Below are 72,089 nucleotides of genomic sequence, written 5' to 3' on the forward strand. Positions count from 1 at the left end.
GTGTAATCTTAGATAATTTCAATTTTGTAATAAGACTGGTGCTAAGCAAGTACAGCAGAGAGTAGAGGACAGTGGACAGAGCATGAATATTTTGTCATTGCATCCTGGAATCTCTAGGGAGGGTGATTGCAAGGCCCGAATCACAGTTAACTGGGCAGTAACTGGAAATGTGCTGTTGAAAAAACAGCTAATGCATGGAAGGACAGCATTAAATGTGTTATCACTGGAGAGCATTAGACACACAAGTATGTACAGGACCTACACTCTAGGAGGCCTCAGGCCGGAGGAATGTTTGGTGAACGTAGCCCCTTCCCAGCTTCTTTTCAGGTCCTCTTCACGTGGGCAGGGAGGGAGCTAGCAGCTGAACTGCTGTGCATATGAAGCAAATTGTCTCCTCAGTCATATGCCAGGCATATTCCAGCAGACCCATGAAAGCACTGCATGCACCGAGTATATCCATGGTAAATCAGGATTTGCTATGTCTGCATAGTAGGCATGGACATATTTCATCAAAGAAGCCACTTAAGGCCCTAAGTGGCCCTGTGTTTGCAAAAGCCGCTCCGTAGAGGGCTGTATGTGAGAAGTATTGGTTACTTTATACTTCTTCCCATATAAAAAGGCAGCTGTGGTGTTGTGTTCCCAAAGGACAGATGAGTCCTTACGGACTGGAAAAATCAACCGTGAATTGACTAAGAAAAATTTAGTTGAATTTCCCAAAGCCAAAACCAGAAGCATGCTTGTATAGTAAAGATAGACTGAAGCCAGCACTTCTTTCTGCTATAGGTAACTAGCAGCAGAGTTGCATTTTGATGGGGAATTCCATCGTCTGACTGCAAGGTCCCATTGTAGGGAACTCTTCCTTTCTTTTTAGGGATGTTTTCTTATGATTAGGTTATCACTGATTAGGTTATGATTAGCTGCATCAAAATACAGCTTGCTGTACGGCATAAGACAAGCAAGGTACAGACTCTTGCACTCTCTTCCTCACAAACAGGCAACCCATGTCACTGTCATCGGGTAAATAAGGCGCACGCGCACCACAGTGAGGCAAAATTCCTGAGTTAATCTTGAATCTGCAATTGATGTTCTGGTTGACTTCTTCAGAAGTTTCTTCACGTTTCTTGGATTCTGTAAAACTGAGAGCGATAAGACATGATAGGCTTTGATCTCGAGGATTTAAATGCTATTTGTTCCCCCTAATCCTTTGAGATCTTCTTTGTTTTCATGCAGTAAATGTATTAGCTAATTTCTTTGAGACCACAGAGAGCTGACTGGTTATATTCCTGTCGATGTTAGTCAGTTGCCTGACTTTTAACATGACTTATTACTCTTATAACTGATCTATTATGTGCCACTTTGCCTGAATTCCTTTTCTGAAATTGCCATTAGTGCTTAGGTAATAAAAGCACAGCAACCTGTACATACTTCACATCACCCAAGAATCCAGCTGTCAGGGTTGTTATTCTTCTTAGTAGCTTTTCTACAGGTAAAAACAGCAACATCTTAGAGGCTTTTATCAATGATTAGCCTATTGTAGAACGTATTTCCTATACCGGGAAATATGCTGTATACTATTTTGGAATGGCATTGTGGTTTCATAACATCCTATCAGCATGTAGATACTGCAGCAAGAAGCCCCTGATTCTGACTTTGCTCTGACTTTGTGCTGGCATTAACTCCATTGCTTCAAATGGATAGAAGTGAAATCAGTCAGCTCCAGTGCTTAGCTGGTGGGCTAAGCAGAAACTTTTGGACTTTGTTGAAAGCTATAAATATTCTTAATTCTGCAGTTAAATTTTAATTCATCTTCCTGGGTTGGTCCATGAGTGTATTGCAGTTTTGGTGCCTGTAGGCCCCAAGTCTTTTATCTGGCATTTTTATTTGGTTCCAAGTGTCCTCTTACCCAGCATCAGGAGAGTAATGAGTAGAGCAGTACCAAGCATCACTCATAGCGGGACTCTGCTGCTTATGTAGCTTTTATCAAATTAGCTTTAAACTAGCTGCTTGGGTCCCTCTAAAAGAAAAAAAAAGCTCCAACTGCACAGAATATAATGCAGCTGCCAGAGAGGTTTGGTACCTCTCCAGCCCGTCAGTCTGTGCTAAGATCCATGTTGCTGTAGCTACACAGCTGTCAGCACCTGACCTACTTAAATTAAAATCAGTTTAAGTAGAGTTACTCATGCTGCAGTCCACCCTTTTTGTTCAAGGCAGATGAACTGTCAGGTCCAAGTGTCTATTATTGCTGTGTAAAGCCCAATATTATCCATATGCTCATACATTTTGATGTAATTATTTGCATCATTTCCTGTCTATATTACCACTAGTTTAAGTCTTAGTTAATTAGATGATTATACATTGGCAGCTGTTCACACGTATTAATTTTTTAGCAATATAAAAGTTTGCTTCCCTAAACAAATTTTTTTCTTTTGAGCAGAGATTAGTGAAGTCTGATGTAATACATTTTTGTATATTGTTACTCCTCTTTGGTCACTAAAACTCTTTGTATTATCCAATATGGATGCCCATTTTATGCTTTGTGGAACCTTACAGCCAACCAAAATTACAATATACAAATCATTTTCAGAAAGAGTCAAATAGATGCATCTGAAAGTATTGCCCTGGAACTACTCTGTACACCTAGCTTTAGATTTTTAATTTTTTTTGTTTTCTTCTTCTACAGTCACGAATCTTTGCTTGCCCATATAATGGAACTGTGGTACTGTATTTGTGCTGTGCTGTATTTCAACTGCTGTTTCTGCACTGGATGTCCTGATAATGACTTCCATGATTATCCTTAATTGGAAGCACTGCCAGTTTAATGAGTTTTCTGCTATCTATGTTGGCCTACCAATCTACCCTCCTCCTTGCAGCTCCAGTGCTCAGGGCTCTGTCCTCAACAGAAGGAAGAAATAATGCAGCCGTAAGGGTTTTGAAATGTTGGAGAAGCTGGCCTCTCCCCTGCTGTTATGAGCAGTAACAGTCTCTTGACTGAACCAACACAGCAGTACTCGCAGCACGAGGTGTGTGGCTGAGATTGCTTGCTTGCTTGCTTCCACGTTCATCTCTTTGATCATGTTCACTTTACCCAGCATTCAAGGCATGTTAGAGAAAGCAGTAATAGCTTAGGTAGCCAGGTCCCCTTCTTGTAATTGGTGTGGTGATAAGAATTTAAGAAATTGCCTGCTGGCTCAAACTAGTCACGTGTTGTGTCTGTGGCTGGGGCAATCAGAGTGGCTGTTTGGGGAGAAGACATGAGTCTGTCCACATCCTGCTGTCCGTTCCCTCCCTGCTGCCCCAGAGTCAAAATTTTTGGATTAGGGATATCAAGGAAACATTCCTGTCTGTTCCTCTTAGTATTCGTTTTAGGACCTGTTGTTCATGAATTCGTGCAGCTGCTTTTTGAACCTAATGATACTCACCACTTCCACAAGTTGCCAAGGTGAGTCTGGAAGAGAAAAATTCATCTTAAAATACCATGGTTACACAAAGATTAGGAAGCTTTTTGAGTGTTTTATGAAAGGTAATTTCTACCATAAATGTAATCTGTCAATACTTTGACTTTTTACAGTAGTGGATAGCTGCACAAACCATGAAATCAGCAAAGCAGAGTTGATACTTCTGTCTCTGTCACATGAAGCTGCAAGAAAGGCAGTGGTGGGTCAGATCACAGGTATGGCCAGTGGTGGGTTTCATCCAGTCTCCTTTTTCCAACACTGGCCTTGGTGCTTAAGGTAGACCATAAGCAGAGCGAATATCTGTAATATTACTTTCCCAGCACTTATCCAAAGCCTCCAGTGATTTGCAGCTCAAACTCATTCTCATCCAAAAGTGGTGGTCTTTGGGTTTAATAGCAGCTTGCTGGATTGTTCTTTCACAAAATTATCCAACAGCTTTCTGAATCTCTACAGTCTGGGCGTCCATGACACCTTGTGTGACAGCATGGTCCCTCCATAGGAATTCTGAAGCTTGAGTATTTGCATTGAGTTGTTTTGAGTGCCTTGTGTATATGTGGGAAATTGTATAGATAAAGTCACGATTATTTTGAATAGCAAATTCAAAGCGTGTTTACAAGCTGTGCACAGAAAGAGGGAATAATTTGTTTTGATTTATTAATTTGAATTTTTAACTAATGCTGTTGACGTGATGTGTGGACCCACTGCCTGATTCCTGACTATAATAATTAAACACAAACAGAAGAAATTATGGTGTATGGTTCCAAGAATATATGCAAGTTATATCAGTTATGTAGCTAGAGGCATATATAGCTTTATCTTTACATATATGTGGAATCAAAGGTCCTTTTTTATAGGTACAGCCACTTGTCCAGGTGGATCCAAAGGTAGAGTAGTGGATTAAACTTTTGAAAACAACAGTCCTGATTCTGACAGACTCTTGAGAATATGCTGCATTTTAATTGAGGGTTCCTCTGCACTGCAGACCATGGTAGTGCTTATCCAAGAAAGCCAGGCTTGAGCCTTCAGCCCCAGCGCTGAACTGGAGCCTGTTGACAAAGCTGGGACGGTGCAGGAGTGTGGGAAAGGTTTGTAAACAGCTGAAGTGGATCCTTCTGGGTTTAATGTGTTCCATAACCAGTTCAAACAGGGCAGCGACTGAAAACCCCAGATGTCAGAGTTACACAACAGCTCCTTCAGAAAAGCAGCTTTAAGTTTTCAGTGGGCTTTATAATAAAGAGCATGCATGAAATGTTCACCCACAGATAGTGAAGTGTTTGCTTTGCTAGCAGTACTCACCCACCATCAGCTCTCAGCTCATCCTTTCATAGGGGGAGAGACGGATCTAATATTCTTCATCCCTAATGCATGTTTTTACATTACTCTTATATTATTGTGCGTGGGTTGTGTATAGCAGACTTAATGCAGCAATTTGTAGACCTGCATCAATTTACTGGCTTTTTTTTTTGTTCTTAAAGAAATGCTATATTAAGTGCAAAGTTTGAGGCTTTTTTTCCACCTGGGCTAAGGTTGAGGACTTTGAAGGAAAGGAGAGTTTATTTTGAAACTACCAGAAGTTTGGTATTTTCTGTTCATACTCATAGCTTTGTATCCCAGCAGTGTTCAATTGCATCTGAACTATTTCAGGCACCTACCAAGGGATGTGATAAGCTGCATCCCTTCCTCTAAAGGGAGTCAAGACTGTGAGTTCAAACATCAACTCTTGTACTGAGGCTGTTTACAGAATCTTACACCAGGTAACTGGGTTTTAAATTTCCATTTCTAAAATTTTCCTATGAAGTTCTGCAAATTTAATGTTTCTAGTGGACTGTGAGGTCAGGTTTCTTCCCCATGGCACTTGTATTTGGCAGAATAGTCTTCTTTTCTACCATGTTATGGGGGTATAATAGCACTGCTACTTGTTTTACTGTCTTGCAATAGCTGAATTTAAAACCTCCAGTCTTTTTAAATGCAAGGTTGTTTTGATCCTGAGGAATGATTTAAAAGGACCAACACTGATTTGTGTATTCTTATTTTGGTTAGGAGTGGTACTTTGGTTTGGTAAAGAATGTAAACCACAGTGAACTACTACAAAAATGGACTCATACAGTCTCTGGCATCAGTTTAGTTAACTAGCTTTACTTTAATGCAGCCTTTTCATGAAGGAAAGAAGGCGGCTGAAGCTATCCCTTCAAATCCAGGCTGCCATCTCCTCAAATCTCACAGTGCTGGGCCTACTTAAAGGTGGAGTACTTCTGGTTCTGAATGCTGCAGGACAAAGGTCTTCACCTGTATTTCCCTTACCTTAGCTCTGCCTCACTAAAATAAGTACTAATGCCAACCTCTAGAAAACCTATCCACCAGTAAAAAACTTCTGAGAAGAACTGTTTGTAATTGCTGACTGGTGTCCACTGGAGCACTCTAAGAGGATTTTAGTAGGGTTTTTTTCCTATCGAGGCTTGTTCAGTAAGGCTTGACACAACGTTTTTATTAATGAGGGGTCTGATTGTTCCATGGACTGTTTGTTTTTCATATTGTACTCACTGAACAGTGTAATATTCTAAAAAAATGAGAGGACACATCAGATGCTGATTTTAATTTATTATAAATCAGTATTCATATCATCTTACCTTATTTTGCCAGTGAACATGAGAAATATAACAGCAATACAAGTTCTGTTTCCGCCAAGTGTGGGGAAACTCTTAATTAAATGACAATTTCCTGGGTGACTTTTTCACTTTCCGCATTTGATCAGCTGTACAACGCACTGCTTTCTCTTAAATGCCCTGGACTCAGGGAAGTAAGAGCTGAAAAATCAAACAGCTGTCCCTAGCTAGCAACAAACCGTGATGTGACAGAACATGAGAAAACCAACTAGCTGGGTTCTGGTTCTGCAGTGTTCAAGCAAGTAAGGTGCTGGCAGTCATTCCTTCAGAGGCTTTCTGCATGCAGGGTTTTGAACTGCTTTGTTAGTGTATGTTAGTATGAGGCTATTGTATGGGGTTCTTCCCAGATTGCAGGGTGCTACTCCATGCCCATGCATCAGAAGAAGCAATGTACCAAGGTGAAACCTACACTGCGCACTTCATGGCACAAAGTCAGAATGAGCCTCCGTGGCCTATTAAAGCTTCGCATTTTTAATATATGGAAGGGCTTCCAAGTATTATAGGGTCAAAATCTTCTTGTATTGCATCATTAACATAGCATTTACACAGTCCTACCCACTGAATTGAATTTGTCACTCATCTGGGGATTGAATTTGGGATTGAATTGAATCTGTCAGTCATCTGGGGATGATGCAGAGATTGGGAACAATGAGTTGCAGAGAGCATGCTTCACTTCCACTTCCACAGTATGTTGTATGCTTAGAACAAAATCAATGCTTTGTACTAGTGGAGATGAAAAGGTGTTAATCAGCATTTAGCACAGGCCAAAACTGGAGCCTGACTGAGGGTACCTAAGCTATGTTGACTGCGACTAGGCAAACTCATTACCTATTTTCATCAAGCTCCTAGTTATTCCATCATCTCTGTTTCCTACTTTAAATTGAAGTTAATATACAATCAGTGCTAATTTAAAAGCAAGCTCATTTTTCTTCATAGCAATACCAAATCATTTCTCTGTATGGAGTTCTCTTCAGTGTCCTTGATGCAGGATTGTGAAACTTCTTTTTTTTTTTTTTTAAACACATGGGTTTAGCTCAGCACTGTAGTATACTGATGGCTGCTGCTTCAACCAGGTGTCCAGGACCCTCTCCTCTGGAGGAGACTGATGACAGCAGACGATGCTGATGAAAGCCTAAAAGGATTGAGAAAGATGATGAATTACCCATTCTGCTCTCTCCCATATTTTGCCTTTTTTCCCGGACTATTTTGGTGGGGGAACGGCTGTAATGTAGGAAGGAATAGGGTAATTCATCACATTTTTTCAACAGCCTCTGTTGGCAAGGTCCAAGGGGTCCCTACATGAAAATTAACAGTATATTCTTGTTCTAACTGAGCTGAAAGAATTTCTTTGCTGAAGTAGAGATGCATGTAGGGTCTAATTCACTTTGATTTTTGGAGGGTGAGAGCCACTTCAAACTGGGGTAATGCAAATGTTCCTGCCTGTTTTGAGCACTTACACTGAGTGTATTCTCTTTCAAAAGGGAGGACCCTTTAATGGGGCAGATAAACCGAACTTGTTACTACTACTTAATTTTCCAGTGACTACATGATTTATCATGATTTTTCTGTCGTAATTTTCCTTTTATGGAGAGAACAACTTAATGTTCTGCATTAAGTTAACTTAATGTCCTGCATTCTCTGCAGGAATGACTGAACTGTGGTAAGGAGCATGTTAAGCTTGCACCAAAGGGTATTTTGAAAGTGTTGTCTTTTCCAAGAGCTCCTAAAGGCAGTGAGGACTTAATTGAGGATTTTAAAAGTGGGCTGGGAGTTTCTGGTCTAAGCTATTGCAGAAATTGGTCACTGCTTACATCTGCCTGCTCTCCAGCTGAAAAAAGTTGCCTTCAGACTTAAACTGAACATAATTTAGGCAGCTTAAAACCATCTGGTAGGGTGAGAGCACAGAACTTGGCATGATCTACTTTCTGAATATTCACACTAGGTGAAGATGTTGGGAGAGAAATGGGGAGGGAAAAGCAAGTTTTGTAACTCCCGATGAACATCATGTTGTTGCAGTGCCGCTGTTGGTGGTGCCCAGTGTAACTAATACAAAAGGCAACTTGGGTGTGTTCACATAAACTGCCATTAACACCATTGGATTACCATTGTATATCTGAAGTATGTGTGTATGTGTCTGTAGCTAGTGTGTTTTTCTCTGATTTTTTTCAGACTTGTAGACCTCATAAGATGATGTCATATGTACCAGCAATGCTTTTATTTCAGTGTCTGGGCTCATCCCCCGGGCAGATTCAAGCTGGCACTCCAATGGGAAGAAAGCTCTATAAGGTATGGGTATTTTTCCAAAGCAGTTGATCATTCAGGAGAATAACATGAAATATTTCTTTTTTCAGTGGTGCCAAGTGACAGGACAAGAGGTAGTGGGCACAAACTTGGACATAGGAAGTTCCATCTAAACATGAGGAGGAACTTCTTTACTTTGAGAGTGGCAGAGCACTGGAACAAGCTGCCCAGAGAAGTGGTGGAGTCTCTGTCTCTGGAGACATTCAAAACCCGCCTGGACATGTTCCTGTGCAACCTGCTCTAGGTGGACCTGTTCCGGCAGGGCAGTTGGACTAGATGATCTCCAGAGGTCCATTCCAACCCCTGCCATTCTGTGATTCTGTGATTATTACTCTCCAATCTGGGGTTTATTCAGTTCTCCTTAAATGGAAAGTATAGTCTCCTTTTGAATCCAAATAATGTAATTCTCACCTTTGTAATAATTTTCTAATAATCTACAGTCTCATTCAGTTAGCATGGTGAGCAGTCCTATTTTGTGAACTGTATTTTATTTTGAAGGTTCAACTTTCATCTAAAGTATGAAAAATACATGAAAATAAAATCCTTTACTTATCGGCATGTAGATTTTGTTCCATAATTCTTCTGAAATAAAAATATAAATAAGGTAAAAGATTTGACAGAATTAATGTAGTACATAACTCTGGAGGCATTACTATCTGGCAGAACAAATCCTAATGAAATCATCACTCAAAGGAAACCTTGCTTCAAGTTACAGAATGAATATGAAAATGATAGATTAATATGCTTAAAAGAAAAGTAGATAAATAGACAGAAGGCATGATTGAATAATAACAGCCAACTTGGGTAGTTTACGTTTCATTTTGCACTTATAAATCCATGTTATAGGTGCCTAGGAGACACATGGTATTTTCCCCTGGCTTTCCATCAGTAAGTCATCACTGCAGATTTCTCTGCTCTAACCCTGATTGGTATCATATCACTGACTATCTTGTAGCAACTACTCCCCAGCAATTTGGCACATCCATATTACTCACTTTTAATCAGAGAAGATATTTTCTTCTGCACCTCCTCTCACCCTCAGTAGGCTTTCTTTAAACTTATATGAATGTTACTAAGAACTGATTTAAGGCCAGTGTGGTAATAAAGGTATCCCCATTAAAAAAAAAAAAAGTAATTTTATTGCAATGTGGAATTAAACTTACACATATTTTTGATACTTTAAGGGTGTGTATTATGATCACATTTGATGGGTTAAGCCTATTTCACTCAAAGTAGCTTTAGCTACCAACATCCAAGAAAGCACAGCCTCATTCTTGAAGTCTGGTCCTCCTGCAATTCCGGCTGTGCCATCAAGGTTGAAATCAAACAATTTTCAGGTGTTTCCTGTAGCTGGTCAGAGAGGGATACTTCACTAGCTACCCTTTCTGCGATGCTTGTAGTTCCTGTGCTCCCAGAAAAATACAGGTTTGACTTAGGAAACTGCTGGTGTGGTGTCTGAGGAGTCAGTATCACTTACTCCACGGCTCTACTGCTCTCTGTGGGTTAGGGTCATCATCTGACTTTCTTCTTCTGGGATGAGCAGCTGCCTCTCACCAAGCATGGAAAGGCATCATTCAGTATGACTCTGGACTACAGTCAGGAGTAGTATTTTTATTTCCCTTGAGGAACAGTGGTCATATTACCCAGTTAAAATAGTCTAGGTTTTGATTTTTCATTTGAGAAACAAAATTATTCATGGCTAGCCTGAGTTATGAAAGATTTACTCTGAAGAACAGTACAAAACTGCTGATGTAATTAAAATGAAAATATTATTCAGAAGTTAGGCTATAGGAAGAACAAGGATGTATAAAAGCAATTTAATTTCATGGGTTTTAGAAACATTGCCCTTCATCTCTTTAAGATCTATTTTTATTAAAATTTTGCAGCCTCGAGGTTAATTCATTTTTTAATGTATGTTTGTCTTTCAGAAGCTTATTGATTGAAATGGCTGTTTGTATGGCAGCAGTCTAGAAATACTAATTTACATGCACTGTATCTGTATTTCCTCTGCAAGCTACACAAATGGCCTTTTATCAAAGCTTCTTTCACTTCATCGCTTTTTTGGAAAAATATGGTCAATGCAGATTGGTCCACTAATGAATTGTTCCACAGACAGGATAATGACGTTTGTTTATACAGGTCTGTGCCCTATGTCCTTTACCTTTCCTACTAGGATCTTTCCTGTTCCCTCCATGTAACACCTTCAGATCACTCTTTTCACTGTGCTGTTACTTCCCTCTCTTGTCCCTCAAAACCAACAGGTCTCGCTGTGGCCCTTACCTTCCCTCTCCAGCTTGCTGGCTGAACCAGGGCAGGAATACCAGCCGGCTGACTGGCTGGCTAGCAACAGACTGCCTTGCTGGAAACAGTTTCTTTTCAAGTAAGTAGTGCTCTGTAGTGTTAGTTAACATGATATTCAGCTAATTCATCCACAGTGGCAGCTCATACTGTGAGTCGCATCTTTGATTGACAAAATCTTGCGTGACTCTGGCTAAATCAAGCACTTTGTTGATTTAAACCAGAACCTAATCCTTGAAGTGGAAGTAGCAGTTGTGTAAAAACTGCTGGGTGATCTCATAAACTGAATTTATCACATCTATGATCCTGCAGTTTTCTACATGTTAATATGCTAGTTCATTCTTTGAGCCTACCTTGCAGTTCCACACTGCTGTTGCAAAATGCCTCATTCAGAGGGTCAGTATGTTCCAGGATTTCTTGGAGAAATCCATTGATGAGTTTAGTTCTTTTTTTTGAAGCCAAGTGGTATTCAGATCCAGAAGTTGTTAGGCTTATTTTGCAGGTTATTCAAAAGGGACTTTTTTAAGTCTTAGTTTAAAACAATATGTATGGTTTCAGGCAAAGCCATGTAAATACCATAGTGCCTGCATGTATAATGCCAAATCTGATGCTAAGACAGTAAGAAATGGAAATTTGTTTCTTCCAGTTTTGCCAAAACTTGTTATTCTTATTGCAAACCACACATTATTTGCTGGATTTCCATATCTATTCTTTGAGTCATGTGATTATTATTTTTTACATTCATTACCTTTCATTTAAAATGCAAACCAAATTTTGTTCTCTTAATTATTGAGAAAAAAAGAAAACACCAGAATGGTGTTTTCCAAACAATCCAAACCAAAAAAAAAAGCAAACCCAGAATGAATCCAAAAGCTCAGAAGCCCAAAGTCTGACAAGAAATCCTGATGCGCTCATTCTTATATCTCAAAGCCAATTTTTTTTTAAATCGTTTTGAAGTTATGACTTTAAAGGCACACCAACTTGTGAGTGTTGATTGCAATAGAGCAAAAAATAGCACCTTATTATAATTGGGTTGTTAAAATAGAGAAAATAACCAACAGTTTATACCTTGTGGGCAGCCTTCCAGAAACAATATCAGTCAATGTGTGTGTTTGCTAAGACAATAGCAATGTGGGAATGGACATTAGATCATCAGTGGGGATGATTATATTCAGCTATCGCTACTCAAGTCTCTGTTAACTGTTAACCAGATAAGAAAGAGCACCGTAGAGAGTTGATAAATTGAGCCGCCAAGCCCAGCCCAGAACCAAACTTTGCAACTTCTAGAAAATGACGTCCATCTAGTGGACACAACTCGATATTACAGCAGCAAAAACCAACGGCTTCTTAAAAAGTATATTAGCATGTCTGTATGTAACTAAACGTGATTTTTTTTTTTAACAAGATAGGTTTATTTGCAAATTCTTGAAGCCTGAGAGAGTTTTTCTGATGGACTGCTTTCCTTAATAAGCCTGTTGCTCTTGACAGAGATATGTTCTCACTTTTGTTTCAGATCCTTATCTGATGATGCTGGTGGCGTTCTCTTCAAGTTCAAAGTCTGTACTTTGTCTGGTTCCCTGCTGATAAATTTACCACCAGAGAACAAGTGGAAATTTTGAAGAAAAATGATTGATCACTGAATGAGAGATGTAAAGCATATAAATGAATTAAAGGCACAGTTCTGCAATCCCTCTCCATTTGCTTCAGCAGACATTACACCAGGAAGACTCCTGAGAGACTTAAATGAATCGTCTTACTTGTGTGCACTAGATCTTGCTGCCTAGGAGATGTACAACTGGCATATCTAATAGCACAGTGTACCTGAACTGTGTTTAAAAATAGGAACCCTGTGAAACAGAAAGGTAAGATCTTGAATTATCACAATTAACAAACAGGTTTTCACACCAATTTTATTTATGAAGAATAATTGACTGTATCCCAAGTCCCTCATCATCTTGACTACCGTAACCCATGGAAGTAATCATAGGTCAGAGAACAAGAAACAAATCACAAAACCCTTTTGGAAATGTCATGCGATTTTGAGACCATCTAATTAAAGTTAATCAAAAGTAAAGTAATTGGCAGCACCAAGCCAAAGTGTTGGACTGCCAGAAATGGGAATCCTGCTGCATTTCACATCCCCCCTCATGTCAGCATGGAAGGGTAGCAGGGTTGCTGCCTATATGCTTCAGTCATCTACTCCCTGGAGCCTCTTTTTACCCTTGCTGCCGGAGTGAAGCCAGTAACCCATAGATCCACGTCTCTGAATCCAAGCCAACACAGTGATCATTTACTTCAGTTGTTTAACAGAAGGGCTGTGACCACAGTGTAACTGGAGAGTGGTTGCAAGTTTTGCTTTGATGGCCTCTGAGCATTGAGTGTCCTACTGTGCATGCTCTTTTTCTCCTTCAAGTACCCATATCAAGCTAATTAATTACACAGTGAGCTGTGTTGCCCCTAATGCTTTGCAGGATGAGTAGGGCAGCATTCCCAACCATTACCATCTCTTAAAAATTGATGCTTGCAATTTGACAAGACATTTTCTTCTTGTGATGTGTTTTCTATGCTGGTTACAGCAAAGAAGTTCCACTGAAATGGAATACCTCTAGCAAGAGGCTTCAGGGTTACTAACTCAGGAATTCTATATGAAAAACACACATTCTCAACAAGTTTTAATTCTAACAGCCTTTTAAGGCTCTCTGCTCTAAACAGAGAAAGTCAACAAAACCCTACTCAAGCTGGCATTTGGACAATATCAAAAGCATAATCAGTAGTGAATACAGTTGGTAAGTGATGTGTTGGTGTGTGTTGGTGCTTATGGAATAGCTTAACTTTCTGGTTTGATTAACTTAAAATTCACTTTGTGCACTCAGCTTTCGTTTTTTGAGAGGGAAAGCCATGAATGAATGTAAAGACTTTATTCTTTTTTGCACATCAAAAATGCTATTGCTGTTAATAGCATAGAACACCGATTCTATTCCTTACATAAAGCAATAGGAAAAACTACTGTAATATCTGAGCACCTTCCAACTGTGCATGCTAATGTTTATATTCTCTTCGGAGAGGTGTAGGTGTGATGGGAAAGAGTTGGTTCAATTACTAAGATAGCTATACGTGTTGCTGTGTATGTTTTGGAGAAAGCAATTCCTTGTATCTGATTGATAGAAGCAATATTGGAATTTGTGAGGACTCTGGGGGAGGTTGTTCCCTTTTTATCTGCAGAAAGTTCCATCTTCTGTATAAATTTGTATCACCTTTGCTCTAGAGCTCTGGGAGCAATACCTTCACTCTGGAAAGGCAGAAACCTCATGCCAAACAGGCTTTTTTTCCAACTAGTTTTCAGCATGGAGCATTAGGCAGTTTTTCCAATGTTCTGGCGTGATCTCCAGGCACTGATCATGACAGCAAGTGAAACAGAGGTGGGAAGTACTCCTGGCCTTTAAGATCTATTTTGATATTGTTTTGCTATACAGATGCTATTCAGAATAAGTGGAATATCTCTGCTAAGGTTAAATATTCTGAGGAAAGAGCAATTACCTTTATAAATATTGCAATATGCCTAAGGGACATTTTTTTCTTACACAGCATTAATTTTAAAAGTAATCAAATCTCCCAGGAGGGCAATGTCACACAAAGTGATTTAAAGTGTCAGAAGACGAACAAGAAAAGTTAACGCTTCCATTTCATCTTTGCCATTTTTCTCCATTATGCCCAAACTGTACAAAACACAATAATGCATGAAAAGATCTGGCAGTCTGATGTCTGTCCATCCTGAGGCACAATGAAAGGAATCAAGAATAGAACAGAGCAGCTGCCTGATTTCTGAACCCTCTTGTTTTTATAGGCTCTTACATAAGCGTTTTTCCTTCTGACTCTGTATTTACCAAGTGAAGGGTCTATCTCATTGTTCCATTAGTGCACTACCTGAATTCACAGCAAACTAATGAAATATGGCAATAAATCTTATTAGATGTTGTATATGGAACATAGCTGAGTTCCAAACGCTCTCCTGAGAGAGCCCCATCCCTCTCAAGCAGATATCAATGGGAGTAAGACTATATGCAGTAAAAGAGAGCAACTAACTTTTTTAAAATGGTGATATCTAAATTGCAGGATGCAAATGCCATTCCTTGGAAAAGCAAGATTTTTCAAATGATCTATGTATAAAACCACTGATGGGGTGTGCAAGTAGAGCGGATGAAGTGCTCCCCCCCTCTCACTCCCGTCTCTCTCATCCTTGCTCCTGGCAGGATTCTAAGTGGGGCAAGGCTACAGGGTCTGCCTCCCTGCTTTCAGAGGCCACAGCTGATGAGCTTCAAAGGTTAGTCTGACTCAGTTAAAGGGTCCAACTCATTTAAAGGGTTAATTTTCATACTTTGGTCTGAAGGGAGGAGAGGCAGGGATTTAAAACACATGATTCTTGCCTTGCTATAGGTGAGGTACCTGGCTCGTTTGTCCTTCATAATTTGCAGCTCTGAGCGTTTGCGCAAGCATTAGGACTGCCCCTCTGCTGTATTGCCTCCTGCGGTGTACTGCCGGATCTGTGACATGTCTTTGAGAGGGCCTGTTTGCCTGCCACATTATAATTTATAATTAGGCTGACTTTATTTAGAACCCATTCAAGAGCAATAGGTAGGTTTTCAAATGCTTCTGTCCACCAGGCAAACATTCATCGTGGCTGAAACCTCTCAGGTTTCTCCTGGCTCTCGAGTGGCTCAGCACTGGGCCGGCACGAGCCTCCTCGGCACTGTCAGGAATGAAGTGTTTCTTGGCACGTGCAGAAGCCGAATGCTAGGCACCTGGAGAACTTTAAAACTGAAATAGGTACCTACTTAGCTTTAAGAGCCTTCAGAGCTGGGCAGCAGCTGAGCGGAGGTTTTTAGTATCACTGTTTGTAATTGCAGCTAAATTCTGCCTAGCTGCCTGCTTAGATACCTAAATACCTTTTTGGGATCTGGCCCTAAGGATTTTTTTTAACTTTCTTATGCATTAAATAATAAAGAGCAGGCAATTAAGAACTCTTACTTAACTGGGTTAGCCTCTTGAAGAGAGGCTACAAATCAGCCTCGTTTCCTCCTCCTGAGAATCGTTAGATCATTTGTTACAAGGGCGAAGGGAGCCTCTGCAGCATTTCATTGTGGAAGTCTGTGGGGCTGCTCTATGGAGCTCTCTGTTCAGTTGTTTACAAACCATGTGCACTAGATTGAGCATCCCGCTTGGATGTTTAGTTTGAAAAGCGATATGTCAGTTGCCATTTAATTAGGACTCTGCAGCCCACCTTTTTCAGATGCTGCTGCTCATTAAAGCATTCCCTGATTGGGAATATGCAGATGCCATTGGTGGAAGAAATAGTTGCCTTCAGGACTTTGCCACCTCTAACTGGGAGTTATGGCAGCAAAGTTGGACCCCAGGGGCTAGGTGTAAGGACAGAGGAGACAAACAGACTTCTATTCTACTTCCAAGGAAAATGCTGTCAGTGAGGGGTGTTGCTGTGCTCCTCGGCCCAGGAGAGGAAATGTTTCTCCATTGCTGCCTGTGCATCCTGCTTGCGTTGCTTCTTGGGGTTTCTCTGTAAGAATTTCAAGAACAGGTGAGCAGCATCTCTTTGCTGCTCGATTGCTTGTTTGGGCTGGGATGTGAGGGCAGCAACAATCAAAAATGTTGGTGGTTGATATCTCTGAGAGAGGCCTGCAAAGAATAAGATGCTTTACAGTAAAAGAGCATAGCTCATGCTCCCGTGGTGCAGCCTTCTCTTATTTGGAAGGCAATTAGTACTTCCTCACAAAATTAAAGTCTTTGAGGCTGCATTTCTCCAAAGAGAGAACTGTTTTGGTTTTTTTTTTTTTCAAACTAAGAATTAATTCAAGATAAAACTGATCATTATTTTACTGAGTTAGTTGTATCTTGGAGTAGTGTCTCTGTCTTATAACCCTACAGATACACATGTCTGCGCTGACATGAAGGGAAGCAAAGGTAAGCAAGGAGATGGCTTTTTTTTTTTTTTTTAATAGCAATTATGGCTTAAGCATCATCAAAAGGCTTAGCCCCACTTCAGGGCATGTTGGACTGCAGCAAAACCTTTGGAGTTAGCTGATGCAAACATGTTCTGCTTACAAACCCACTTTGCTAGTTCAGATTTGCTTTAAATGTGCTGCTGGGCTAATGTTTTGCTATGGGCTTCATGCCAGACCAGGCATTGTCAGCTTGCCCCCAGCTGCATAAAACTGGCAGACACTCTATATCATATTCTGGCTAATTCATCAAAAAAATTGTTCGTATGCATGCTATTCAGCAGTTACAGGTGGCATATCAAAGACTAGAGGACCACTATAACATTCTGTGAGCAGCTATGCTGACGACAACAGGGCTAATTTCAGAGCAAAGAGTCAATGTGAGTGGTCACCAGTCACTGGTCCCCAGTCTGCAAAACAATAAAGCCATATTGTCCCTGGCTTTTCAGTTGCCAGGAGCTGCTGGGCTTCATCCTCGATCGCTCCATATTCACCACTTTTGCTGCAGCCCCAGAGTTTGGCTGACAGAGGAAGCAGGGAATGACTCTATGCTCAGTCCATGGCCAGTTAGGGACCAAAGCAGCCTGAAGGAAACTGGGAACAACACTGAAGCCACCCTGAGTTGGACCAGCTGCTGCTACTGCACCAGCTGCAAGTTTGAAGGAGAACCCCAATGTGTTTGTTTTTTTTTTTTTCCTCCTGTGAGGAGGAGGATGGAAGAGAAAGGCATCATCCAGCATCTGAAGTTTTTGATCAGTTTTCTGCTTCTCCTTTACAGTTACTCCCCAGCTGCTTTGCACTTCCCTCACAGATGCAACAGGGCCCCAAAATTCAACTGCTGAGATCGAAACATGTTTAATAATATATTATGAAAAAGACACGGTGAAAAATTCCAATATAGATGGAGGATTTTGGTGCCAGAATGTGCCCTGGGATTCCAATGCATATCTTCCATTAAAGCCATTCAAATGTTTGCGTTTTAAGGAAGAATTTGGACTTTTGACACAATTCTCTCTTTTTCTTGGGAGCCAAACATTTTCTGTGGTAACAGAAAATATTATAACAAGAATAAATATAATGCATTTAGGCATTAAAATGAATAACAGTCCTTGATCTATTTGCTGAAGATTACAGGCATGAGATGTGAAAGCTGTTAGTGGCTTGAAGAAAGATATTTGCTGTGATCGGCACTGCAGCTTTGCTTATTTTACAAAACACGAAGGAGATGACTAGAGAGGTGTCCAGATTCTCTCATTGTATGGAGTGGTTGCTACACATCTCATGCTCACAGCTTTGGCCAGTGGTTTGCTATATTTCATTGCCATTCCCAATTGCAATTCTAAAATCTCAGGGTAACGTACTTGCCACACATGAGTTGCTGACTGCCACTCCAGAGGGGTCAAAACCTTGGTGGTGAGTGTGTAATTGCTATATTTATTAGGGAAGCGTTAAGCCTGTTTCCTGTACTCCCGAGGTGCTGTATGTATGAAAATGGCATTGTATGAATGGAAAACTTCTTTTTTCCCAAACACCCAACCCTTCAGTTTCTATATTGTTTCAAATTGGAGCGATATAAGTATGTATAGAGAGAAATGTTGTCCTCGGAAAGGAAATAACTCTTATCCTTCTCTCCCTCTTTCAGTGTTTGGGGCAGTCTGTTTCTGTTCTTTTTCTTCAGGAATGAATGGGAGTGCCTGCCTGCCTCTGTCTTGTGCATCTTCCCCGAGGAATGGAGAGAATTTTGGCTCAACCCAGGTGTTTTGGAGCTCTCCATTGCCTCCTTGCACTTCTGGGACTTGCACTGTATCAGCTGGAAATGTAGATCACAGTGGGGATGACACTTCAGCTTTACAGGAACATGCCTAGCAGCCCTCGAGTCCCTGGGTCAAGTTAAACTTTCTAGCTGAGCTACCCAGCATCATGTAAGTTGGTGTGAAACCTTTAGAAATCTTTGTGGCAAATTCCACCAGAAGCATAACTTGCATTAGAATGTATCTGTCAAAACTGAGTCATCTCCACAAAAATGTTGTTTCATCAAAATTGATTTTTTTAATTTTTTTTTTTTTTTTTTTTTGGTCCATCTTGTCAGAGAATTCCCAGCCAATTGTGAACAAACATGATTTTTACCCTTCCTATTCCTTCGCATATAAGGCATAGATAACGTCTGGTGCTTATTTCCTTGGGACTCATTGCGTATCTTCAGATTTGGTCTCCTCTTTCAGGAAAAACTAACGTGTTACATTTTTGGCTGTTGAGAGGACCGTAACAGCAAAGCCAAGGGGCTTTGCCTGTAAATACTAGCCACAGCTAGCTAGGGTGGGGTTTCCAATGATTTAAATACTTATAGAATGCCAGCAAAGGGTGAAACCAGGAGGGGTGGGGGGGGAAACAAAGGAGAGGGCTTGTTTGTTTTGTTTGTTTTAATCTCTGTGGAACTGCTAACTGTACAGAATTGCCTCCTCAAAGGAATACTCGGAAATAATTGCACAGTGGTGAGAAGGGAGGGGGAGGACCCTTACTTCTTGTTGTTATTGTTCAAAAGGTTTGAAAGGCTTGCAACTGCTTTCCAGCTTTTATTCAGACCCTCTGTGTGAATTTTCCGATTTGTGGAAGTGGCGAGCACCCACAACTCCAACGGGGAAAAACTCATCTCGAAGCAGACAAACAAATGAATTTTTGAAGAGCTTGTGCAGAGACAGCTTCCACCACATTGTTATGCTCTTCTCCTCCAGATCTACAGCCTACCAAACAAGTCATGTTCCCTTGGTGTAACAACCCACACAGCTGCTGTACCAAGTCTGTGGTGCTTACCTAGTGCTCTGTGAGGATTTTCTGGCCTTTATTTCCTACGGTTGCCCTTAACATCAGCTAGTTCAGCTAGTCCAAGAATCAGTGTATCCTGATGCATTTAAGAAGGCGGAAAACACAGCAAAGATGAATGAACTTTACTTAAAATACAGCCAGACCATGCTCTTCCTCATTAAAGGAACAGACTGTGGCAGAAAGCCCCGGTGTTTCTCTTCTGTAAAGAAGATCTCACACCAGCCATACCTTAGCCTCTTCCCCTCCTTTCCTTTTGTCAGTGTGATGCATCGGCATTAGCAAGCTGTGCTTTTCATTCTGGAATGATGAAAGGGGATAACAATAAATTACAATGCCTTTTAAGAAATCACCAAATCTTATCAGATCTCGCATTTCATCCTGGCTGCTCTTTCATGCCATTCTTTTACTATTACTGTAATTGCCACTGAAAATTTACAGTTTGCTGCTGTTCTTGGGCACCTAGCGCTTGAAGCTACTGTTGGGAAGTAGTATGGAGGCAGAAAGCGGAGATCCTCTCTTCCTTTTTTGTAAATTCCTATTCCTTGTAAAATCCCCAAATTCACAATTTCCCGTGCTTCTGAAAAGAGTGAGTCTCTGTGTACTCTGAGGTATTGTTACGCTGCTAAAAATGGAAATTTGATGCTGCTTCTTGTGGGGTGGAGAGGAAAGAGTTGAGAAATGTGGTGGTTTTGCCCCAACTGTCTCATGATGCTTGAATGCTGGGAGTAGAAAGCAATATAACAAATATCTGAAAATGCAGCCACTTACCACTCTTTTTTATAAATTCCAGATTACGGGCCAAACTCACTGTTGACATAAGCAGATGCAAATCTAATGAAGTCACTGCAGTTACTTCTACTTATGCCAGAGGTGAATTTGTCCCTATTTTTGGAACTTGCTAGTTTTGTGCTACAGCATTGGCACACTGTGTCATGTCAAAATCCTTTTCAGCAATGGCTGCTTGCCACTGGCTGACTGGCATGATGCATCATGTCAAACATCTGCCTGAAAATGGTCCCAGTCTGATTTTTGACATCGTGTATCATGCCACTGTACTGTGCCTGAAGGCATCTGATAGGAATTGTGACAGGATCTGATAATAAGGAATCTGCACTAATTGAATATCGGAGCATTTTGGCATCCTGTGGAAAACGGGCATGTCTATATCAGCGCATCTATAAATCACTTGCAAGTGCCTCATGTGCCTGGGTGTAAAATGATTGTTAATCTACTCCCACCTTAATATATCATGTTAGCAGAGTAGACGATAAATCATTTTCTATTTTGGTCTGGTTCTGCTTTAAGGATCGATAGTATATTATCTCTTAAAAATGATCAATTGTTATTGAAAGAATTTGTTCCTATTTGTGATTTTACAGACTTGCTTTGTTACTGTTATTAAGCGTAGGAGGGTATTGTTTTGGGTTGTTTTTTTGTGGGTTTTTGGTTTTTTTGGTTTGGTTTTTTTTTTTTTTTATAAACTAGCATCGGGCCTTATTACCGTTTCATCTGAAAGCATTTTACCTCAGACAGAATGGTGCTAAACAACATCTTTCCTAAAACAGGAAACGTGTTTCACAATCCTCTGCGGCAAGCAGCACAGCTTCCCTGAGAGGATCTGCGAGGGTGGAGAGCAGCCAGTCGTCCAAACGCAAGGAGGCCGGGTGCCAGGAGACAGAGCGGCCAGAGGAATGCCTGAAGGCAGCCTGCCCGTTCGCTCTCGGTAAAAACCTCCAGGTCAGGATCAGGCACGTGTCCAGGAGCAGCGATCTTCAGAAGGTGGCACTTGTTATTGCCGATCGGTGGCTGCCGGCTCCTGTTAACTTTGCCGTCGGGATAACGTTCTGCCTTAGGCCCCTTAGGAAAAGAGGGGAAAGAGATTTCTGAAATTAATAGAGCCCAGATCGACTAGAGATTTGTAGACAGCAATCAGCACGTGGATTTTCCGTTTCCCTAAGGAAACCATTCAGAAGCCCATACGTTTGGTATAGCTAAATCTGTGCTGTATGTACTCTTGCAGAAACTTCTGACTGACTGCAAAGGTGAACGCTTCAGATTGAATCCATTTAGGTGGATATACAAAATGCAACAGGAACAAGTTACCGGAGTGCTATTAAAAAAAGTATATAGCTACCTTACAATCTATATGCCCAAAACGTCACAATAATAAAAATATATTAAATGTGCCTGCAGGAAATCTGATCTTTTTTTTTCAAAGTATCGCAGTTGAACGTTTTAGAGAAATGCTTTCTATAAACGGGAATCCTACTGGGGTCAGACAGAGCTATTTTAACCTTGTGTATTCATCTAACTGTTCTGGCCAAGGAGATGTGTGTGTGTTTGTGTGTGGCTATATACACAGAGAGGAGAGAGTATAAATTTAGACTTTTTGATTGAAGGCTTCAATTTTTGACCGCTATTAAATGTAAATGTAGGTAAACTTCAAAACAAATGGTTTTTTTTGAAATAATTCATCTTAGGCCAAATGAGAAGAAAACAAGAGCAAACAAGTGCAGTCATTCCCAAGCTCATGAGCTGGGATAATGCTACCAAGCTGTGAGCGTGGTCTTTTCCACGTGAGAAACGGTATCAAAAACCTTCAACTGCGGGACTGCAGCAGGGTGGCTCTCAGGCAAAAAACGTGTGTACAGAGGTAGGTCGTGAATATATTTGAGTAGGATTGGAGCCATTACAACCATATCCTGGTTTTCTGCATATTTTTTAAGTAAAGCAGTGCACTTAATTGATTATTATTATTTTTGTAAACATTGTGGACCAAATTGTGGGAAGGGAGAGACTTCCTGGGCTAGCCGAAAAATGCATCCAACCTGTCAGCTCCTAGGGGACAAGTGGGTTCCTCCTTCCTCCCAGATGATTTTCTAGGCTGAATCCCTCTGGAAGTGAATCGCGTCCAATGCAGGTGACACGACTCTGGAGAGTCCGCGCTGCTTAGGTTTGGCCGAACTTCTCACCGACCGAAACCCACGGGACGGGCGGGGGGGGGCCGGCGCAGGTGCTGCGCGCCCGCGGAACCGCCGCAGGAGGTGGGGGGGGGGCCGGGCGGGGCGCGGTCCCAGTCTCCGCCCTCGCGGCCCCGCCGTTGCCGCCACCGCTACCGCCGTCGGGGCGCCCCGCGCTGCCTCCGCCGCCGCGCTATAAGTGCGGGCGCGGGGCGCGGCGGCCGCCGAAGATGCGCTGGCAGCCGGGGCTGCGCGGCGCCCCGCCGCGGCCGCCCTGCGCGGAGGAGAGGGAGAAGAAGAAGGAGGCGGCGGCGACGGAGAAGAAGAAGAAGAAGGAGGAGGAGGAAGAAGAGGAAGGCGGCGGCGGTGGTGGTGGTGGTGGTGCGGGGAGACCTCAGCCATGAGCTGCTCAGACGTGGCCATGCAGCAGCCCCCCGCCCCGGCGGCGTGCGGGGCACCCCGATATCTGGCCGGCGCCCCGCCCGCGCCCGCGGCGGGCTGCCCGCAGGTGAGCCGCGGAGGAGGGAAGGGTTGCGCGGGGAGAGACTGGGGGGTTAGAGGGCTTTTGGGGGAGCCCACCCTCCCCGCCTCAAAGGGCTGCATGGCGCATCGCTGGCTGGCCGGGGCGGAGGTCTCCGCCCCGGCCAGCCAGCGATGCGCCATGCAGCCCCCGGCCTGATTTGGAGATGCGGGGAGCTGGTGAGGGTGCCCTAGAGCAGCGGAGCCTGGTAAGAGGGTTTTTTTTTGTTTTTTTTTTTTTAAAGGAAAATTATTTTTTCCCCCCACATTCTTGGATCTTGGGGGGTGCGCGTTCGTTTGCTCGGCTGGAGTGGGGAAGAGGGAGAAAGTTATTTCTTGCCGCCTTTTCCCCTCTCTCCTCTTTACTCGACGAGCCTCCCCGCTCTCCCGCTTTGCCGGCGCAGAGCTGCGCCTTTGCCCTCCGCCGGTGCGGCGCGATGCGGTCGCGGCCGCGGCACACGGGCGAAACCTTCGCCCGCCGGCGGGAGGGGACCTGCGCTGCTCCCCGCGGACGGGGCGCTCCGCGCCGCTCATCCCGGCTCTCCTGGAAGATCGGCTCCGGCGAGTTTCCAGCTGAACTTGGTGATCAGATGTATTTAAAAAAGAAAAAAAAAAAAAAGAGAAAAAAAAAGTGAATCAGGAAATTCTTATCAGGCTGACAGCATTTTTAGACTATGCAGTGCGTGGGTGAAGTGGGACTAATATTGACTTGGCCCTAATGTAGTCATCTGAGAATACATTTTTTGGTTGTTGCTGCATTCCATAAGGTTTTATCATTATTATCCATGAAGATTGTTTTCTCCGTACATGGGAAGTGACCCCTAATATCAACTTGCCTGGGAGACACGAATATGGGCTAAAACATTAAAATTCCTATCGTGTGTTACTGGGTTTTTTTCTTTATTGTTGGGAGAGAGAGTGCGTTTGCAGCAATGATATCCCAGCAAACTTTTCCAGGTTGCTCATGTTGTGCACTGTAAATGCGGGCTCTGGAAAACTTCTGAGTTTTGTCTGTTGCCGTGTGTCTCCGTTATTATTTCTTCTCTACTCTAGATCACAGCTTGCAGAACTTTCCAACTATTCAATAATTTTAGTTATGAACTTTGAATATCTGGAGCTCCAGCTGTTAGACTGTGTGATTTGGAGGGAAAATAAATAAACAATCTTGAATAACTTGACTCTGATTAAGAAACCTAGAAGTAGAAAACTGCAATTGAAACTTTGAACTTTTTGGTATTTAACTGTGTAGGCGATTGACTGTATTTCTCTTCTGGATCTGGAGTGTAGAACACATAGTACGTGAAAATCTATTAAATGATCATTAGCAGCTGTGTCATGCTCAAGTGCAGTTGCTTTTTACTTTTAAACAGAATCATGAAGTTTCTCCATTCGCTGAAAGCAACACCATATATGAAACGTCCCAGAGGCACCCTAATGAACACCAAAGTTTCTTGAAATTTTGTTTTAAATAAACTGAATTATCGTGCACTATGATATTGAAAAAAAGTGGAGATAGATAAGGCAAGAAACATAGATAGCTCTGTTGAGCCAATACAGCTCACGAGTTGTGGCCAGCACAATATATCCCGTTACCACCGAAAAACATCTTAAACCTTGCTGTCCCACATCTTATTGACAATTGAGTTTAGTTAATCCTGCTCGCACCGATTTTCCTGAAATATTTGAGCTGGAGGGTCTTCACAAACTCGTCGAATGTCAGACTGGAAAACCAAGCTGTTGCTGAACCTGGAATGTTGCACACTCTCATTCTAGCAGCAGTGAACTTTAGAGCATTTTATGTATTTTCTCTGAATCCAATGCCTTTTAAATAAATAATTTTTTTCAAAAAGTGAACATAGAATGAACTCTTCATGCATCTGTAGTCGTAGTGGAAAGATTTATTGTTCGGGGTAACGTATGACATTTTGCAAGTCTCTGTTTCTTCAGAATTGTCCTGTCAGGGACGTTTAATCAAGTGGTAAAGAGCATAAGGAAGAAGGATGAAGAATCTGTTGCCAGGGTGGTTTTTTTTTGTTTCTTCTTACACATGTGTTCAACATGTAAAATGCTCCTGTGCTCTTCATGAGGATGATGACCATTTTAAAGAATGTTCTTTGCCCGAATTAAAGCTGTGGTTTAAAAATAACAGCGAGGGGAGATGAATTAGTGGGATATCTTAAAAATGAAGATCTACATTGAAGCTGATAAAGTGGAGCTCACTCTTCAAACATCCGAGGACTCCATTGAAGCATTTACCAGTGTCATTTTACTACTCTGTTGTCTTTTGGTACCCAGTAAAATGGTTTGTTTCCTGAGAGAGAAAGCTCCTCTGTGCTGTGTTTCTGTTGGCTTTCCTTTCCTTCTCAGTGCAACGAGATGTAGGTGCGTTATCCTAACTAAAACTTGTGCATCTTCATAAGGTATTTATAATAAATCTGTCACAAACATGTAACTGGTTATGCCAGCTTTCGGTATCGGTTCTGTATCCTTTAAAGAGCAAAGAAAGCTCCTTAGCTGTGGAGCTGCTGTCGCAGATGTATAGGCTCAAGTTCCAGGCCACAGTGTCTCTTTGGAGATGTAACCTCATTGTGTTTCTATAGGTCGTGTGCTGCATCTGTGGGTCAGGAGAAGTGTCTCCAGCAAGCGGCTGGCATTGAGTCTCTGCTCTGCAGCAAAAGGGGTTTGAATGGATGTCTCCTTTTTTAGTTATTTTTTTTTTCAATAATAAAATAACAGATCTTTGATTGCTTTTAAATGATGGACTAGCATGCGCCCACGTTGTGCAGGTGTGAGTTTTTTTTTTTTTTAAGGGGATGGTCCATTATGACTTTTTAAAGTCACCCCCTCTAAAGTTATTCCCACATTTCTGTATGCCTAGTTTTCATTCCCTTAAAATCAGTGCAGAACTGATTTTGGCCTTGCACAGCAATGCAGAATTTCTGGAAGCTTAGCTTTCAGCAATCCGTAGCCAAGAAAGGACTTGCTGGCGAATTAAGTTAGATAGGATTTTTTTCAAAAGCGCTTAATGGACTGGAGCCTGAATTCCTACTGAATATTAATGGCAGTGGAGGCTTAGCACCTTAGATCTTTGAGATTGCTGAAGTCCAGGGTGTTTGCTGGAGGGAAGTAAGTGGAATATGGATATATATGTGCTCACACAGCGCCAGAAGGAACTGATCAAAATGGGGTGAGGCCCTAATTCTACAGAGAAATCGGGGTTTCCATATTCCTTTGCCAAAAGGCAGAGCGAGTGTGTGCTGGTGTTACAATAAGAACACGTTCCTCTGCGTGATAAGGAGCCGTGCCGGCACCAGCGTAGAGCCCTGCAGAATGGCAAAATTAAAACTCTCTTCATCGTCTGCTTTCCTGGGGAGGGCTGTGCAGCTGTAGTAGTGAGTTTTGGCTTTCCTATGGGTTGGGTGAGGAATGGGTGTAACGGAGCTGCTCATTCGAAGAGACTCTGGAAACACATAATCGGTGAAGAATCCCGTTGTATTCTTGGCGCACAAGAAACGCCGTGACGGCTTGCCGTGCCCTGTCAGTATAGCTATAGCAAGCTGCAGAGCTGAGGCTAAGGTAGGATTCACCCTGGCTCTCTAACGGCTGATCTTAAGACCTTTGAAATGGGAAGTTACAGTAAATGGTAGTTTTGGAATTTCTCCATGGTATGTAGATGTAGCAGGCTAAGCCAACACCATCCTTGCTAAATCAAGTCTTGCATAAAGAGTTGTGATATGTTCAACTCAGACTTACTGCTGGCAGTGCTGTAGACAGACTTTTTCCAGATAAGGGCTTGTCTCCATTAGCAAATTAGGTCACTAACTCAACTCTTCCTTCCAAACTAACAACATTGCAGACAAGAACGAGTCGCGTTTAACGTTGTGTCGGCTGGCTGTAGCTAAACCATAATTCACGTACTGTAACTTATTTTTTCATTAAAGTTCTTTGTATCACATGCTCACAACTTTGAGGATGGGCTTATTCTACTGCTGATACTGTGTGGCAACCTGCAGTATCTAGCACAGCAGATAATAGCAGAAGATAACTTCGCATTTAGTTTTTGTAGTTCAGATGCTTTGTTGAGGCTTCTTCTGAATCCTGGTGGTTGCCCTGCTACTGACTTCACTGGAAACTGGGTCAGACCTATATAACTCACCTTTAAAGGCTACTTACAGAATTACAGGATTAAGTCTTGCCCTGTGTTTGGGCTTTTTTGGTGTGTTTTGTTCTGTTTAATCCCACAAGACACTGCTGATGTAAAAAAATTTGGCTTGCTTACTTTGTCATTCTGATTGGGACCAAATTCTCTTTGATCTTTCTCTAAATAAAAACAGAGCTTTAAACTTTAATGGTACACCTCTGTTTAGATGTGCAGCAGAAGATGTATAAACTATTTCTTTTCCCACCCCTTCCCTCCATCAGCAGAGCATAGCAGGAGCTCCAGGCTCTACCGCTGCAGATCCAGCGGCTCACCCCAAAGCAAGCGTGTGGCTTTGCTCTCAGCTTGCTCATTTACGAGGGTAGAAGTTAGCATTTCATGTTTTCAGGGCATGCCGTAAATACCGCTTTTAGGCCCAGCATTCCATGCTCTGATTGCTTGAAATTGTCTTCTTCCTTGAATACTTTCTGTGTTATCAATAGGAGCCTGCTTGGCAGACAGCTCCACAAGTGGAGGACTGTCCGTGATTTGCCTCAAGTTTGTTGCTGAAATTCCTTCTCAGAAGCTTATGTCAAATGACAGCCTTTTTCTCAGGATAGGGTCATATAGTGTTTCCTCAGTGTAGTTATTCTTTATTTTTGGTTCCTGTTCTTTCCCTCATAATGGAAAATCTGTAACAGGTGGCCACAGGCACACCAGACTTTCATGCTTGGGAACATAAAGGACCATATGCTGTATGATGGCATGTATGGAGATAATAAATTGTAGGAATAGGCAACCAGCTTATATATAAAATAAGAGCTGATCTGAACTTTCGATTCAAACTTGTCTAAACTGAAACTTTCTCCCTTCTCAACCGTGCTTTGTTGTTTTTCTGTTTTGCTGCCTACGAGCTGGTTTCAGCTGGAAGTTTTTTCAATTCAGCTGGAAGCTGAAATTTTTTTCAATTTGTGAAAAGTTCTGCCATTTTTACCAGACACCCTGGGTGAGATCTAGTACCCTTGAAGTCAGTTGGACTTTGGCCATTGGCTTTAATGCGGCCAGAATTTTACTGTATGAGAACCATTTTGCTTGGTTCTGTATACGGTATGTAACAAAATAACAGGCATCTTCAAGATGGAGGTTTTTTTGTGAGATTTTGGACCACATGCTTTCTTGGAGTGAAAGTAGTCATTCTTCCTCTGGAAGACAGGATGATGCTTATCCCCTATAAACCTTCTCTTTAATATTGCCGTATTAGTGGTGATTTGCTAGTGACCTTTAGTTTCCTTTTGTTAGACAACTTGCAGCAAGAGTTTAAATTCTCTTTGGAAGAGCTTGTTTGTGAATACATGAAATAACAAAAATAACGTTGGTTTCGGCTGAATGCAGCCCGTGCCGTACAGCATTATTTACCCCAGAGGCTGTACCGTTCATCCTTCAGCCATGAACTTGGGTCTATTCTCTAAGCTGGCATCAGGTGCTATAGACATTGGATTTCCCTATTTCCCAGTCCGCTAAGCTGACTTTTAATTCTGTATTCTGGGTCTTGGCCAAGATGAGATTCTGTGTGTTTGTTTTGTTTTGTTTTTCAGAGGCTGCTTAATCTCAGTCTCTAGTTTTTGAGGAAGAGAGAGGTGGAATTCATGAATGTATGAAAGTATTGGAGCTCTAAACATAGGGAAGAAATAACATTGTGTTTGGTCAGAAAATACTCTTTGGAAAGATCTTTCAGATCTTACTTGGGGCATTTTAAATATATTGCAGAACTGTTTGCATGAAAAAAGTACGAGTGAAACTTGGCTAGCCCAGACTAGTTGTCGGAAACCTAACCTGTTTTTACTCCCCCTGCCCCCCATCATCCCCACATCATGGTGGGACAAATTCATTTAGCAGTTGACGATCTCGCATCCTTTTCCACTCACCCAAATGCAGTCAGAATGCTATGAGAAGATCGCTGTTAAGGTCAGAACAAGTAAGACAGAATTTGTGTGCCGGCAGGATATTTTGAGGGAGTTAGGGGGAGAAAAACATTATAAAAGGATGTATACAATGGAAAGGAAGTATTTACATTGCATACAAGGAAAACGTCTTGAGTCACTTTATCTCACTGTAGACTGTTACTTAGAATCCTGTAATTACAGGCTGATAATTTCTTCCTGAAATACAAATTAAGTAGATCTCTATCTGATCACAGGCTTGATGCAGTTTTGAAAAATCTTTTAATTTGGAACTCCTATCCTTTGCAAAAAAATCACCACAAAACACAGCTTTTCACTGTAAATAACTTCAGTTAATACACAAGGCCTTGTATTTGTCCATCAATACTACTTTTTTTTTTTTTTTTTTTTACCTTAAAGTAGTCAGATTTGGTGTTTTCAAAACTAACAAGTGCTCGGAATATCTTGTAATGACTGTCCATGGACTGGAGGGGAGGGAAGAGAGTTGAAACGGAAAATGAATTAGATTCTTAGGCTGTGGAAGGGGAACATTCCTGCACAGAGAAGCGACTCTGGAGATAAGTTTTAATTTCCTGAGCTCCAGTCTCTATATAGGAACATTGAAATACTTCCTTCCTGATAACCAAGTCAAGCCAGGGGCTGTATTAAACGATGTGTTTCTGTATATAATTGCGTGCTTGTGTATGTATTTGCATACTCACTGTATAACTACAAATAGTGTACCTATAATGATGGAAGTTAACTTTCAAATCTGTTGCGTGTATTCGAAGTATGGCATATATACTGCACCTGAGATGTCATAATATATCAATATCTATTTAGACTTCTATAAAAGATCTCTTTCATACTTTGTCTCTATGTAAAAAACAAAACTGAACCGAAACCAAAAATGAAAAAAGCACCCTCCCCAACAACTTTTCTTGCATTTTTAAGAGGATCTGGATTATGGTGCATCTTTAAGAATGATCAAATCACTGAGGTAGATGTGTTACAGATTTCTAGTGCATGTATCTCCTGCATATGCAATATTGTTATAACCATTTCTGTCTTACTAAGGTTTCATCATTCCATAAGTACTTAGGCAAAACCATGAAGCTCACTAAGTGATATATTAGTAAGTACTTCTGGAACAAATGTTAGGAGACTTTTTCTTTGTTTGCTTACAGAAGGCACAAAGCATTTACAAAAAAGTATGGGTCACCCTAAGTTCTGCATTTGCCAAAATTAATTTCAGAGCCTCAGACTATGTTTTGTTTTAGCAATTAATTTCTAGTAAAACTGTTTTACTGTTTTAATTTGCTGTTTCCATCTTCGATTCGTTCTTCTTTTTTTTTTTTTTTTTTTAAAGTGAATCTCACAGTTCTTGTTCATATAGTGTAGGATTTGGGGATAAAAACGTATGTCTAAATAAGTAGTATTATGCTAAGCAGAGCAACAGTATAACTTGCTTTGTGAAGCACAGATTATTTGTATTCCAGACCATTGTCTAGGTATCCTAAACTGTAAAATAAAATTACTACAACCCTCATTGCAGTTTGTGTGACAACATCAGAATTAAAGGTATTACTGAGCTGTTCTGTTTACCAGTTAACCTACTATAATGGCAGATACATTGCTTGATTTCTATGAGTTTTTACTATTATAGGTTTTAGTTCCACTTGTCAATAGCTCTTTCTTACGTTTAATTTCTTCATAACCATTCATAATTAAGAATTAGCCCCAGAGTTTCTGTTTTGTATTATATTGGGAGAATTTATATCAGTTTCTATGATTTTAGAGAGCACTGAATGTAAGTATATTGATGGTATACAAGATCGGAAAATGGCTTTCAATTATTTCTAAATCGGACAAGCCTGTTTATTATATAAATGGAAATTTATAGACTGTGTAGTTGTTTAACGTTTTCTTCAGAACAATTTTGGAAATAGGGAAAAAAGCCGTAAACTTAAAGAGATTCTGATGGTGCTAAAGTGTTGCCAAGCAAACCATAAAAGCTAAGTCAAACTGTAATTCTATAGAAAAGCTATGAAGTACTTCTACATATGTGCTGTAGTCGGTTTTGGGGTTCCTGAAACTGCTTGTGTGTGAAGTCAGCTGTGGAAATGGCTAGCTAGCTAAAAGCTCTGATTCCTGCAGCTTGACTGTTGCAAGGAGATTTTTTTCTGTGAAAACAGTTGTAAAGTGGAACATCTGAAAAATATGTTCCATGCAAAATGGATCTTCACACACATTTATTTTGACATTTAGGTTTGATTTGAGAGAGAGAGAGAAGATTCTGAAATAGCCATTCACATATGGCTTGTGCGGGTTTTATTTTTTTATAAGCTTCTCTGTGTTTTTGGTTTGGGATAGATTTTTTTGCATGTGTTTGCAGACTTGTCAATCCCCCTCTTCCCCCAGATCACATGTTTAATTTTTTCTGACTTGAATTTTTGTCCTTTTTTCCAGAAGCTGATGCTTAAAAAATAAAAAGAAAAAAAGGGGCAAGAAACCCCACATCAACCCCAAAACAACAAAAAACCAAACAAAAAACCCAATACCTCAACTCCTCCCTACAAACCCTACTCGCCACTTTAAGCTGGTTATCCTATGACAAAAAATTTCTTGGCAGCGAGTGAGAATTTATGTATTTTGTGGAGTTTTATAATAGAGTGGAAAATTTTTTGGGGAGCGCCAAGTCTTTACACCTTCAGCAACGAGTAGATTTGGGGAGCCCAGAGGGCCGTGTGCTCTCAACTGGGGGAGCGTGGCTGGCAAAACTTGGTGTGTGTTCAGCTAGACGGGTGAAGTGCAGACGTTGTGTATCTGGCCACCCTTCCACAGGGCTGGACTTAACCCCTGTAGCCTTTACTGGTGGGAATATCCTATCCAGGTGGAAGCAAGGACTGAATTGTTAGAGTCTGCCTATTTTATTTGGAAGGTATTGAGTGAAACCCGCTGCCGATAAATTGTGGTTGTGCAATGTGCCTAAGAAGCAGGTCTATCTGTGTGCGAGGAGTAAAAACTCTAAGTGGCGCTGGTAATCTCTTCTTTGTGAAGTGTCCGTGCAAAATAGCCTTGTATTCCAACTGTAATTATGAAATGAATATTCAATGTATTCACTTGTTTTTCTTCAAGGAAACCAGATGTTGAGCTTGCACTGAATGCCATCAGTGATACATCTCTTGTTTGTTTTGTTTTTAATCCCAGAAGAAGTTAGCTGTATACAACAAGATGCAGGAGTCTCTGGAAGTGACCCTTCCCAGCAAGCAAGAGGAGGATGAGAAAGACCAGCCTGCCGAGATGGAGTACCTTAACTCTCGCTGCGTCCTTTTCACTTACTTCCAGGGAGACATTGGTTCAGTAGTGGATGAACACTTCTCAAGAGCTTTGAGCCAAGCCAGTAGCTTCAATCCAGAAACTGCCCTTACCAAGAGCAAGGCAGGGCTAAGTCCTCTGTGGAGAGGTAAGAGGAGCAGTAACTTGCTCTCTGTGGTGTGGCTTACTCTGTCTGTGTCACAGTAATGCATATTTCATTGCAGCTGAGATTTTGCTCCTCTGTGGAGGTGGGAAAATCCCCCTCAAATTTGAAAGAACTGAGGAGCTTCTTGGGACTGAGTGATCTGAATCATTAAAGGGGGAAAGAGGGGCCCAAGGCATGAAGAAGCAGGCGTCTCCCTCTCTTGCCGTAGCCCATTGCTCTGCTGAGGTCTGGGAGGAATGGGGCAGAGCTCATGTGGCTTCACAAACGTCTGCTGCAAGGTTGGAGGCTTATTTTTAAGCTCCAAGTGTGAAACTTGGCCTGTGAGGCAAGAGCAAAGCTGTTTGGGATGCTGGCCTTGGACGTGAGGAGACCCATGCAGCCTTCTCGGGTGACTTTGCCAGGTGATTAAGATTTGTCTGTGGCTGTTTTCCAGGTGGGGAGGAGCCAGCAGAGGCTGGAACAGGCTCGGGTGCAAGCCCTGGACCATGTGGTTGTAGTCATGCGGTGTGTTGCATTGCAGCCTGCTCACAGGAGGGATACGGCCATTATTACTGGTTTCCCATGTGTAAAATGGAGATAACATTACTCTGCATCTGAGCAGGCAGTAGACATGTGGTAGGTGCTGCGAGGTATTTGAATGCTGCCATAGCACTCATGTCTCGTAATATGTACAAGCATGATCAACCTAACAAAGAGCAGATCTTGCCAGATATACTAGGTAGACCTTACAGATAAGACTTCAACGATGGTGACTGGAGAAAGGGTGCTGGTAAGATGCTGTTTCCATTTAGTTGACTGTGGCAGTCTGAATAGTTTTTCAGATCCACAGCTGCATTATTTCTCTGATCATGTCCTTAATGTGGACTGACAAAGGGACATGAACTAGGTATCGTGAGTAATGGCCTTGCATCAGGTTGAGTGAGACAGATACCATGAGGATCCTTGTAGGAATGGTGGAGTTCATAATCATTGTTGTTGAGGTGAGAGTGTATTGATGAAAGTCACAGATAATAAAGAGAGACGGGATTTTTGGAAACCGCTGTGAAAAGAAAAATAGCACAGAAGGACTTGCTTTCCAGAAGAATGATGACAAATCCGAGGAAGTTTAAGTAAAGGTCAGCAGAAGTGGCTAGGGAGCTAGAGGAATTTATGGCTTGAGCCGGGACCATTAATGTTAATGGGAAATTTTCCATCGACTCGACTGAGAGCAGGATTGAACCTATGCTTACTAAAAAGGAGACTGGAGCATTTATAAATGGCCCAGACAGGCTATAAATGTTTTAGAGATGGGATCAAGGCAGTCCCCAGAGACTTGACGCTTACAGCAAGCCCTCTTCACGAGCTCAGAGACATACCATGGGTGGGGTAGTGTGTCTTCTCTTTGGCCTCAAACATACCCTGGTGTTTTTCCCTGGCTCCCTGCATGGTTGCACAGCACTCCCCAGAGGGCTCTGCAGGGGACAGGGTGGCCTGGCATAAGGGTTCTTCAGCCATGCTGCCTCCTGACCCGGCGCACCCCATGGCCTCGGCAGGGAATGGAGGTCTGGGTGTCCTGAAAGTCTTCCGGGAATAAAGTAAGGGGATATGCCCTCTGCCGTTGCTGCACCTGCTGAAGCAGTATGAAAATCCCAGGGGAGGCTGCTGGGCAGGGCTGCTTGGTTCTGCACTGTGGACGCTGAGAAAGCAGAGGGTATTTGCTTCTCCAGAGAAGAGAAGCTAACAAGAGTTCTGTCAGGCCCAAATGAGTTTCTGAAACACACTTGCTTGAAAAAAGTGGGGAAGGAGCGATGCTAACACTATGGTCTTCTGGTTCAAGTACAGTTGTCAAAGATGCTCTCTTATAGCAAATGGATGTGAATTTTTAAGCCGTTACCTAAAGAAGTTAAAATATCACTAGCTTAAAGATCTTTTATAAACAATTTTCATGGATAGTCAGAATTTTTGCCAATAAATTACCCAAAGATAAATTAAAAAAACAGACAACAAAACTTTTGCATTTGCAATAGCCGTTTTGGAAGGTACAGATTTAAATGAAAAGTGTGTGGGCATGAACTGACTACTCAGCTCACTGCATTATATCTCCATTACCTGAAAGGAGGGATTTGTAATGTTTTCTGCTTTTTTTCTTTTTTTTTTTTTTGTCATGTTGTGGTGATTTTTTTTAGTGTCCTGATGGAAGAGCTAGCTGTAATTTCATCATTAAGGTGATATTCTGGTTTTTTTTTTGTTTTGAGGGGAGATTTAGCTTGTGTATAGAAAATAGAACCTTGTTGTCCTGAAAAGAGCAAGTTTTCATCTTTTGTATGTTGAAAATACTGATCAGTTTAGGCTAAAATTGACTTCAAACCTGACTTTTTGTAAAATATAGTTCCCTAAAACAGGGTCTCGTAAAATTATAGGTGTAGCTACCTGAAATCTTTTGCAGGGGCTAGTGAAACTAATGATACCTTGAATTCAATATTACCTTAATGGTGTTTTTATCAACATATTTTTCCTAGCTGAAAGTGTTGGGGTTTGTTTTCCTTCTTGGATTTTGGGTTTGCTTTTTTTTTTTTCCTCCTGCCTTAACTGAGAAGCAGTGTTGTACTACAGAAAATTCCATACATTGTCTTCTTTACAGCTTGTGCGCTTTGGCATGTTTTCAGTGCTTGTTGGCCAGCCACCATGAACATTTGCATTAGTCACCACTTCGTGGTATCTGAGATGTTGCCATCTCCCTGCCTCCCTGTACTTAGAATAGGAAATTGTGGTAACTGTAGTATCTTTCTTGGCAGACATTTTTTTTGTTAAATGCCTCCTTCCCGCCTCCTGAAAGCCCATGGAAGCTCCTCAGATTATTTTTTTTCTTTGTCGTGGACTGCTGAAATGGCTCTTTCTCCATTGCCATAGCCTATAGAGGCCAGGTATCTGACATGATGGTATCTGTAAAGATAATTGGTTGTTCTTGCTGTTTTAAAGGTAGGAAGGAAAGGAGACCCTTCAAACACCATGGAAACGTGTGATAGTTGGGGGTTATGGTTCAACACAGAGGTGGTTCTTGTTGATGGGGTTCCTGCACACTTAATACTTAGTAGCATCCTGGTGGGATCACTCAGGGTGGATGAAGTTTCCTTGCATGTTGATATAACCTGAATGGACCCTGTATCTCCAGTGATGTGACTTGACCTTGACCACTGAGGATGGCCTCTGCACTCAGCGGTGTCTTGGTGGGGGCTGATCCATGACAGTTTCTGACGGTGGTAATGGCTTTGTGAAATGTGCGCAGGTTTGAAAAATGGAGATCACCAAACGTTTTCGGTGGCCTAGACCTTCTGCATGATCGATAAAGCCAAGCTGGTATGGAACAGGGGATGAATTCATATTGGCAAATCCAGTGGTTTAAAGTGCTCTCTCCTGGTATTAAAGTTGTCCCGCAGATACTTTGTGGTTTTCTGTGCTTTTTTTGAAGTGAGACGGTTGGATTTAGGGCTTTTCCATGCAGATAACAGCCAGATAGTTTCCAAAATCTCTCGATCACAGAGATTAATTTTCCAGAATACTGGCAGAGCATTGTCAAGCTGTGTTTCTCTGTTAAGCAATGAGGAAAACAACAGACAGGACATGAAGAAGCTTGTTTTTGCCTTTTTTTTTTTTTTTTTTGTCAGCCCTGCTGCCAACACTGTAAGCCGTGTGCAGTCTTTATCTCAGCCTAATCCCTTGTAACAAGGAACAATTTACAAACAAGGAAAAATACCAATTTCAGAGGGGTGCTGAGGCTTCTGTTATATTCATGAAGCTTTCTCCAGTCTTCTAGCATGAGTTACAATAGAAATAAATTGCTAAAAAAAGAAGTAACCTTTTGAAGAAAGCCATGTTGGAGTACAGTTTGCTAGATAAGCTTGCAGCCTCTAAAGCAGTTCAGCACAAAGAGAAGTTCTTTCTCTACGTTTGTCCGTAGTGCATTTGCAAAGCTTATTTCCAATCTCGGAAGTTCATCAGGCTTAATAAACTGCTTAAATCAAAGCCAATTGATGTGTGGAAAGATTTCTGTGATTTTAATGGGTTTTAAAACAAATACGTGAGTGTCCTAGTGATGCAGTCAGAAAGCACTTTTACAGTTTTTGTTTCCAAAATATTTTTGTGTAAGCAAAGTTCAGAGGCAGGAGCGTCTGAAGAATCTGTTCATTCTCAATGGTGTCTTCACCCAAGTCTCATTCCAGTTGCTTATTAAACAAAGCAAAACAAAAGGTCATTTAAAAAAAATAATATAAATATTTTTGTAAATGCTACACGAGGAGCAGAGGATTCCTAGCCTCGTCAAATATTAAACTTGCCTGGCTTTATTTCTCCATAGGCTATTTTTATGACTGCTCTTTCAACAGATTTACATTTTTATGTTTCCATCTTTGACCAAAAAAACCCCTATTTGAGCTGAGACATATTGCATGAAGCAGTACTTTCAAACATGAGCTGGCAAGAGGATTGTGAGAATGGAGATGCCAATACTTGACTACACATCAAAAACACTAACTGCTCCTTCAAAAGAAGAATTTTTAGAATGTGATTTCATAATGTAGATGTATTGGAATCCATTTAAATATAAGTTGAGGCCTAGCAGTAAGAAGCAGCGAGCCTTTTCTTTCTGACAAAAAGTTCTTTCATTTACATAGATGTTTCTGCTTGCATGACCTATTGGGTACAGGGCAGCATGATGTATTCTATAAGGGATCTAATGTTAGCACATTAGGTATGATCTTTATCCCCTCAAAGCTGGTAATTAGTTGGAGAAGATCTGGTATTCTTCCTTTCGGCAAACGTCTCCTGTTGTGACCTGGTTCTCTGTCCTCAGAAGCATTTACAGCCACAACAGCTGCCTTTCTAAATGATGTGTTCTGGTCCAGTCAGGAGTTAGCCTCTCTTCATAATTCCCATACCAAGATCCTCAGAGAGCTGCAACTTTTCAGCCTGGAGAAGTGAAGTCTTCTCCGGGAGATTTTATCAATATGTGAAAATATCTGATGGGAGGGAATGAAGGTGGAGGAGCCAGGGTGTCCTCAGCAATGCTTGCTGACAGGACAAAAGGCAATCAGCATGAATTAGAGAACAGGAAATTCCATCTGAACACAAGAAAACACTTTTTTTTTTTTTTTTTTTTTTTTAATTATTGGGGGTGGCTAAACTCTGGAACAGGTTTCCCAGAGAGGTTGTGGAGTTTGGATCTCAGTCAAAATCTGCCTGGACCCATTTCTGGACAACTTGCTTCAGGTGACCCCACTTGAGCACATGGATTGGACTAGATGATCTCAAGAGGTCCCCTCCTACTTCAACTGTCCTATGATTCTGTAATTGCTGAGGAAGCTTGAGTTCAGTGTTAGAAATTTCAGAGAGTAGAAGATCATTGGGTGTTTTTTGTCATTAAATTTGTTGTTCATCTTCAGTCATACTTCATTTCTCTCTTCTCTACCAGAAAGCTCAACAATTTCAAGCCAAAGGAGCAGTTTCCCAACTTCATTTTGGACCAGCTCTTATCAGCCTCCCCCTCCACCATGCTTAAGTGGAGTACACCCTGATTTCCCCGTTACTGCACCAGGCACCTTCCCAACACCAGATCCCAGCAGCTGGCCAGGACACAGCCTTCATCAGACTGCCCCACCTCCTCCCCCTGCTGCATCTGAATCCTGGCATTATCCTTTAGCATCTCAGGTGAGCCCTTCGTATGCACACATGCATGACATGTACATGCATCGCCATCACCCTCATCCACACATGCACCATCACCATCCCAGCTCGCACCGCGACCCCCGGTATGGGTCCCTGCTGATGCCTTCAGTCCGCGCAGCCAGGATTCCTGCTCCTCAGTGTGACGTGACAAAGACAGATCCCGCTGCTGTCACCAGCGCTACCTCAGCATGGGCTGGAGCCTTTCATGGAACAGTGGACATTGTGCCAAGTTTTGGCTTTGACACAGGTAAGATGGTTTGATTGTGTCTGTGACTTATTTTAGCATGAAGAATTAGAGCAAAGAAGTGGACTCCCTGCTGCTGAAGCAGGGCTTGTTCTCAGAGCCTTCTCCAAATATATTTCCAGGTGGGATTCCCTCCTGAAATCGCTGTCAGGGCAGATGAGCTGTGAAACATCCAGCTCTCACTGCCGTTTGCTGAGAGACCTTTGTCTGCCTTGGTCCCATTCAAGCCAAATGAGTTGTGACATGATACATGTTTTTTTGGTTTAAATCTTGTGGGAGATGGTTAATTAAACTTCCATGTGGAAGTTTCCAGCTTGTTCAGCTAGTTCATATGTGCATTCACCAAAATATAGCTCCAATGAGGACTGAACTAATAACTTGTCAGTACATGAGGACTGCATCTTACTCATCCAAATTGGAAGAGGTTAGCATTTCCTTCCTGCGTAGTATCCAGGTGTCACATAGAGAGTAGAGATGCTGGTTGAGCTGTGCTCACCATCAAACTAAACTTCTTTCTGTAGGATCTAAGCAGAGGTCTGTGAATTAGTTTCATTTTACTGCAGGGTTTGTAGCCAGAGGACAGCCTCCATAAAGTACATCTGCATCTGCAAGCGTTGAGTGGCAGGCTCTTGTCTCAGTGTTAGGAGCCGTCTAGCAGCCCTCACTGTTCATAGTTGCTTGCCATCAGGTGATGGGTGACTAACAGTTTCCAGTGCACCCGTCCTGGAGATCACATGCACTGGAGGTCTACTTTTTCTGCTTGGTACTTATCTGACCAGCAGCAATCCTTGCAGATTAGTACTTCTTAAATACGTGATGTTATTTATTAAGGAAATACTAGGTTTGCATCTCTTTTCCTTTTTCCTTGAGGTATCTGTTTGTCTGTCTTTTTGATAGCTCTAGCTAACTGATTCAATGCGTGAGAAGCACTTCCTTGCTTTGATGAGTGTGCAGAGGAACAAAGAATTGGTGGAGGAAAAAAGCTGTTTCTTAAATATGAAATAATATGAACCCAAAACCCAATTATAATTGAGCTAACCTAACACAAATCTCTCTCTCTTCCCTTAATAGCAACTGGGAACCAATAATCTCTTCTAAATAGCATGCCATTTACTGCCTCAAAAAATTAAGAAAAAGTATAATAGGGTTCTTAACACTGGACAATTTTATATCTATTAATATTTCCAGCCATGCCAATGATACAAGAGGAATTACAGTTTGCACTTTTGGGTGTAAAATGATAATCTGACAAGACTGGGTTCTCAAGTTTTGCCTTTCTGACAAATTCCATAATGGGAGTGAGCTACCTTCTCTGAAATGTGATCAAATTGTCACTGCCGCAGGTAGAGGGGATGAGTCCCCTGGTGTGACAGTAGCTCCAGCAGTCCAGTGCCAGAGCTCTGGTATTTGACTTACCTTTTGGGAATGGAGATGAGAACTGCCTAAGGGATTGTTAATCAGGAGAAAACACTACCTGGCTAAGTCCAGCCTAGACTGAGTTGTTTCGGTGCTGGGCAAGTTGGTTTGCTTACTGCTACTTTGTTGGTAGTAGTATGTCTAATAAACCAGGTGCTTTTTCTCTTTTCTGTAAGAGCACAGTGCCGCAAAAAGGACTATGGGTCCTAGCACTGCCTTACAGGACTAATACAGCCTTTGCTTGGCGCTGCCTTCTCGTGAGAAACTCTACGGAAGGGTACGGTTGGATGCTAGTTTTGTCAAGATCCTGATTTGGCGGTGCTTAACGGTGGGTTGCGTGCCTTGTAGTTGTCTACTCAGTGTGGGAGGCAGTGGAGAAGGCCTGAACTCCTGTTAATTTCTGACCCACACCTGATGTGTGGGTTTTAGTCCATGAGTTCCTGTGGGGTAAATGAAAGAAGGGGAATGTGTGACTTGTTTGCAGGAACAGAGAATCTCAGCAGACTGATGTCTCGCTTGTTTCTGACTATTCAAAATGGCCTTGCACTGAAACACAGCAGCAAAACCTTACCAGGCAGTCCCGGTTTGGCACATAAGGCTTTGGAAACAAGGGAGCAAGCAATGAAGCACCGCAGGTAGTGGTAGCCTGTGACATTACAATTATTTGCTCTCTTATCTTGTATGCTTATCTCTGCTGTGCTCTCCAAGCAGAGGCTTGCTGGGATGGGCTGGAAGGTTCTGAGCTCCCTTTTCAGCCTTGCCTGCAGCATGTACATTTGAGACAAATGCTTTGGTGACAGGCATGCAAAGGGTGATCACGGTGAAATGCACGTCAAATGGTGTCATCCCAGGGAAGGTGTGTTGTGCTGCTGCTGCTGAAGCACCACACTGAGTCTCATCCAGCACTAGCCACCGCAGGTGAAACTCTTCTTGCTCCATGTCCACTGCAGGGGAGGATTATACTGGATAAGTTTCCACATCACAAAGAATTTCATTACATTTAACTCTCATGTAATCTCAACAGAGAGGCTAAAAACTGAAGGGCCTGGAATAGTGTACTGGCTTTCTGTGGTGTAGAAGTGGTTTCTCCAGGGTAGGGTAAAGCCATAGTGGCAAGAAAACTCCAGTTCTGGAAGTCATTGCTCATATGGCCCTGGAGAATCAAAGACATCAGCCTGTGGACCTGTCAATAGATCAGATTCCATGAGCTTCAGATGATTTATATAAAAAACCTCATTTGGTATATACCTAGACATTGCTTTTCGGAGCCCTTTAGATGGCAAAATTCTTCCCCTCCCTTACTGTGGGTCACATTTCTTGTGCTACTGTCACATGCGATTATAGAAACATTTGCAAAATTCCGCACGCTGAATTATATGGAATGATAGTGTTGGGATCGGGGCAGGCTGACTGTAATCATACCCCCTTCCAGCTACATTGTTGCATCTCTGCCATACTAAGACAAATATTTCATCTCATGAATGGATGATGCTGAATCACTTCAGAGGTTAAGAGGGGGTTCCCCTTGTGTGCACAGTATAGTTTGGGAGTTTATGTTTCAGAACAGATTGTGTGGGACATCAGCGTATCACCGTTCGTAGAGCTAACGAAGTATTGATCTGTCTTGCACATCTGTTTGAACTTACATGGTCCTGTTTTAGAAGATGAAGAGGGATTTAGCTACCTGATTCCCATTAAATGTAGCTTAATCCTCACATTGTGTGCTGCAAATTAACCCTTTCAGAAGCTTTTTTATTGGTACAGGTGGGATTATAGAAAATGCTAGCCTACTTCAAAATCTGTTGAAACCTCTTATGTTTGTGGCTGCTGGTATGCACTATCTTTCCAAAGCTGAAGTGTCCAAGCTATAATGCTCAATGTAGAAGGATGTTTTATATCAAGCATTGATATAAACACATTGGTATTGCCCCATCCCTGGAAGTGTTTAAGGCCAGGCTGGATGGGGCTTTGAGCAACCTGCTGTAGTGGGAGGTGTCCCTACCCATGGCTGGTGGGTTGGAACTAGATGATCTTTAAGGTCCCTTCCAACTCTAACCATTCTATGATTCTATGATATAAGCATGACATGTTTGTGCTTTGGGCCACAGTTCCCTGCCCCAGTGATGTCAAGCAAAACAAGGTCAGCCTCTAACAGCGTTGACTGAGGTTCATGGCATACGTACAGGGAACATCGCTACAGTCCCACAGTAATCCCACAGTGCCGGGGCTAAGTCCATGTGTTTATGTTAAGGGTGTACAAGACGAGTTAAGCACTTGAGACCCTTGGGGGTGGGGAGGGGAGTTGCTGTCTTGCAGTGGAACTGATGGTTTCAATCCTCAGTATTTTCCTCAGGAGCAGGGCGGGAAGCTGCTTGCACACCATGTGCTTCAGGTGATCCATTGGATCTGGCTGCTCTGGCAGCTGCCAGGTCTGCGGGCAGCCCCATGGGGAGGCGAGCAGAGCAACTTGCCCTGCTACTGCAAAGGCTAGGAGGATATCCTGTCCTGCTGTTGGACAGATGTGCTGGAAGAGGCTTCCCGTCACCCCAGCACACTAAAAGCAGACCAGGATTGTGGCGTATCTGAAGGCTGAAAGTCTATCTTAAAATTGAGGAGCACATCCTTTCCCATGCAAAGTTGTGCACTTTAAATGTAGGTGAATTAATCGACATTCTCTAGCCCTGGCTAACTATGGAAAGTCCACTTTTGGAAATGCCTGTAGGTCAGTGTGTCATGTTGAATACGAAATTTGAGTGGTCAGTGTACAGAGTTGCCTTTGTTCACACACACTTCCCATGAGTTTGTCACAACTCATTAAGTTTGTTCAGATGTTCCCACAGAACCTGCATTCTGCTTGTGTGGCAATTAGCTATAAAGTTGGTATCCCAGAGATGGGGAGTTGTGCTGGTCTGGCAATACTGACTCATGCAACACAAGCAAGGATGTCTTTTTGCTAAGAGGAAAATGTTCTTGCAGCAGGCTACAAGTGAAAGCTTTTGGTTATTAGCAGAGTTGCACGTGGATGGCATATTAGGACTTCAGATAACCTTGCCATGAAAGGGATGGGAATATAATGAGGAAAAGGCATGGAAAGTGTTCCACATTCAGTTCTGTAACTAAGGCAACTTTGGTTTTTTGGATTGTTTTCCATGGCTGTTTAGACTTAATAACTATCCCTTAGACCTCCTTGTTACAGATATTTCTGTTTGTTGCAAAGACACCTAACTAGGAAGGTGTCTCTTCAGCTGGTTATTCTCCTCCTACCAGTTGCTACTGTCAGGTGGACATCCTCTTGAACAGGTGTATGTCATTTTTTTTTAAGCTGCTAGGAGCCATATAACCAGTTTCTTTTCATCGTCTTCCATTGCTTCTGGTGACCTTCAGTGATGCACTGGTGAAATTAAATGTATTCCTTATACTGTGAAAGGTTCCTGCTGTCTGGCTCTTTTTTTTTTCTCTCTTTATTTTTTTTCTTCTTTTTTCTCTTTCTTTTCTTCTTTGTTTAAAAAAATTGTAAACAGCAGGGAAAAAATAACACAAAATTGTCATCGCTAGCTTAGAGGAAGCTCTGAAGGAAACTAACAGCAGTTCATGATGACTCTGCCTGTGAATGATGCTGCTAGGAAAACAAGTAACTCTTCAGCAACAAGGAGACATCCTCACTGAGTAAAGAGCCTCTGAACATGTTTTTATAGGTGTGTTTTAGTTGAGGGATATCCCAGTTTTTCCAATCTAAAGAAATAGATGCAAGTGCATGTGAAATGGAGAAGAAAACCACTGACCAGGGTTTGGCATGCTATACCCATGTGCTCTGCTTTCCCTAGATCTGTTCACTGCTGGACACATAAGTGTACGGACACTACTTGGGAATCCTTGCGTGGATAGAGCCATATGCTGTTATCTTTTATGAGACTGTTAATTGCTCTGTAGCTCAGCTCTGAAATGATGTTGATCATCATTAAAGATTTAACTGTTTATACTCCTAAAACAATGAGATGGTGGTCAGATCTGAACCCATCATGCCTATTAGGCTTTCTGAAAACATATATGTCTTCTCTTGTGTTTCACCATGTGATCAGATATGGAAATGAGAGATCCGTGCTTAGCACACGGATCTGTCAGTTTTCACAGGTTAATGATCAAATGAACACGGACTTCCAGTGGTTGCAACATCATTGAAGTCTGGAGTTGCACCTACTTACGTTAGTGGTGAAACTGGCCCTAGCGGATCCCTTAGCGGATCAGGTGTTTGATGCATTGGTCTTGGTACACTATGTAGCAGGACAATATATAATATGACACAGATCAGAACGTTGCTGTCTATATAGCAATGATGATTTATAGCGGGAAGTGCACATTCATTTTAACGAGATGAGATTTGCTTGACTCAAAATGTCAAGGGGCAGGTTTTAAATCAGCAAGTCCAAAATGCCTTAGTACCCCTGAAATTATGTGCCTGTACATCTCTTCTTTCTACTTTCCCTATAAATGAGCAAGAATGTATCTTCTTTGGGAAGTATCATCCTCACTCTCCCCCTTTATTGTCTGGATTTTAGGTGTACGCCCTGTTCGGTGTAAATCTAGGAAAGATTGAATCCCTCTGGAGCAGACAAATCCCAGATTATAACACAAGTTCCAAGCCTATAATGCTAAAGCCACAACATAGCACCACATTTATTAGATAGTCCTCACTTTTTATAAAGGAAAATGTTAGAGGAACTCGTAACAAATGCAAGCTGAAAATCATTAATTTTTCCCATGTGGAAGCACTAGCCATTCTTGGCTTAAAATCTGACACTCTGTAGGTGAAATTATTTGGGGTTTTTACTTGCTGCAGGAACATTTTCCCTCTCCTTTGTAAGGTGAAATGCCATAGAAACTGTGAGATCCTGAGGTGTCACAGGCCTTTTCTTAAAGAGATAGGGTCTCTGGCTAGAGAGAGAGAGTTATTCTGTTGCATACTGTATTTTCTGTGTAGACCTTGGTGGAGGATTTAATCACGCCATGTTAGCATCCAAATGAGGCTAAAACAAGGAATTGCACACAGGATTTTGTCAGCATTCCTGAATTGCTTGAGCCAGTCTAAAACTTAAGTGTGATTTAAGCTTAGCCCCCATAAACTATAAAATTGGGAGCAATAGCGATGTTCCACAGGGCTGGTAAGTTGTGGGTTTGGGTGTTTAGGTTTTGGGTTTGGTTGGTTTGATTTTGTTTGGTTTGGTTTTTGGGGTTTTTGTTTGCTTGTTTGTTTTTTAATCAGAAATGTTTATCCTTTCTTCAGTTGCTTGGGGAGGGAGAGGAAAAAGCTGTATCAAATTTTAATTTTTTTTTTTTTTTTTCTTTTCTGAAATGTAGGTCTACAGCATCAGGACAAGAACAAGGAAACTTCTTGGTTCTGAAGTTCAGCTAAATTAAGACCAGCTAGAGCTGGAGTAAGCGCAGCTGGGCGGGCTGTATAACAGTTGTTGACTCCTCCTGCATGGGGCAAAGGACACACATGAAGATGAAGAGCCAACCGTTCTGGTTTCACTATTGAGCCTTTTGTTTGTAAGGCCGTTTATGGGTCCCACAGTGTTGGAAAAAACCAAAACCGAACTTTTCTTTCTTTCCTCATCTGAGCCTGCTGCAGCTGGGCAACCTAACTCCTTTCTACTCCTTTAACAGTGTTTTGTTTTGTTCAGCTTGATATTTTTATGAACAGTCTCAATTGTCAGGAAAAAGACTCTCCCTTGACTACAGTGCGCCTCCTTTCAGGAATACAGTATTTTGTAGCTCTTTGTGCATCTATTTTTGTAGAAATACAGAAAGTTTGGGTAAGGATTGATGGGCTATTTTAGGATGACATATTTTTTTAAAAAAAATTGTAAAATTGTTAAGTTCTGTTTAAAGAACTTGCTCTCAGAGAAGCACTGGCAAAAAATGTATAAAATGCTATTTTTAGATGTCTGTGATGTGTTTGTGCATTTTGGTTTTTTTGTTTTGTTACCTCAAATGTCTATCTTCCCTTTCTTTTTGAAGAGCTAAACCTTCCTTGTTTCCACATTACTAGATTTTGATGTTTTTGTCCTTTTGTTCTAGCTTAAGCAAGTATAATTCGCACCTAAAGTTTCAGTCAAATATTTTCCCTGCTGGTGTTAGATTGTAGTAAGGGTGTTTTTATTTTCTTGCTTCCGAAGGTGGCTTTGTACTGTGCTGATTGTCAGAAACTTGCAAACACCTTTAGCATGGAGCAAAGCCTGGGGTTACAGGAACTGCATTTCCAACCCATCCATTCTTTCAAAGTGGACCAAATACTCTTCCGGATTTAAATCGGACCTGAGTTTGGGCTCATCCATGATCCACTGAAGCTGTTGAACTCAGTCCCCTATGGGTTATATTTCAGGCCCTCGTAGTGCTTATAAATATCAGTATACTCTTATTTTAACTCATGAGTTAAAACTCAGCTAAGCCATTTCAAGGGTGGTGATTTATAACATAAGTTTTCAGGAAAGAAATGTCAGTTACATAAAATGCGTGACTTGTGGAAACGAAATGTTTTCAACTGGCCTCATCTGTCTGCTGAGCACCTCAAGGAAAGCGCTGAAATTGTTAACTTCGGTTGACTTCAAAATCTGTTTGTCTAACCTAAAATTTGCTGTGGGCCTTACAAGATCCCAACTGCAGCTCTTGAATTTTGTAAGTTGTACGTGCTCAGTGTGCACAAATTCAGGCTTGGCTGCCATCTGGGTAAGAATCTGAACTTGGGAATGATGTGGCCATGTCTAGCCACAGCACTCTGCAAGGTGTTCGGGAAAACCCATTTTTACCCTGGGCCTTGGGTCTGACTTGCATAATAAGGACTTTAGTTGAAGCCAAGGTGAGCACGATGCAATCCTGAATCAGGGCTGCAAAATTACCCTTGAGAGCCCCACTCTGGTGATGGGCTGGAGCTGGGTCAGCTCCCATGCCCAATCCTAGTAACTCCAGTCTGAGTATCAGCATATGTTTAGGTGGGGCTGAGTGCAGGATCAGGCACTGAGTTGACAGATCCTACCAATTGCTTGGAGATGTTGCCTTTCTGTTCTGTGCACCCAGGGTCCCTCTGTAATATTTACCAAGGCTCTTAGAACCTATTGTATTTCTGTTACCGTTGTTTTCAGACATCCCTGTCTGAAAGACAAACCAGCTAAATGGAAACCAAGACATAAACACATGGCTGAGATAAGAAATGGTTTAATTTTAAGGCAATGAGCACTGTAAATGTAGGTTTGTCAGGTGGAGACCACATGGATCTGTGTGTTAAAGGGGAGGGGGAGTGTTGGGATGTGCTTGCCACTCCAAAGGTTCAGGCCTCCCTCCCTGCACTGCTGCTTCTTCCAGGCTGTTTGAACTCGATCCTATGAGGTGTTGAGTGTTCTCCCTTGCCATGTGAGAGGGCTTGACATGCTGGCACTGGAGGCATTAGGATTAAGTCACAATTTGGCAAGACCCTTAAGTGTATACCTTGCTGATTTGAAGTTTGAGACAGCGTAAAAGTGCTGAACAGACTATGCTTACACATTACTTTAAAATAGTAGGGTTGTAGTTTCTGTGTTGGGAAGCTGTCTTCTTAAATGTGGTGGGTTTTTTTTCCCTCATCTTTATAGTCTGTCAGCTTTTCTTTCTCTAAATAAATTTCACACTCTTGCCAGTTCTGTACATTATTGCTGCTCTGGTGGAGCTAGCTCCTCAATTTATCAATGAATTCGTAATGCAGTGGGAAAACTATGGGAGGGAACATAGTAATAGCTAACATGGCTCACTTTCTTATCAGGACAGTATAGTTTCAGGAAATCTCTCAAGAATAAGACTTCTGACTTAGGAATTTTGACAGTATTAGAAATACTGGGAGGAAAAACAAAATCCAAACTTTTTTTTTTTTTTTTTTCTCTGAACTTGGCAAAGAGGCGATGTGTGCTCTTTGAACTTCAGGGCTGGAGAGCTTCTGTGGCAGGGGGAGCAAAAGAAAGGGCAACATTTCTTTTCGAGGTGTAGTGTGGTTTGACTTCCTGAAATAAAGTCTAGCAAGAGCAGTTAGTTCATTGCCTTCCTCTTTGCGAGTTCAGATGATGAGGGACCTCCTCCTGTTCCTTATGGATGTCAAAGCAGAATGGAGCAGGAAAAAAAAGGCCCACAGTTTGCACTGGAATCCCTTTCTGGATTGTTTTATTGAGTTGATGGGTAGTGGGGATGAATATGTGGTGAAGCTATTGCCTCTTCCTCCTCAAGGACTACTGTTATGTGCCCCCTTTCCACTGCTGAACCTGTGAGCGTGCTGAAGGAACTTCTGTTGCTCTGCAGGCTCTGGAAGACAAGTGCCAATAAAAACCTGTTATTGTCTATAGCCATTCGTGCACCAGTCAACCGACTTTAAAAGTCAGATAAACTCATTTTTTTCCTCAGTCACTAACCATCCCCTGTACGAACAAGCAAGTTGAAAGTAAAAGCACACATGCACAGCAGTAGCCCTTCTTCTATGTTCTGCAATTTGAAGAATGGGAAAGAAAAAATCCTTCCCTGTGACAAACTTTTAAGTTAAATTCAGCAGATTTACTTCTCTCTCTGTGTCTCTCTCTCTCTCATATACACGCACACTTATACACACGCACAAATGTGCTTATGAGAAGCAGATGCTGTGATGGTTTTGTTCTTGAAAGAGGAGGGGAGCACTTGCTCACAACGTTGCAGTTACGGAGAATTGATGGCAGTGAGACAAAAACAGAAATGTTAAGACTGCTCATGTTTCCACAGATAGGAAAGAAAAAAAAAAAGGCTCTTAAAATTAGGTCACAGACAATTTATGTGTTTTAACACATTACTAAAGGAGTTGTTTCATTCTTTTTGTGAATCCTGATGCTGTCCCAAGAAAGTGAATGATTCATTTTGCGAGGACACATGAAACATGATGTACTCTGCCACTATTTTTGGGAGAACATAGGGAAATTACTGTTTTATGTCAAGAAAATCTACATACTAAACTCCTTGAAGTTGTACAGGAATTGATTTTATTCCTATTAATGCTGAGAAATCTGCTTTCAATTGTTGTGTCTTCATTTGAAGACTGGGAGGGTTCAAGCTGTCCACCAATTTTAAAAAAGTAGATACCAGTTTGTTTCAACTGGGCATTTCCATCCCAACAAGATGATGGAATAGCGCAGCTACTGACTGTCCAGCAGATTTAATTTCTGGAGAGCTGATAAGCTGCACTTGTTTGTAGAAAATGCACTTTGTTCTGATTCCTCTCCTCACCAGACACACAGATTCAGTTACCAGTTTATCTGATACCTCTTTCATAGCGTGAAGATTTTCAGTGAATGGCAGTTTCCTCTCAGTTGTCTATTTCTGCCTCAAAACATTTTTTGAGGATGAATCTCTCATCATAGCTTTCAGAGACAGCAGAGGTTGCAGGAGGGGAGTGTCACTTAGGATCAACTATTGTATATGTCTTGCTCTCCTCTCACAATTCTTTATGTATATGTGTATATTTATATACATGTATATATACATGCACACATAGCTATACCTGGTTCTCTCGATTCCACTCTCGTGCTTCAGATGCACGTTCTTTGGAAATGAACAACATCACTAAATCTCATCTGAGACTGAGAAAATGTAGGCATTTTATTGCATTCTCTGTAACCTCAGGAGTGAATGGAATTTTTCCATACTTGTAAAAACCAAAACTAAACAACAACAAAACCCAACAAAAAACCCCACCCTTTCAAAACCCCTGATTTGTTGTATCTGTAAAGATGATCAGGGAGTCAGCAGGCTTATATAGAGAGGTGCAATATATTGCCTTTCAGCAGACAAGCATATCTTCTTTAATATGATTCTTTTAATTAATTTCAGGTACAAGCTTTTTCTCCATATCAATGGACCAGCAACATATATTTCTTATAAATGATTTAGAAATATATATATATTTTTAAATTGACTTCTTGGCTTTAATATGTCAGCCTTTGAGCTTTTAAAGGGTATTTGAATGATAAATATTGTTTGTGTGTGGATTTTTTGAAAACGTTGATGCATGTTGTTTGGAACTGAAATCTCACGTAAAGCAGGAAGGTATTTAAAAATAAATACTGCTTTTACGTGTTAGCCCTATGGGCACAATCTGACAGTTGTGATGCAGGAAGATGTCCCTTTAAAGACTAAGGGACTCTCAATGAGCAAGATCAAAATCCAGTCCCTGTGATAGGAGAGGCAGGAGCAATCTTGCAAGGGTTGAGCTGATAGAGCTGTGAGCAGAGATGATTCTCTCCAGCGTTGTATATAGGTGGATGGGCAGCCACTGTTCAACATATTAAAATTAGGCTGTGTTGGTAGTTTTATACTTGCCCTGCCGTATGGGGTGAACTGGTTGACAAGGGGAATTAGAGAAGTCCCTGGAAATCTGTGTTTTAGCTGCCCTTGGTCTGCACAGTGCCCTTGACCCTCTCCCTCTTCTTGCTCTGTGGTTTCCATGATATCACGGTGGGACCTGTGAAAACTGGGCTGGAGTTCCTTGTGAAATGCAGGATGTTTACAACTGCCAATAAAGATAGTTTAGGGATAGGGGTAATTAAAACATCACAATTATCTCATGCACCTGCTCAAAGGCTCACGCCTTCAAGATGGGTCAGGTGTGCATCATTAGTGATGGCCATTTGCATACAGGAGCCTGAACACTGCTGCCTCCTCCGGTAGCTTTGGAAAACTTTGATGGCATTGAGACCATTGGGACCAGCCTTGAATGCCTAAATTGCAGTCCAGTATTGGCTGGCAGAGTATGGTGGCCTGGGATCTGGTCCGACATTGGTGAGCATCAGTTGGAATCAACATTGATTCTGGTGAGCTTGGGCTCAGGTAACTAGTACCTATAGATAACCGATATTTAAAGCAGTTGAGGTTTACAGTAATCTAGTAAAGTATCTGCAGAACTATGCTGCACTTTCCCTGCTAGCTGTTTGTAGCTGTTGTTTAAAGTCATCAGTCAAATCAGGGTCCCTCTCCTCCTTCCACCTGTTTTCCAACCCTGCTTCCCTCAAAACTCCATTAAACTTTTTTGCCCCTCTCATCAAAACTGATGGGTGGGGCTTTGTATAAAGAAAAGTGTCACTGTTTTAATTACTGAATAAATAATTTAATGTGAATTTTATTGTTATATTTTTTATGTAGCATTTTTGGTTTGGTCTGTATTTCTCAACAATTAGCTAATGCTTTCTTTTTATTATGCAACTGAAGAACTCATAAATCTCTTTGTAAATTACAGCATTCTGAGTTTCAATTTTTTTCATTATATTAATTTTTAGAGCCAAGGGTATTCTGTTGAAAGTGTTGTAAAGCAAGTGTTCTAAACTGGTTCTTTACTAAAATTGGATGGAGTGAAAGCCTAGCATTGAAGGGATTTCAAACAGGGCTCTCATGAAGGCACTAGCTTTCCTTTTTAGATACTGTCAGTTGCTTCTGCTACAGTGTCTTCCTTTCTTTTTTTTTTTTTTTTAATATCTTTTTAAGTTGCATTAACACTGGAGGCTCTTTTACAATCAGACCTAGTAGAATCACTGCCTTAGACTTCTTAGAGTAAGTCCCTTTTCATCATTTTTTGGCAGTTTTGATAGTTATCAAGTAGAAACTTTCCACGCAAGTTATTTATCTCAATTTGACTTTTTTTTTTTTTGCGAAATTCAATGATTCGCACTAAGGAGGTAACTTTGCCCTTTCTGAAAGTATTTTACAACTGTTTAATTAAGAAATGTTTGCATGTCTGTGTTCTGGCTTGAGGGCTGAAGGTTTGGTGTTTTGGTCACATACATCATTTACTGTTCCAACAGAGGGGGGGAGAAACCCTCCAAACTTTGGCCAAGCACTGAGCTTTTGAAAAATTGCCACTTGCATGCAATCAGCAGGGAGCTGTTAAAGAGCGTAGTTGCAAAATCCTGTGAAGATCCTGGCCATATGGGATGTACTCTGCTGCAGAGCATCAGGAGATGAGCAGGATTTTCCCCATACGTCCTGGTCCAGGCCCTGTTTCCAGGACCAGACAACAAGCAGGGTGCTTTTTCTCTGTGCAAAATCACCATGTTCTTCTTTCTTAGGCTGTGAGGAAGAAATGGGTAGAGCTACCAGCCAGAAACTTGAGGAGAGGAAGGCTAGGAAAGGAGGAAACTGCGTTCAAAAGCTTCTTGTAGGAGAGAATGGGGTTAGGAGCTACCAGGAGAGAAGCAGTCTCCATGGACAGTGGGGGTGAAGATGTAATGCGGACCAGTAAAAGATAAGCAAATAATACCTGACAATTGCTTGGCTCATACATGAAAGATAAAGAGAGGGATGTGACAGCCATCAAAAAATACCAGGATAATGTGAGGACTTAGAAATTTGGTATAAACTAAGTGTCAAGGAAAGCTTAGGATAAGCATTGCAGGAAACCTGTTTTTTTGAAGAGGTGTCTACACTGCCGTATAGTCTGTGAGAAAAGACATGGGAGCCTTGTTGCTTTAAGACGATCACAATTGTCCTCAGCAAGGCAATTGTATTTTAGGAAGCAAGAGTGCATTAAACTAGGGGATGAGCTAGCTGAAGTGCTTTTTCTTCTCCCTGTAACTTTTGCTGCTCTCGCCAGAGTCGGACTCCAGCTGTGTTGCCCCACACCTGGGTTTCCAGGTGCTCATGGGGGTGAGGGCTATGTCAATGTGCTCTCATTGCATCAAGAAACGAGAGCAAGTGATACTCATGAGCAAGCATTATTTTATGACTGATTTTGTTTGTGATGATCCATGTCCTCCATTAATGTAATGTGGTGTCACTTGGTTGGCTTTAGTGACCTTAATGACCATCAAGAATCTCATTGGTTAATCTGGATAAGCCTTGTTTTGGGTGTTATCAGCTGGAAACTGGGTCCCAGCCTGGGGTGGGGGGGAAGGTGTCTCCCTCAGAGCCAGGATCAAGCCAGGTGACCTCAGTGGTGCGCAGCCCACCTGGTGCTGGGGAAATGCCATAGAAAATGTGAGGAGCGGGGCTGGCATCCTCCTTGCTGGCAAGGGAGGTGAGCTTGGCTGGGGGCCAGCGGCTGGGGCTGGGGCTGACTGGCCCCAGTGGGATGGGGGTGCCATCAGCCTTCATGGAGACCCTAGGCACGGTGGGGCCACTCGTCCTGGCAGGACCTCGGACTCTGAGGGGTTATGCTGCCTGCATGACGTGGGAGGCCGGGTGGGGACCAAGACATCTGGTGAGAATTCCTCACGGCTGAGCTGTGCGTTGGGCTGGGATGCCGATTAATTTAGCTGATTTCTTTTTTGGGGTTGTTGGGAGGAGGAGGGGGACTGGATGCCACAGCGTTCCAGTAACTGTCTCTCTTTCAGAGTATCACTTTTGCTTTCTTTGAAGACAAGTGAGAAATAATATTTTAAAAAAACAAACCAACAAGCCAACACCGGGAACTACATCGATGTCTTTGCCTTGACAATAAATGTACATCTGCAACTGTTTATCACTATGGGAAAATAAAGTTTTGATGTTGGCTGTTGCATGTACAGAGGTATCACAGGCTTTGAAAATGATTTGTTATGTGAATACCCATAGTAGCACCAAGGTTCAAAGGGAGGTGGTTTGTTTTTCATGCCCATTTAGTTATGAATAACACCAGCTCTAATTTCCTCCTCCCACCAGCAAGCAGAGCGCCCTACGTTGGAAGCCAAATATAGCAACAAAGATTTCTATATCTGGCCAAACCCAAAAAATCTGTTCCCTTTTAAGAATAACACTCTATTCTTTTCTGATGGAGATAGATAAAGAGAAAATTCAACTTTAAGGAAGCCAGTTTCTCAGTGGGGAACTCCCTAGTCTTTTGAATGCCCAGTGTAAAAGGTATGAACTTGTTTTTTGGTGTCTGTGTAGAAGCCAGCAGAGAGACTTACGTAGACCCCCAGTAAAGCACTTTTGGGGTGGCTATCTGGATAAATCTTCCCCATTTGCTGTTGTGCTACCTTGCTTTGTCTGTCTTCTAAGCAGCAGAGCCAGTGCTGAATGGGAACTCCATGAGTTGCACAACTACACCAGGTTTTTCTTCACCTTTTTTTTTCTAGTTTGCTTTTCTGGAGAAGGTAATTCCTTGGTTCTGAGGGACAGACCCCCTGCTCCACCAGGCAAGTAAGCTCAATGAGGCAGCATGGAACAGCAGCATTGTCCCACACACCCACACGCTAGGTGCTGGAGCGGGTCCAGAGAAGGGCAATGAAGCTGGTGAGGGGTCTGGAGAATAAGTCTTATGAGGAGAGGCTGAGGGAGCTGGGGTTGTTCAGCCTAGAGAAAAGGAGGCTGATGGGGGCACCTTGTTGCTCTCTACAACTACCTCAAAGGAGGGTGTAGAGAGGTGGGGGTCAGTCTCTTCTCCCAAGTCACAGGCGACAGGACTAGAGGAAACGGCCTCAAGTTGCGCCAGGGGAGGTTCAGGTTGGATGTTGGAAGAATTTTTACACTGAAAGGGTTATCAAGCATTGGAATGGGCTGCCCAGGGAAGTGGTTGAGGCACCATCCCTGGAGGTGTTCAAAAGACAGGTTGACATGGTGCTGGGGGACATGGTTTAGTGATGGGTTTTTTTTTTTTTGTCGGAGTTAGGTTAATGGTTGGACTAGATGATCTTGAAGGTCCCTTCCAACCTGGGTGATTCTATGGTTCTACCTTTCCTGCTTGGTTTTCTCATCAGGGGAGTATGTGGGAAACCAGCCCTATGTTCTTTCCCATGGCCAGGCTTTCAAGTTGTGTGGTACCCACAGAGTGTGACTAGGGACAGTGGGGCTGCCCAGTTCCCTGCCTGGCTGGTTGGGCTGGAAGATGTCTTACAAATAAAAACCAGAAACATTTGCGGCCAAATGGTTTCTCAGGTAATCATTTGACCTTTTCTGAACTTCAGCTAATGACACATGCTGAGATGAACATGTACATGGTTTTAAGCTGGAATATGCTTTTGGGAGGAGGCAATACCCTCCCACCACCCTTCCACCTCTTTCTCATCTTTAGAAGTTTCTTTGACTTCTCTACGCCATCTGAGGAAAGCTATTCAGTCTTTCTTTTGAAGGATTTATTCCCGTTCCAACCCACCCCCACCACCCACGTGTAAGCAACTGGTATCTGTGTCATGTGAGGAAAAAAATCCTGTTCTCTAATGTACCGGCTGTCCTTGTTTCAGAAGTGTTGCCTCATTCATTTCAGACTGTTTGGCTGAAGGCCTTTGCTGTAAGGTGAATGCCTCAGGATTACACAGCTCTTCCTCCTTTGGAAACTTGGGATTTTTTTAGTTGACTTAGTAGAAGCAGCCTTGGACCCCTGATGCCTTATAAAACCAATGCAGGGAAGTGTCACCCAGTGAATATATTTGCACTGGGTTGCCAGCCATGTTACTGATGGAGTTTTAAATAAACACAGGGATGTTTGGAAATATTTTGTGTATGTAAATATGTAAAATATGCAAAACAAAGCTAACAGCTGTGGGGTGTACTCAGTGCTCACGTGAGGAGACTTTGTGTAATGTTTTTTATCCATCATCCCCTCTTTTTTTAAGCATCTGTATCTGTTCCAAGATAATCACTTCTCTGTGATTCCCACTGGACAAAGAGGGAGGAGGCTGGATGGGCCTATGTGATGCTCTAAAGTCTGCCTGAACTTCTGTGAAGAACCTTCTACTGTATGGTGAAACCCGCTTTCCACAGAGCACAGAAGCACATGCCCTGAAGGCAGCACACAGCAATTGCTTTTCAGCAGAGGTGGGGTGGCTCCTGGGTCGGATTGAACTTGGGCTTTCAGGAATGGTAACGCAAGACACAACACATAGTACACAGCGTTCACAGTCATCCTCGAGTGCTTTGTAACTAGCTGACAAAAGTATTAGTCACTGGTGTATGAGTCTTAATTTCCTGAATTGAATCTGTTGCTTAGGAAAGGGTGACGGTTTTGCAGTCTCGAGTCCTTTATTTAGCCAGGGAGAGCCAAAGTCTATGTACACATGTGATCCTACTGAAGATTTTGGGAAAACTGCAGTAAGAAGAAAAGAAAGTCACCCAGAACAAGCTCAGGCCGTAGCACTACTAGGCTCTTCACTTTTTTTTTTTTTTTTTTTTTTAAATTAAACAGCATGCTGCTTTTTAGACATCCTTTCGGAGAGGGTAATTCATCCTCTATGCACAGTAAGTCTCTGCACCGCTTCTGATTTCTACAGGATATTTTGTGTGACAGCCACCTGTTGTTTTTAATGATTTTTTCCACCCTTATCCTTGCTCTTGTTTTCCAGTTCCACTGCTTTAAGGGAAAATTCCAAACCCCTGGCCGTCTGGCAATGCAGATGTCCAGGGACGTGGCACAGTGGCTCTGTGTCACACAGCTAGCATCTGCGTGCACAGTGAGTTTGACTTGTTATAAGCCGTGACACTTGGACTCGTGGATGTCAGAAGGTGCAATACAAATGCAAACTCCAGTTGTTTGTTTGGTGGATTTAGTCACAGCAAATGGAAGTGCTTGGAAGGATCAACAGCCCAGGGTAAATGGGAGGTGAAGCATCCTTCAGCAGGATCCCAGGAGACATTCTGGCTCCCTCAGAAAAAGCCATATTTACTTTGGCAAGGGAAATAGCTTAAGTGCATCCTACAGAGACCTGCTGCTGCTTATCCTCCTTGCTCCCAGTTAGCCTGGCTGGCCTCTGTGCCGTGCTGTCAATGACATTTCTGTGTGGATAGGCTTGAGAGGATCTAGTACTTGAGGAGAATAGGCTTGAGGAGATCTACTACTGTTAGGAACCTCATCTCCACCTTAGCTGTTTCCTAATGCAAAAAAACAACACCAAGGGAACAGGACATTGGCAATCTATGGCATTTTATAATGCCTTAATGCTATATTCTCTTAGTTTAAAAAGTGACAGGTTCCTTAACTCTTGTTTTCTCAGCTCTTGTTGCACATGGCATCTTCCAGTGCTGGCATATATTCTACCACTAATTTCCCCTTGCAGTGACTAGGAATTGCTACCAGCCTGGATGATCCAGTAAAGTCTTTGAGGCCAGTGTTAAAGCCCATGACTTGAAAAAATTTATTGGTTTGTGGCTCATATGTGGCCTGGTTAATTTTCTGGTTTTTCTGTGATGGAGAAATAGTTGCCTTTTGTATGATAGTAGATGCCAAAAGACCAGAGGTCCCTGCCTGTGCAGAGAGCCCCAGACATGAGTGAGCAAAGCAAAGACTCGGAGGCAGAAACAGCTCAAGAACAGAGCACTGAACTTCTCAGTTTCCCCGTTGCTGCAATGTCTGCGTGTTGTCCTGAAGAAACTAGCACAAGAGATGCCATTTCGTTTTTCACTCCCATATTCATAGACAGAAAGTAACTTATTTTTGTTGCTTTGTATTTATGATACTTTGCAGCATGTGTTGATCCCAACAAATATGTGGACAGCAAGCACTGAAACCAGTTGGCTAGTGATTTGCCTGCAATAGCTGATGTTCTCCGTGAACAAATCCATTATTCACAATGTGTACTTGCAAACAGCATTTGCAATGCAGCAGGTTGATAACAAACAGGGAATTACATCTTTTTTAAAATTTGGATTAGAAACATAGAGAAGCTTAGGTAACCACTGAAACTAAGTAGGATCCTCAAGCTTCAAATCTGCCCCTACAGAAATTATTCCCTTCTATTACTTTGGACTGTATTTCAGTGATTCTTAATAAAGGTTCTCCTTAGTAAAGGAGAAAAAGTAGCTGTCATCTGTGACAGACATTGCTGATTATTTTTCATGTGGCTGCTGATTTGAAGAGGTCTGAGAGGAAGTATAGAGAAGCCAGATCCACTGGTAAAAGCTCCAGTGCTCCCATGCACAGTTTAATTCATCATTGCAAGGACTCTTCTGCAAATCTCAAACCTGCTATTTTCTTTATATGAAATCAGCAATCATTATAATTTCATCTCAGCTGGAATATTATTTTTCTTTTTTTTTTTTTCCTTCTCCTTTTGATGGGTCAGATTTAAACCATCTGCAGGCAGATGGAAAGGAAAAGTGGAATTATTGTTTTCACCAAAAAATTTTGCAGCTGTCAGGGTGTGTTTGACACAAGCCTGATGGCTGAAAACAAAGACAGGACACATTGTCCCGGCTGGATATCAGAGAGCATAAGAACTCTTCATGGCCAGCTCTTCCTTGGAGAACGTGGGGCTAAATGAGGTAAACAAGATCATTATTTAGCCATACTCAAGGGGCTTCACAGAGAGAATTCTTCACTGAATTATGTACTGCTTTTCCTAAGCCTCAGTGAGACCCTCTAGTTTTCTGCATGGGGGTGGGCGTGACTAAGTGGTAGTCACAATATCTCATATAGACCACTTCTTTGTGACTGACCCACGACATGGTAGAGGCTGCAGCCATCACTTCCAGTACCTGTCATGATGTATTGCTTTTATAATTGTTTAATTTATGGCCCTGTCATTAACAACTGCAGCCAATGAAAAAGGGCTTAAAGCAGAGCTTTCGAGGAGGGACACCAGGAGCTGACTGAAACGCTCTCAGCATGGACTAAAAGATTACTTCACCTCTTCGTGTCTGACCACTAGTGGCTCCTTGGTGATACCAACATTACTTCTTTTCAAATCAGGCCTTTCCAGAGGAGCTTGGTCTATGTGAAACCCAAATCCACCACTCGGAGCTCATGCATCTTGCTGCTGGTGTTCTTGTTGTTAGGGTTTGTAAAAGTAACTGTTCATTCTGCTTGCACCAAACTAGACATCTTAAAGAAACATAAATGAGTTTCCAAAATTTTCCAAAGAAAAGTTTCCAAATTTTCAAATCTTCTTATGCACTTATAGGAGGTGTTGCCTGCAGAAGTGTAATTTTTCGTTGGCAATATGAAGTTTCTGACTGCAAGGCCTTACTGGTGTCATTTTTTTCCCATTTTTAATGGCAGATTTTTGCTGTGGTTTTGTGTGGTTTGTTTTTTTGGTTTTGGGTGGTTTTTTTTTAAGTTACTTCAGTATTAACATTAGCAATGTGGGCTAAGACAGTTATCAATAAAACTTTTGTCCTTTTGTCATCATGAGTTTTGAGAGTGATAATCCTGTGAAGCCATTGGGAGGTATATTTTTCTGCTCTGAAGTGACAACCATGTATCATTTCCCTCTCCCAGGGCTTACACTGCCATGTTGGTATTTGTGTTGTGTTATTTTGTTTTTTCCCCCAAATAATTTGCCCTTATACATCTGTAGACAGAATGTGCTTGAGCTAAGCTAAAACTAAGAGAAGAAGACATTTATGAACTGTGAGCTATTATCTATCATAAAGTCATCTGAGCCCTTGCAGTGCACTAGTTTTGAGCTGCACTCTTGTTATTCTGTGGTTACTGAATGTGTTGTATAACAGCTTGAACCAAAAGCAATTTTGGAAGTAGTTCATCAGATACCTGGTCTTCTGAAATCGCTCAGAATACCCAGCTTCACACCGAACTTGGATCAAGATAAGATGGAACCATGCTATAGTTTGGCTAGTCTGTGTGGATGGGAAAGACTTGAAGATCTGTCAGTTCTTTTATTTCACCTGTTCAGGGAGCTAGAATCCTAACTTCAACAAGAAAACAAAGAAATCAGAGATCTATTTGCAATATCATCACAGGGAGCCCAGAAAAGGTAGATTGCATAGACTAGAGATCAAATCCTATTCATGTCACTCTCATTAATCCAATGAGTATAAACCTCTTGGAAAGAGTAACGAGATTTAGCACTAAGTGCATCAAAACTGGCTTTCACAAAGGGATTATTTTCTCCTACTTCTGTGCTTGATCTCCAGTGCTTGAACAAGTACTGTTTACAGCCTTAGCAGGAGGGTGTAAGGGGCCACGTTCCCTACTATGTACTTTGCAGAGTTATTTACACCTGCACAAAGTGGGTGTGAAATATTCCCCCTCAGCACTGGTTATGCTCATTCACACCCACTTAACACTGATGTCAAGGAGCACAGAAGTGGCCAAACAGGGGAAAACCATCCCCAGCATCTTGCTGGCCCTGTCTTAACCAGATTGCTCAGGAGCAGCCATGCCATTGCTGCTGGTCAGATCTCCACTACTTCCCACAGCGAGCAGTGTGAGCGTGAGGAGGAGGAGAGGAGCCCCATCCAGCCATCCCACCCCGGTAGCTGTGCTGCCGCAGGAGATCTGGTTTCTACATTGTCTTCTTTGAAGGTCTGGAAAAAGAAGGCAATATTCACTTGTACATTTATTCCTTTGCTGCCCTTTCCTATCTTTGTAAATGGAAAAGGGAAAGGATACAAAATGTTCTCAAGGAGCCGAGGCTGTCCTGGTCTCTCAGAGTCTTTCATTTTCATGTGGTTTTCTGCTGTCTAAAGAGCAGAGATTAATTCCCATATGGCAGATCCAGTTGCAAGTGCCTCACTGTGATCTCCGAACAGGTGCATCTGTAGCAATCCCGGTCCCTCCTGGAGAGGAGGAGGGTAACAGGTTCAAATAACGAGAGAACCTGAAATGAACTAAGAAAGTAAGTGGCATAAAAGATGCTAACTTACTGAGCTCTGGATTGATCTGTGGGACATTTTAAGGACAGAAAAACCCGAGGCCATCCAAAAGCAGTTAGTAGAGCAAGCATTGTGGGATGCAAATGCAACTTGTAACTACTACAAACAGTGCTCAGCCTCCGCTTCTCAGGAAAAAGAGATTTACACAACCCCTGCATACCACCAGATGTAGGGGTGTACAGTTCTGTCAGTGGTGCAGCTCTGCTCCTTAGTGATGTGTGTACCTCCATACTGCTACCCTAGCCACAGTCTCTGAAAGTTCAAATGGGAACAAGAAAACAGTTTTCAAATTATGTTTCCCCCCCCTCTGCCTACAAGCTGCTTTAGCAGGGGGAAGAAGTCTATGACAAGTTCCCAAAAGGTCAGCAAAACAATTCCTCCACTTTGTTCTTTCTGTCCTCTTATGGAAGTGTTTTAATATGAAAAGCAGTACCACCATTGATTCTGGCTGTTTTGTGCACATCAGAGTCCTATAGCAGGTGTACAAACTGAATGTGGTCTGACTTCTTAGCAGCAGCGATATAATGTCTGGAGGGGGAAAACAGTGATTAGAAAACCCAGAGTGATGGTTGCTGCTCTGTTTTTATAGCTGTTGGTTCACTGAATGAGCATCATTAGAGGAGACTTCACTTTCAAGGGTGGTGGTGAACGTTATACTTTGTGATCAGTATATTCCAATATAAAGTAAAGTAGCTTGATTAAGTAATTAAAGGTCAGGGTAATAGCACACAAATGCACAGCTGAGCTGAGCACACTGCTGACCAAGCTGAAGGAAGAGATAAGAGGTTTAGTTATGTTTCATCAGACCATTGCTGACAAAGATGAAAACTCAGGTAGGCTATCATCTATTTTTCACCAGTAATATTGCCTTCTCTCTCTTTTTTTTTTTTTTTTTTTTTTTTTTTTGCAAGGACTTATTGGGAGCACTGAAATCAGCTAAGCAAATGATATTGATCTGAGTGGCTATTATATTTTCTATGATTCTGTTCCTGAGGTCAAGGAAGTTACTTGGTTTCTCAATAACTATCCTACAACTGTTCACTTAGTGAAACTTATAAAAGTTGGGTGAGATACTTAAATAGGAGGAAGCTTGGAGGCATAGCTTGATACTACTGTTGGCGTGTTTCTTGTGTTTCGAGGTATGGTTATTACTTATGTATTTAGTTTCTTTACTGAGGGAACCATGCAGTCTTCTAGATTTGAGGTTCTCTTCCCTCACCCTTTTATTTTTTTCCCTTGGGAATTTTTAGAGAAGCTTGCATTTGAATTGAACTCTTGAAGGGGTGCAGTCTTTTATAGTGCTGGATGCACAACAATAAGTGTGCTTCTGGGAATGAATGTGACAGCACAGAGTCTCCTGCTGTCAGAGTCCTTGAGTAAAATTGTAGCCCAGCTGAAGGCAGATGATGTTTTGATATTGACTTTGATAAGGTCTCTCTCTTGCTTTTTTTTTTTCTCTTTATCTATTTTCCCAAACTGCTCATATCTAATTGTGAGAAGCATGGACATTCTGTCCACCTCTGCAGAAATAAACTTAGGACTTTAACTTGTTATGATGATAAATGCCTATTTTCTGAGGATAGCATGCATCAGTTACTTGGTTGTGTATTTAGACTACTAATATAAAAATTGTGCAGGCAAAAGGAGTTTTAAATATGTCAGTGGACAATATTATTAATGTTAGTTCTCACATTGTAGTTTTACACTAAGGGTTCTAGTATGACCAAGGGGTCATTCTGTGTTAACTGCTGCATGTAAACACATTTTTTTTGTGTTGGAAAAATTGCCTTCTGTCTGTAAGTGAAGCTGAGAGGAGCTCAAAGAACAGGGAGGTTCCCTTGCTGTCAGGATGCAGGTGGATGCATACAGAGATGGTATTGTGGAATAGCACGTTATAGTACCATGTGAAACAAATGTCTTGTTGACAAACAATGATGGATAACATTAATTGTGAAGGCAGGAGATTTAAACAAAACAAGTAGGTTGAAATCCTGAAAAAGGTTTATTTAGAATTTACCTTTGTCAATTTTTGTGTGGATGGTTATAATTATAAACAATAGGCATGGCCTGTGCAACAGCTTGGCTGTTACCATTTACAAGCAATTATTAATAATTCTGTTTAATTGCAAGCTAATTTCCTCTAAGGCAGCGTATGCTTGAAGCTTCTGTGATTTAAATGTGAAATGACCCCATTATTCCTGTATTTAATTTATATTAACTGAGACTGATTAACATACAAAAGTTAAATCAGCTTTAATTAGAAAACCATTACTGGCACCTCTCTAATTAGTATTGTAGGCAATAGCATTTTCAGTGGCACCGAAGTGTTAACATGAAAAGCAGCTGTATGAGCCACATCGAAAGCAAATAGCTTTGGACTGAGTACACCTGTAGAGGTTTTGTCTTCATTTTTTTAAGAGGTAGAGATTTAAATTTTAAATCTACCCTAAAGACTATGTACAGGCATTCATATTTATAAACTACTTTGAAGACACCTGTATAGGTATTCAGCTTTCATGGTACACTATTACAGCAGACTGCTTTTCTGTCCTTCACAGAGAAGTTCATATTGAGCTAATTTTCCCCAGTTATACAAACAAAGTCTTATTCACAGCAGGGTAAATTTCTCCAGCTGTTTATGGACTGGGTATGAACAGCTGATCTCATCTAAAGAAGTCAAGCTGGGAAAAAAGCTGTTGAGCAGGAGGTGAAATGGCTAATGGTGTAACTTACTATGAAATTGGACAGCCAAGAAAGCTGTGTGCTTTACCTGTACCTGCTTTTTATAGTACTATTTGGTTTGCGTTTCATTTTTATTTTTTTTAAACATGATTGTTTTACCACTGTAGAATAAATCTGTGCTATTATAACCACCTTGATATGCTAATAGAGGCATACAGCCTAGTCTCAGATGTGGCCTTAAAAAGAAAAGTTTTTACACTGGTTAAAAATTGAGTGCGTGTGCAGGAAGGGGACCACAACAGGAAAAGGAATGGAAGTTGTACACTTTTCAAAGATGGAAAAGAGCTTATGATATGGGAGAGCTAGACTTTGTAGCACCAGGAAGGGTTATGTCTGTAAGCAGCCTGTCCATAGCTGTCCACTGAAAACCCCCCAGCTCTGCTGTTGGGGAAAGGCTCCCAGCAGAGACAGGCCTAAGGACAGCCTGATGTTGCCATCGGTGACATTGTTTTGGGGCTGTGGATCACAGACCCCAACTCCTCCTGCTAGCTTTCACTGAGATGTCAGCCTTTTCTGATGATGGTTTCACTGAATGCATTCAAACCCTCCCTAAATTGTCATTTCTTCAAGCAACGTTGTGCATCACTGTTATCTTTTTTTTTTTTTTTTTTTTTTTTCTGCTGGAAAGATCCTGTTTGAACTTCTATTGGATGGGTGAAGTACATTCTCTCTCTGACACTGAATTTATTTATCTATTTATTGGTAGCTCCATTTGTATGAAACAGATATAAAACATGATTTAACTAGATGCACGGAAATCTTGGATGCATCAGTCCATCTCCAGGAGATGTAATGGAAAGATACAGTCCTACATATGTGTTTGAAAAGAGGAAAAAGTACCTTTTACATATTTGTCTCTCTTTGTCCTTTCTATTCTGTTCGAGTGAGAGAGTAACCTCTTACACAAGGGTTGGATCTGAAGCTTAAGAAAGGTTGTATGCCATTAGAAAGGTGTATTGCTCTAGATTAATGTTTGTTAGTAAATAACCACAGTTAAACTGATGTGCATGGCTTGGCGGGTGTGCCAGGCTGAGGCGCACAGCACACGTCTGGTGACAGCCAGGCAGGCAGTGGCAACCTGTTAAGCTGCAGGGTCCGGGTGGCTGTGGGGGCTCCACCCTGGGGCTCCCGGTGGCTTTATATAAGGTTGCCTTGTAGGTGTTGTGAGTTTACCTTATTCTGTTTACGCTATGTCACTTTTAAAGTGAAATTAAAATCTTATGTGAATATCAACTTCAGAAGCCAGCCCAGTGCAACTTCCTTTGCAATCAAGGCCTTAACGTGACCCAGGTATCTTTTGGTAAAGAAAAAGGATGTGCGCTTGTGTTCTGCAAACCATATCATGTGAATTGCTGTTGCAGTGCTACAAGAGAGCAGAAAAGAAACTGAAAAGCATAGAATAATACAGTGTTAGTTTCTGAGAGCCTTTTCAGTCTGTTCCTGTGAAATCATTAGTGGAAAAACTACAATAACTAATTACCTACATACATAAACTAGGCTCGCAAAACTAGATAGACTTAGACTTCACATCAGAAATTGGGAAGAATGTTGTAGTATAGGAACGCATCTTGGTAAACCTTAAGATTCTTGAAAAGACATCTGGGTCACTGTTACAAAATTGGAAATAACAGCAAATACCTATTAGCGTAATTACAAGGATGCACCCTCCAAATGCCTATTACTAGGGTGTTAAGAAAATACTCTGAATCATTAAAAATTGATAACATATACCCATTTTAAATTTCTGTGACTCCTCTCAGGAAATGTCTTCCCTCACTATAGTTGCAGAAATAAATACAAGAATCTTGGTGACCAAAGGAATGCCATGAAGAAAAATGGAGTAACTGAACATCTCTTTCATGCTAATAATTGGTGGTTCAATGAGAGAACCTAATTGATAATACAACTGATGTAACTTTTATAGCATATTATAAATTGTAGCAGGTAGTTTAGGTGACATTCTCATCTTTTGTGTACTTTCTTTTAATACATGTATTGAAAGGACTGACAACAACTTTGTATATCTTTAAAAGGCCATTACTTTCAGTTTTCATTGCAAGACATTTAAAGATGTGTGGTTGTTACCATATCCAGGCAAAATGGAGAAGGAAATTCCATGGAAAGTGAGAGCACTAAAGAATCAGCAAGCAGAAAATGTTGATAGAAAAATCTTAACTGAAATATCAGTTCAGTTACTCCTATAAGCTGTATTTTTCAAAAAGTATTTGAGTATAAACTATAAATGTATTCTTAATTTTCAAGTTCAATCTTTTCAACCCATCATCTAAACCTGGGAGAAGAGTAGAGCTAATATAAGTGATTGCGTTTAGGCACAAGTCCTTGGCTGAGTTGGGATCTTTGCTCTTAACTAAGGTAGGGTTAAGCTACTGAACAAATAAACAACCACCCAACAAAAAAAAGAAACCTCCCCTATCAACACTCATGTTTTTAAATGCTAAATTAAAAGGACTCCCTTGGATATGGAGCCAAAATGACTTGTATGCCATGTGTGAACATAGATAAATGGTTCTTGCTTGAACCATCTCACTTTGAAATGACAGACAGCACAACCCTTCCTCCAGCTGAGGCTCCAATTGTGCAGCTGTCATTGAGCAGAGCTTCTGGGTACAAATAATCTCAATGCAGGGATTTAAAAATAAAAAATGCCTGTTCAAACTTGGCTTTCTTTGACTTTGAACTGAACTACTTAGGCTAAGTCTCGCCTGTGGAAAAACATTCTGTGCAATTTCAAACCAGAAAATTGAATTGCCAAGTATTGTGGAATAGACTCAGACAAGCACCAAAAGTGAGTTCTGAAAACATTTGAAAAGCTTTATTTACCCTCACCTAAATGAGATTTGAATTCACATACTACTATGCTTATACAGTGGAAATGCAGTTCTATTTTAAAATGTGAACAAGGGAGTGGTAGAAAAGACAAGATATGTATGCTTCGATGCAGTGGTAAAAGAAATGTAGCAGAGACAAAAGCTAATTTCTTTTCATTACAGAGAAAATAGTTTAGGCCAAATCCAATTGCACTGTAGTGAAGGAAAAGTTCCCCATTAACCTCTGGGCAGCTGGATTAAGCCTTCAACTAGTGTAACTGACTTCCTTAGTGGATCATATTCTACATCTCATCCTGTATATTGTTAAGCTTTCTCAGCTGCATGCTGCTTTAAATAACATTGGTAGTGCTCAGCAGTTTGACTAATTTTTTATCCTAAGCATGGGAGATGTCCGAGGAAGCCTGAGGAAGAAGACATTGGTCACCACTAGATAGAGCTTGGATCAGTGCATTGAAAACCTGTTCTCTGAATGCTGTGGGAATTAGATCCTTTTGTGCAAAATGTACACAGAGACACTGACTGAAATCCTTCAGATTGACCATGAACTTCTGAAAACCAGAATATCTTAATTCGTCATCGGGAATTCACATTAAGACTCATGACAGGTTTTGCATGTTTTCCGTGTTTATAGAAACCAAGGGATATAACTGAAAAAACAGACAAGAAGTGCTGACTGACAAAAAGATCTTTAATTTTGTTTATATATCATGAATGTGACCTAAAGAAAGGTGCTTTAGCTAAAGGACACTAGATTTCTTGTAGACAAAAAGCACTTTTACAACAAAAATAGTTCTATAACCCATCGCTGAGCAGTCATTAATTTTTACAAGTTCCTTCCTTTTTGCAGGTTCTAATTGGTGGCCTGTTGGGAGCCCTGAGAGCAGAACTGTCAAAGCAACTCCCTTCTTTACTTTTTTGTCACATTCCAATATAATTAGACAGATGAATATAGCAACAAACACAGTACCAGCTGTTTGAAGCTTAATACTATTTAAGTATTACCATGCCTTTATTTTAAAGGTACCGAAACATATGGGAATCATAAGCTGTTTCTTTCTCTCCTTTCTCCGCTAAGCTAGACTTTTGTATTCAGATGCTAAGCCTCTGTTTGAAGAAAGGGGGAAAAGGAATAATATTTCTCAAATACCCTGTAATAACTCCAACTCATCTGCCTCATCCATGCAACTCCAATTCCCCTTTTTACTCCATCTTTTTACCGACATTATTTCTCTGGGCACAGAAGAGTGACAATAATACAGAAACAGGTTGGTGCAGCTTTAGCAGCCTAGGACTCAATTAATGGCAATAAAAAGAGTAATAACAGTAAGAAAGGTTTTGGAATGCTCTTTTCCTTGAAAAACTTGTTGAGGCAGCAGATGTATCCTTTCTAGATGGGGCTACATCACTGCCTGGGCGGCTACTGGAACTAATTTCTCTCCCAGGATTCAGATTTTCTACAGTGGAAGTTGCTGTCTGTTTTCAGATAGATACTTATTTTTCTTAATTCTCTTGTATGTTTTAAAAGGAAAGCTTATATAAAAGACTGAAAAGACAAGCAAGGAAAATACAGCAGTAAGTAATTTAAAGATATCAAAAAATTACAGCCAAACTCACCCTGTGCAATATTACTCAGAAATCTGCAGAGCGATTCCAGGGATTAAAGTAACCACAGAACTTGCATTCTTGGTTATACAGAGCTAGCTTTCTGCCAAAGTACTTTAAGACTTTGGCATCTTTTCCTTTCATGTAACCGGGAATCAGGTCCTATAGCTTTACCCTGTCCACTCAGAGCTCTGTTCAGTGAAATCCCTGGGCTTTGCTTGCCATGTTTATGATGGGTGAGAGGAATGTGCAGCGGGGAGGCTTGAAGGAAGAGTGAAGCCAAAGGTAACAGCAAACTTGGTATTGCAGTATATAATCAGGTGCCTATGCTGTGCCCATCACTAGGGCATCTTGGTGTCTTACGGTAGCGTAGCAAAGGGTTGTATTTAGTGCCTGTCAGGCACGAGTCCTACTATTCCCATTGTTCATAGCTATATGTTTTCTGCTGCATAAGAAGATTATGGGTTTTGTTGTTTTATTCTCTTTACAGTGTATGTTCACATATGCGCATTCACAAGCCAGCAAACCATCTCTGCGCTTGGAACCAAATGTCTGGGGCTGTCAGCAGAGGTTTTGTGGTGCAGGTTTGGCTGGGCCCCCAGGAAAGCTGTCCCCCTCCCCAGCGTGGGCTGCCAGTGGCTCAGCTCGCCGGGGCTGCCCACACTGAGAATAGGCAGCAGGTGCAGCAGCCCCATGTCAGCCGGGTGTCCTGTGGGGTCTCTGTAAGAGTTTATGGTTTTGCTTGAACTGGAGATTAAAATCTCATTGAATGAGCCCTGTGTTTTGGTTTATTTTAAAGGATTGTGAGGCTCTGGCTGGTCTCCTTTTAAATATGGAATGAAAATAAGCATAAAAGCTTCTGCTACCCTAGCCAACAGCAGAAAGTAGCTCCCGCTTGTTCTCAGAGGTACCTGAATTCAGATTGTATGGTGGGCATTACTTCCTGTAAATTCTAATTAAAGATGATTGCATCAACAAATGCTTTATAAATATTAGTAACAAAGCTGAAAGGGAAGAGAAATTTAAGATAGTAAAAAAATATTCTGGTTAATTTTTTTGGGAAAAATAAGTTCATTGTGTGTCAGTGTTTTCAATAGGGCGTTATGAATGGATACTTGGCTGCATAAAAGATAAAGTGCTTTTTTCTTTTCCTTTTTTTTTTTTCTTTCTTTTTTTCCTCTCCTCACCTCCTTACTACTTTAAGTTTTGAAAATGAATCCTTTCCAAGAGGCTGATCTTTTTTTGATGTTGAGCCAGTGGACAACTGAGCTATTTCACACTTGGGGAGCCAAATTTTGTCTCCTATCGCACATGTTCAAGCCTAAATTTGGGCCTCAGATGTTTCAACAGAGACAAGATTGCAGGTACAGGGTGGAGAAATTTACACTGAAGCTTGTGTATGTATGCTAGGGAGATAATACTTTCCAGGATGGGAAATCATTTCACCTTCAGTGAACAGTGTTGGAGAAATAAATCAGCTTAAAAAAACCCAACAGAATTAGAGAACAGAATGTGGTTTAATTGCTCAAGGGAAGGCTGAAGCAAACTTTAAAGTCATTCTCTTATATTTCCAAGGCCAACCAAGCCTCTGGCATAAATCAGAGGAGCTTAAAGAGTGCTCAAGTTAGTACTGTGGTTCACCACTGTCCTGATGGCACTCCTTTGCTCTGGCCTGACCCTCCGTTGCCCCCAGAAGAGGGTGATGCAGTGATCTTAGTACCATTTCAGGATGAAAAGTCTGACTCTTGTTCCACTGAGAAAGAAGTGAGGGAAGACAGGGGGTTGATTGTGGCCAGAGCCAGGGCAGTATAGACTCTCCCAATACACTGGACATGTGACCCCTGTGAGATTAAGATAACTATCTGAAAATATGTATTTTTTATATATATATATATATATATTATTGGATTTTAGCTGTGAACTGGATGCCTTTAACCTGCTGTTTGGCCCAAAGCAGTCTCTTTAATGGTAGTACTGCAGTGAGACTGTATAGACAAACACGGCGGTCACTTTATGCTTAGCAGTTGCTCATGCACAGCCCTAAGCAAGCAAAAACATTCTCCTGAGATGCTGAGAAGGACGCTGAGGTGACCCTTGTTCTCTCTCTGCATAAACTCCAACTCCCACAAGACAGCATTCAGCAATGGATGAATAGATGGACCTCAATGTAAAGCTTTATCTAAATAATGGTGCCTTCGCCAGCTCAGTGTTTCTCTCATTTTTATTCTTTTTTTTTCTTTTTTTTTTTTTTTCTGAAGTTTCCCTGCTAGGAATAAGATGGTCTCCTACTGGGATGATTAAAACCAGTTGGCTGACTCTGAAGTGAGCTTGCTATATAGAATAGCACAAGACATGAGATGCTCTAAGAAAGCTTTTTCTCATCTATTTGCTCTACAATTGCACAAACTAAAAAGCAATCAAACAAAAAAAGGAATGTAACTCCCTCTCCCCAACCATGTTTATCTTGAGGGAGCCATATTGAAACACTTGAATTCTTTTGACATCCATCTTAAAAGCTGTGCTGTGGTCATTTTGGTTTGGCTTCTTTTAATTGTGCTAAAAGATATACTGTGCATGGAGTTTTGTTATTAAGGATTAAAAATGTAAAGCAAAACATGTAGGTTGCTGAGAGAGGATGAGTTTTGCTCCAAGTGGACTAGAATGATGATGCTACCAGAGAAGTACAAGATTTGATATTCAAAGATTTATTTACCTTCTTAAAGAAAAAAAATAAATCCTTATTTTGAGGATATGGAAATACAGTACTGCACAAAGTCCATGAAGGACAGTACTTGGAGGGTGTAATATCTGCCTATTAAAAATAAGCAGACTGCATGTTCTCCCTAGTATTTCCTTCTAGAGTTGTATTCTGGCACTTTTTAGTGTGAAGTGGAGTGAAAATCATAACCAGCTATTCAACACTATAAATGCAAGGAGGTGAGATGCCAAGACAGAAGCATAAGGCCATATGATTTGTGCAACTACTTTAATTAAGTTGCCTAATGGCTCCTTGTGAGGAAGCTTACAAAATAGAATCTGTACGTACCAGCATGATAAAGCCAGTGGCTTTTGGCATACCTGACCCTCACAGGAAACAAATTGTTTCCAGCTTGGTGCGTTATACAAAAGTTACTCATACTTGCTGAGTACTTAGCTGCGTTTAGATGGCACAGATTATTTTATGGAAGATACCTGGAAACGTAATATTATTCAGGCCATTTTCATAACAGAAGTTGCTATTTACCAATATGAACTGCTTCGCATTTCTCTTACTGGAAGATATTTGCTTTTATGTCTGGATGATAAACCAGACAAATGGAGTTTAGATCATGAAAATGCACCTAAGGCATTAAAACGTCTTTGTCTGGAGGCTTATCACAACATAGCCAGGGCACTGGAGGACCCAACATTACTGTGGCCAGGTAGAAAATACAAGTGCATTTTGGCCTGTGTTGAGGTCTGTGCTGTTTAAATATTTGTACCTGAAATAATCTGGTTAGGTTCAATACCAATGCAACCTGCAGCTGCACCTGTTTTTTTGGTGGAAAATAGTTAATTTGAGAGTAAAACTTGAACTTTTAATTTTGCTTGGAATGTGCTCCAGCCAGAATTCAGAGATGTTGTTTTCTTGTTTCCTTGTCTCTGAATGGTGTCGAAATGCTGTTATGATCTTGATGATAAAATCTAGTATGAAGCCATCGTCAGACTCCTGAAGAGAGTCAGCACCGTAACTCTTCCATTTCAAAGGTATTTGGAATTTTCTGTGGATTAGCTTTGGTGCCACAACTGTCTATTTAAAAGACTAGCATGGTTTCTTCTCTGTGCTTCTTAGCATGAGACTGGCTCTTAACACAATATATTTTAACCATGAGAGGAAAGAAAAAGACCACCTCTGCTAAGCCACAAACGTTTTGTACAGGGATATGTTTTGTTTCAGCTTCCTTCATCCACCCCAGACTATAATATGCTTTGCTGCAAGTTCTATAGGACTATGCATAACATGTATATTTTTGGCTAGTTACTTCAAAACAATCTTTAAAGCTTATAGAAGGCAACTGTGAATTTTAGTGGAGGAGAGAGAAGTAGACAATGACTATACTTGGAGAAAATCACAGTACATGCCCAGTTAATGTTTCTGTTCAAAATATTAGGTGTGGCTAAGTTCAGCTCTAAAGACCCATATAGACTTGGTGTGTGTGTGAGCATTGCTACTTCACTTTTTCACAGAATAGTTGAGGTTGGATGGGACCTCTAGAGGTCTTCTGGTCCAACCCTCCTGCTCAAACAGCGTCACCTGGACCTGATTGCCCAGGACTATGTCAGACAGCTTTTGAATATCTCCAAGGTGGGAGACTCCACAACCTCTCTGGGTAACATAGGCCAGTGCTCAG

At 41.5% G+C, this 72,089-nt stretch overlaps 1 protein-coding gene across 1 annotated transcript; it reads left to right on the forward strand.

Moving 5' to 3' along the window:
* The first annotated feature begins 22,695 nt into the window (after positions 1–22,695).
* On the forward strand, positions 22,696–45,999 carry VGLL3 (vestigial like family member 3). The gene is made up of 4 exons (XM_074148382.1): positions 22,696–23,019; positions 32,319–32,574; positions 38,039–38,539; positions 45,308–45,999. The coding sequence occupies exons 1-4, from the start codon at positions 22,912–22,914 to the stop codon at positions 45,349–45,351; spliced, it is 909 nt and encodes a 302-aa protein (XP_074004483.1). The 5' UTR covers positions 22,696–22,911; the 3' UTR covers positions 45,352–45,999.
* Positions 46,000–72,089: the final 26,090 nt, after the last annotated feature.

This window comes from Numenius arquata, chromosome 1 (genome assembly GCF_964106895.1).
Source record: "Numenius arquata chromosome 1, bNumArq3.hap1.1, whole genome shotgun sequence".
NCBI lineage: Eukaryota > Metazoa > Chordata > Aves > Charadriiformes > Scolopacidae > Numenius > Numenius arquata.

Bases quoted from the DNA above. Each gene is read 5' to 3' on its own strand.
- VGLL3 (XM_074148382.1), top strand. From the start codon at position 22,912: ATGAGCTGCTCAGACGTGGCCATGCAGCAGCCCCCCGCCCCGGCGGCG. The intron at 23,020-32,318 runs GTGAGCCGCGGA...TTTTAATCCCAG, and splicing joins CCGCGGCGGGCTGCCCGCAG to AAGAAGTTAGCTGTATACAA. The intron at 32,575-38,038 runs GTAAGAGGAGCA...CTTCTCTACCAG, and splicing joins GCTAAGTCCTCTGTGGAGAG to AAAGCTCAACAATTTCAAGC.